General features: G+C 32.3%; 2 protein-coding genes across 7 annotated transcripts; one reads left to right on the top strand and one right to left on the bottom strand.

The window, feature by feature from the left end:
* Nucleotides 1–18,089: 18,089 nt before the first annotated feature.
* On the bottom strand, nt 18,090–48,494 carry LOC139499932 (coatomer subunit beta'-like). 5 transcript variants are annotated; one of them, XM_071288588.1, is made up of 22 exons: nt 48,368–48,494; nt 45,448–45,585; nt 38,090–38,176; nt 35,936–36,062; nt 35,152–35,300; nt 34,702–34,848; nt 33,212–33,311; nt 32,556–32,698; nt 31,416–31,615; nt 30,708–30,907; nt 30,253–30,359; nt 29,397–29,546; nt 28,790–28,920; nt 28,069–28,276; nt 27,761–27,871; nt 27,105–27,319; nt 26,571–26,663; nt 25,510–25,690; nt 24,274–24,429; nt 22,985–23,146; nt 22,657–22,686; nt 18,090–18,828 (listed from the first exon to the last, which is right to left on the bottom strand). In XM_071288588.1, the coding sequence occupies exons 1-22, from the start codon at nt 48,368–48,370 to the stop codon at nt 18,793–18,795; spliced, it is 2,874 nt and encodes a 957-aa protein (XP_071144689.1). In that variant the 5' UTR covers nt 48,371–48,494; the 3' UTR covers nt 18,090–18,792. The 5 variants fall into 5 exon arrangements, with proteins under 5 accessions (XP_071144689.1, XP_071144690.1, XP_071144691.1 ...); XM_071288589.1 differs by lacking the exon at nt 45,448–45,585 and adding an exon at nt 45,620–45,757 and having other exon boundaries at nt 48,368–48,472; XM_071288590.1 differs by lacking the exon at nt 22,657–22,686 and having other exon boundaries at nt 48,368–48,483.
* LOC139499933 (transmembrane protein 107-like) lies at nt 48,473–66,140 on the top strand. 2 transcript variants are annotated; one of them, XM_071288593.1, is made up of 4 exons: nt 48,473–48,832; nt 62,197–62,264; nt 63,211–63,311; nt 64,526–66,140. In XM_071288593.1, exons 1-4 carry the CDS (start codon nt 48,749–48,751, stop codon nt 64,687–64,689), a joined length of 417 nt encoding a protein of 138 aa, XP_071144694.1. In that variant the 5' UTR covers nt 48,473–48,748; the 3' UTR covers nt 64,690–66,140. The 2 variants fall into 2 exon arrangements, with proteins under 2 accessions (XP_071144694.1, XP_071144693.1); XM_071288592.1 differs by having other exon boundaries at nt 48,484–48,832; nt 63,963–66,140.
* Nucleotides 66,141–67,157: the final 1,017 nt, after the last annotated feature.

The raw sequence follows: 67,157 nt of genomic DNA, 5'->3' as shown, positions 1-67,157 counted from the left end.
GCTAAAAAATGTAATTATAAGTATTGAATGCTTCTTTTTGTAACTTCATAGGGTTGTAAAGGCGTTGAACGGGCGCATATTTTAAAAATGAAGCGTGTATGAAGCGCAGAAACAAAATGTACTTTGGTCAACACTTTTACACCCCAATGAAGTTACAAAAAGAAGCCTTCAATTCTTAAATATTGTAGCTTGTCAGTAATCTCCAAACTTTCTACAACAGCTTGAAACATCTCCAGCCAGTAGTATTTGGTATAAATATTCATTACTACAAAAGATTATAAACACAGCAAAAATTAGATGCATTTAACACTGTAAAATAGAAGTGTTTTGCTTGTATGTATATTACATTTAACTGTGTTTTAAACAGGTTTCTTTTGCATAGATTTAAGTTTGTTATGTATTGATTTAATATTTCTGTGAATTTGCCATTATTTTGTCTGATCATGTTCGACTTGTGGTCAGTGATTTTGCATATAATGAGGGTTTGGATGGGGTTAAATGATTAAAGAATAATGACCTTAAAAAATGAAGATTAGAGAAAAAAAGGGTTTAATTTTTTGAAGATTTATACAAAAAAGAGGTTATTTTTTTTAAAGATTAAAGAAAAAAGGGGTGAAAATTAAATGTTTACAGAATAACAGACCCCCCATCCAGACCCTCATATAATTTGTCAAGTCTCTCTTCGTCAGTGGTCAGTGACTTTGCATATAATTTGTCAAGTCTCTCTTCGGCTAGTGGTTGGTGATTTTGACATTATTTTGTCTGTCCCTCTTTGACTTCTTGTCCCTTTATCTTCAACCTTTTTTGTTTTACGATCATGAAAGTTATCTCATATATATCTCTCAACAATTTTATATATGTATATTTCATTTTTTTAAGGAATTCTGTGTACAAAATCTGAATATGCTCAATATTTGATCAGTCCTAAAGAAAAACTTGTCAAATAATATATTTTAATCATTGTTGAGGGTTGTGAAGCCAGAAATTATAGAAAAATATTTATCTCCAAATTGCATTTTTCCATCTTTAATTGCACAAAACAAATTAAAAGTAAACTAACTGTTCATTAAAATTTGAAAATTAATAAAAAAATTGCATACAAATAAGTTTCACAACTCTCAATGAAATTTTAAATACCACAGAGGAGGGAAACAAAAAGACAGGTCTTCAGCAACATAAATATGAAAACCAAGTGTTGCTCGAGATAAAAACTCAGCAAATTTGTGCCAAATTGTTACATGTATTAAGCATCAAAAATTTGCTTTTCCTATCCACCAAAGGCAATTAAGGCTACATAAAAAAAGAACATGTGGTATGATTGCCAATGAGAAAACTCCCAATATGAAACCAAATAACTTCAGTTTAATATTTTTGTGTTTTTCCATTAATGATTTTCACACACAAAAAAATCCTCTATGGTATTTAAAACAATATAGAGCTATACTCATGAAATGGATCAAGTAGTCAGCAGTCCAAAATCATGAAGATGTCCACATCTCTGTAGTTTCAATCTTTTAACAAAACAAATACACATCAACCATATTCTTGTTCATTTTTGCATCTACATCAGTTTACGAAATCGCGAACATAAAAATCAACAACAAAAAATAAACATGTTAACACTTCAATTACCTATTTTAATTTGCAAAGATTTCCGGCGCGAAATCTCTTTTATACCACGAGATCACATGACCATTTTTTTTTTAGTTTTGGACCGTAAAGTGTATACTTCACAATATATATAATATACACAATTAACAGAGTTCAAATTCGGAATTCCCTTAAAAAAAATGAAAAAACAATTATGATAAATAAAAATAATGATCAAACTGTTAATTTCAACCTGTTTGCGGATAAAAAGAAATGGGTTGCCTGAATCGCCGATGACCTTGAACTTTGTTTGATAACTCAGAAACTGTATATAATCCGATTTCTAGTTCCCTGCTTTAAAAGCATCGGAGTAGACATAAGAAATTGACTGACTCTTATTTCTTATTTCTTTTTTTAAATGCTTGAAAGATGCAAGAACGATAATCATAATCTAATCAGTATAGTAAAGAACAGAACATCAGGAATACCCCCCCCCCCCCCCCCCCCCACAAAAAAAACAAAAAAACACAACAAAAAACTTAGTTTTACAAGAATACGAGTAAGATCTTTCTAATAATTCATTTTTCAAGTTAGCGGTTTTATTTGTTATACGAAAAATATTGGACGATTTATGCTAAAACATCATATAATCGTAAATCATGAAATAACTTTTCGGTGAACAAAGAGGGTTTGTACGCACTTAACGTCCCTGGACTCGCCACTGATTGTTAGAGTCGAGCGCACCTGGCACGTGCTGATTTGCACAAGATTTCCAACGATTACGGATAACAGATCATTGAAAAGACAAAATATACCATAATCAACATGAATTCCTTCGCTAAAGACAGATTAAACTATAACAAACAACATTGATCCAGATGTGTATATACCGAGACAATTAGACCCACTTCAATCTGTTTGAATACACGTCTATAAAATTATTGGGAAATCCAGCGGTTTTAGCCAAGAATATAATTCTGATCTCCTCTTATATTTTTGTCCATCTGATGAGTTAAGCCTTTTTCAACTGATTTGTATGGTTCGTTCTTATCTGCTTATGTTGTACTGTTATACCACTGTCCCAGGTTTAGGGGGTTGGGATCCCGCTAACATGTTTAACCCCGCCACATTATGTATGAAGAAGATGAAGAAAAAGATGCTTTATTTCCATAAAATGGGCTCACAAGGAGCATAATATCATCATAATATTATTCTTTTACGATTTCTTTTACAAATACGTATGTATGAGCCTGTCCCAAGTCCAGAGCCTGTGATTTAGTGGTTGTTGTTTGTTTATGTGTTACATATTTGTTTTTCGATCATTTTTATAAGTTATATCCGATTCGTGTACACCATACGAATCGCCGTTTTTAGTCAGGGTGAACATGTTGATTGCAGAGTTTGTTGTTCGTGCTGTATGAATGCTGTAGAATTGTAATGTTTATATTATATCGTCTTATATTTTACACGTGAGTGTTATGCAGTATGTTTTTTTTCTCATTGTTGAAGGCTGTACGGTATGTATAATATATGTCTCTGCCTCTAATTACTTACACCCCCTTCATTTGAACTGCGAAGGATAGTTGTCTCATTGACAATCATCACATCTTCTTATTCCTAAGTTATACTAGAACACACCCGTGATATCGCGGGTCCGTGACTGAATTAAAGTATATAACTATGCGCAAGCCTTATTTTAGTATAAGTATTGTCATCTGATAAAGTCATGCCGATTATAAGATACACAGTTTTCTCTGCTTTCAAATCTTTCTGTTTGAACGCGTCGAACTGGAAGTTATCAATTATTGGTAATATAAATTATTTGGAAAACAAAAGGTCCTGGAATGGAGTATTTTTTAATCAACAGCATTGTCCTATATTAGTTATAAATAAAGTTGAATTCTTTCATTCGCTGTTTTACGTCATGCCCGCTAACAAATTGAAAACTGTACCTATACGCCTTATTTTTAGTCCAGATTTTTAGTATTCGTATTGTTATCTTTGAAAGTCTTGCTGATTAAAATACTACAATAGGTAACAATTTGACAATTTAGTAGTGTCAACCCTGAGATTATGACCCGTGTATATAGCATATTAATCCTGAATACACCGTTTGTTGGTGCGCCTGTCAGATGCGGAACGTACAAATAAGGTAATAGGTAACAGGTGAATATACTATTGGTATCGGTATCGGACTCGACCCGGAACTTCTTAATTATTGGCAATATTAATTACGTGGAAAACAAAAGGGCCTGGAGTGGTGTAATTTTTAATCTACACCTTTGTACTATATTAGTTATATATAAAGTTGAATTCTTTGATTCGTCGTTTTTACGTGATGACGACTGACAAATTGGACCTCGTAATTTTAATATTATAGATGTATGGTGTATCTATTACTAGTAGTTGAAATTTGGCTTTGAACTACTTCTTAGTAACCAAGTACCGTGACAGTAGGCCAAAGCTTTGAATCTTGTATTTTTGGGATCTGCTTGTTGGCTTAGTAAGTTAGAACAAATCTAATGAAAAGTAAGCTCTTTCAAACAGATATATACAGTTTGTACAATTTGTTTTGATACACCATAATCATTGCCCCAGTAGGCTACGGGAGGATTTAGTGCTCATCAACATGAACCCCGTAACATTCTATATTCTATACGTGCCTGTCCCAACTCAGTAACCTGCAATCCAGTGGTTATATTTCGTGGCTATCAGACGTATTTGTTTGGTGTACATTGTTGTAATACAATCAGGCAGGTGGTTTAGTTTTCCAAGGAACAGTTGATATTTTGCATACCTGAGCCTTTTATAACTCGCATACGGTGTGGTTTTGGTGGAGATGGTAAATTTACCTGTGTTTATTCACATATCTCTTCTTTGATCATTTTGGATAGTTGTCTCATTGGTATTCATCTCTCTTCTTTGATCATTTGGATAGTTGTCTCATTCAGGGGCGGATCCAGCCATTTAAAAAAGGGGGGTTCCCAACGCAGAGTAAAGGGGGGGTTCCAGCTATATGCTCCCATTCAAATGCATTGATCGGCCAAAAAAAGGGGGGGTTCCAAGCCCCGGAACCCCCCTTTGGATCCGCGCCTGTCATTGGTAATCATTTCTCTTCTTTGATCATTTTGGATAGTTGTCTCATTGGTAATCATCTCTCTTCTTTGACCTTTTCGGATAGTTGTCTCATTGGTAATCATCTCTCTTCTTTGACTATTTTGGATAGTTGTCTCATTGGTAATTATCTCTCTTCTTTGACCATTTTGGATAGTTGTCTCATTGGTTATCATCTCTCTTCTTTGACCTTTTTGGATAGTTGTCTCATTGGTAATCCTCTCTTCTTTGATCATTTTGGATAGTTGTCTCATTGGTAATCATCTCTCTTCTTTGACCATTTTGGATAGTTGTCTCATTGGTTATCATCTCTCTTCTTTGACTATTTTTGATAGCTGTCTCATTGGTTATCATCTCTCTTTGACCTTTTTGGATAGTTGTCTCATTGGTAATCATCTCTCTTCTTTGACCATTTTGGATAGTTGTCTCATTGGTTATCATTTCTCTTCTTTGACCTTTTTGGATAGTTGTCTCATTGGTAATCATCTCTCTTCTTTGACCATTTTGGATAGTTGTCTCATTGGTAATCATCTCTCTTCTTTGATCATTTTGGATAGTTGTCTCATTGGTAATCATCTCTCTTCTTTGACCATTTTGGATAGTTGTCTCATTGGTAATCATCTCTCTTCTTTGATCATTTTGGATAGTTGTCTCATTGGTTATCATCTCTCTTCTTTGACTATTTTTGATAGCTGTCTCATTGGTTATCATCTCTCTTTGACTTTTTTGGATAGTTGTCTCATTGGTAATCATCTCTCTTCTTTGACCATTTTGGATAGTTGTCTCATTGGTTATCATCTCTCTTCTTTGACCTTTTTGGATAGTTGTCTCATTGGTAATCATCTCTCTTCTTTGACCATTTTGGATAGTTGTCTCATTGGTAATCATCTCTCTTCTTTGATCTTTTTGGATAGTTGTCTCATTGGTAATCATCTCTCTTCTTTGACCTTTTCGGATAGTTGTCTCATTGGTTATCATCTCTCTTCTTTGACTATTTTGGATAGTTGTCTCATTGGTAATCATCTCTCTTCTTTGACTATTTTGGATAGTTGTCTCATTGGTAATCATCTCTCTTCTTTGACCATTTTGGATAGTTGTCTCATTGGTTATCATCTCTCTTCTTTGATCATTTTGGGTAGTTACCCCTTGGTAATCATCTCTCTTCTTTGACCATTTTGGATAGTTGTCTCATTGGTTATCATCTCTCTTCTTTGACCATTTTGGATAGTTGTCTCATTGGTAATCATCTCTCTTCTGTGATCATTTTGGATAGTTGTCTCATTGGTAATCATCTCTTTTCTTTGACTATTTTGGATAGTTGTCTCATTGGTAATCCTCTCTTCTTTGATCATTTTGGATTGTTGTCTCATTGGTAATCATCTCTCTTTTTTGACCATTTTGGATAGTTGTCTCATTGGTAATCCTCTCTTCTTTGACCTTTTTGGATAGCTGTCTCATTGGTTATCATCTCTCTTTGACCTTTTGGGATAGTTGTCTCATTGGTAATCATCTCTCTTCTTTGACCATTTTGGATAGTTGTCTCATTGGTTATCATCTCTCTTCTTTGACCATTTTGGATAGTTGTCTCATTGGTAATCATCTCTCTTCTTTGATCATTTTGGATAGTTGTCTCATTGGTAATCATCTCTCTTCTTTGACCTTTTCGGATAGTTGTCTCATTGGTAATCATCTCTCTTCTTTGACTATTTTGGATAGTTGTCTCATTGGTAATTATCTCTCTTCTTTGACCATTTTGGATAGTTGTCTCATTGGTTATCATCTCTCTTCTTTGAACTTTTTAGATAGTTGTCTCATTGGTAATCCTCTCTTCTTTGATCATTTTGGATAGTTGTCTCATTGGTTATCATCTCTCTTCTTTGACTATTTTTGATAGCTGTCTCATTGGTTATCATCTCTCTTTGACCTTTTTGGATAGTTGTCTCATTGGTAATCATCTCTCTTCTTTGACCATTTTGGATAGTTGTCTCATTGGTTATCATCTCTCTACTTTGACCTTTTTGGATAGTTGTCTCATTGGTAATCATCTCTCTTCTTTGACCATTTTGGATAGTTGTCTCATTGGTAATCATCTCTCTTCTTTGATCATTTTGGATAGTTGTCTCATTGGTAATCATCTCTCTTCTTTGACCATTTTGGATAGTTGTCTCATTGGTAATCATCTCTCTTCTTTGATCATTTTGGATAGTTGTCTCATTGGTTATCATCTCTCTTCTTTGACTATTTTTGATAGCTGTCTCATTGGTTATCATCTCTCTTTGACTTTTTTGGATAGTTGTCTCATTGGTAATCATCTCTCTTCTTTGACCATTTTGGATAGTTGTCTCATTGGTTATCATCTCTCTTCTTTGACCTTTTTGGATAGTTGTCTCATTGGTAATCATCTCTCTTCTTTGACCATTTTGGATAGTTGTCTCATTGGTAATCATCTCTCTTCTTTGATCATTTTGGATAGTTGTCTCATTGGTTATCATCTCTCTTCTTTGACCATTTGGATAGTTGTCTCATTGGTTATCATCTCTCTTCTTTGATCATTTTGGGTAGTTATCTCCTTGGTAATCATCTCTCTTCTTTGACCATTTTGGATAGTTGTCTCATTGGTTATCATCTCTCTTCTTTGACCATTTTGGATAGTTGTCTCATTGATAATCATCTCTCTTCTTTGATCATTTTGGATAGTTGTCTCATTGGTAATCATCTCTTTTCTTTGACTATTTTGGATAGTTGTCTCATTGGTAATCCTCTCTTCTTTGATCATTTTGGATAGTTGTCTCATTGGTAATCATCTCTCTTCTTTGACCATTTTGGATAGTTGTCTCATTGGTAATCCTCTCTTCTTTGATCTTTTTGGATAGCTGTCTCATTGGTTATCATCTCTTCTTTGACCTTTTTGGATAGTTGTCTCATTGGTAATCATCTCTCTTCTTTGACCATTTTGGATAGTTGTCTCATTGGTAATCATCTCTCTTCTTTGACTATTTTGGATAGTTGTCTGATTGGTAATCATCTCTCTTCTTTGATCATTTTGGATAGTTGTCTCATTGGTAATCATCTCTCTTCTTTGACCTTTTTGGATAGTTGTCTCATTGGTAATCGTCTCTCTTCTTTGACCTTTTTGGATAGTTATCTCATTGGTAATCATCTCTCTTCTTTGACCTTTTTGGATAGTTGTCTCATTGGTAATCATCTCTCTTCTTTGACCATTTTGGATAGTTGTCTCATTGGTAATCCTCTCTTCTTTGACTTTTTTGGATAGTTGTCTCATTGGTTATCATCTCTCTTCTTTGACCATTTTGGATAGTTGTCTCATTGGTAATCGTCTCTCTTCTTTGACCATTTTGAATAGTTGTCTCATTGGTAATCATCTCTCTTCTTTGACTATTTTGGATAGTTGTCTCATTGGTAATCATCTCTCTTCTTTGATCATTTTGGATAGTTGTCTCATTGGTAATCATCTCTCTTCTTTGACCTTTTTGGATAGTTGTCTCATTGGTAATCATCTCTCTTCTTTGATCATTTTGGATAGTTGTCTCATTGGTAATCATCTCTCTTCTTTGACTATTTTGGATAGTTGTCTCATTGGTAATCATCTCTCTTCTTTGATCATTTTGGATAGTTGTGGCATTGGTAATCATCTCTCTTCTTTGACTATTTTGGATAGTTGTCTCATTGGTAATCATCTCTCTTCTTTGATCATTTTGGATAGTTGTCTCATTGGTAATCATCTCTCTTCTTTGACTATTTTGGATAGTTGTCTGATTGGTAATCATCTCTCTTCTTTGACCTTTTTGGATAGTTGTCTCATTGGTAATCATCTCTCTTCTTTGACCTTTTTGGATAGTTATCTCATTGGTAATCATCTCTCTTCTTTGACCTTTTTGGATAGTTGTCTCATTGGTAATCATCTCTCTTCTTTGACCTTTTCGGATAGTTGTCTCATTGGTTATCATCTCTCTTCTTTGACCATTTTGGATAGTTGTCTCATTGGTAATCATCTCTCTTCTTTGACCTTTTTGGATAGTTGTCTCATTGGTAATCATCTCTCTTTTTTGACTATTTTGGATAGTTGTCTCATTGGTTATCATCTCTCTTCTTTGACTATTTTGGATAGTTGTCTCATTGGTAATCATCTCTCTTCTTTGACCTTTTTGGATAGTTGTCTCATTGGTAATCATCTCTCTTCTTTGACCATTTTGGATAGTTGTCTCATTGGTAATCCTCTCTTCTTTGACCTTTTTGGATAGTTGTCTCATTGGTTATCATCTCTCTTCTTTGACCATTTTGGATAGTTGTCTCATTGGTAATCGTCTCTCTTCTTTGACCATTTTGAATAGTTGTCTCATTGGTAATCATCTCTCTTCTTTGACTATTTTGTGATAGTTGTCTCATTGGTAATCATCTCTCTTCTTTGATCATTTTGGATAGTTGTCTCATTGGTAATCATCTCTCTTCTTTGACCTTTTTGGATAGTTGTCTCATTGGTAATCATCTCTCTTCTTTGACCTTTTTGGATAGTCATCTCATTGGTAATCATCTCTCTTCTTTGACCTTTTTGGATAGTTGTCTCATTGGTAATCATCTCTCTTCTTTGACCATTTTGGATAGTTGTCTCATTGGTAATCCTCTCTTCTTTGACCTTTTTGGATAGTTGTCTCATTGGTTATCATCTCTCTTCTTTGACCATTTTGGATAGTTGTCTCATTGGTAATCGTCTCTCTTCTTTGACCATTTTGAATAGTTGTCTCATTGGTAATCATCTCTCTTCTTTGACTATTTTGGATAGTTGTTTCATTGGTAATCATCTCTCTTCTTTGATCATTTTGGATAGTTGTCTCATTGGTAATCATCTCTCTTCTCTGACCTTTTTGGATAGTTGTCTCATTGGTAATCATCTCTCTTCTTTGATCATTTTGGATAGTTGTCTCATTGGTAATCATCTCTCTTCTTTGACTATTTTGGATAGTTGTCTCATTGGTAATCATCTCTCTTCTTTGATCATTTTGGATAGTTGTGGCATTGGTAATCATCTCTCTTCTTTGACTATTTTGGATAGTTGTCTCATTGGTAATCATCTCTCTTCTTTGATCATTTTGGATAGTTGTCTCATTGGTAATCATCTCTCTTCTTTGACCATTTTGGATAGTTGTCTCATTGGTAATCATCTCTCTTCTTTGACTATTTTGGATAGTTGTCTCATTGGTAATCATCTCTCTTCTTTGACAATTTTGGATAGTTGTCTTATTGGTAATCATCTCTCTTCCTCGGTCATTTTGGATAGTTGTCTCATTGGTAATCATCTCTCTTCTTTGACCTTTTTTGATAGTTGTCTCATTGGTAATCATCTCTCTTCTTTGACCTTTTTGGATAGTTATCTCATTGGTAATCATCTCTCTTCTTTGATCATTTTGGATAGTTGTCTCATTGGTAATCATCTCTCTTCTTTGACCTTTTCGGATAGTTGTCTCATTGGTTATCATCTCTCTTCTTTGACCATTTTGGATAGTTGTCTCATTGGTAATCATCTCTCTTCTTTGACTATTTTGGATAGTTGTCTCATTGGTTATCATCTCTCTTCTTTGACTATTTTGGATAGTTGTCTCATTGGTAATCATCTCTCTTCTTTGACCTTTTTGGATAGTTGTCTCATTGGTAATCATCTCTCTTCTTTGACCATTTTGGATAGTTATCTCTTTGGTTATCATCTCTCTTCTTTGACCATTTTGGATAGTTGTCTCATTGGTAATCGTCTCTCTTCTTTGACTATTTTGAATAGTTGTCTCATTGGTAATCATCTCTCTTCTTTGACTATTTTGGATAGTTGTCTCATTGGTAATCATCTCTCTTCTTTGATCATTTTGGATAGTTGTCTCATTGGTAATCATCTCTTTTCTTTGACTATTTTGGATAGTTATCTCATTGGTAATCATCTCTCTTCTTTGATCATTTTGGATAGTTGTATCATTGGTAATCATCTCTCTTCTTTGACCTTTTCGGATAGTTGTCTCATTGGTTATCATCTCTCTTCTTTGACCATTTTGGATAGTTGTCTCATTGGTAATCATCTCTCTTCTTTGATCTTTTTGGATAGTTGTCTCATTGGTAATCATCTCTCTTTTTTGACTATTTTGGATAGTTGTCTCATTGGTTATCATCTCTCTTCTTTGACTATTTTGGATAGTTGTCTCATTGGTAATCATCTCTCTTCTTTGACCATTTTGGATAGTTATCTCCTTGGTTATCATCTCTCTTCTTTGACCTTTTTGGATAGTTGTCTCATTGGTTATCATCTCTCTTCTTTGACCATTTTGGATAGTTGTCTCATTGATAATCATCTCTCTTCTTTGATCATTTTGGATAGTTGTCTCATTGGTAATCATCTCTTTTCTTTGACTATTTTGGATAGTTGTCTCATTGGTAATCATCTCTCTTCTTTGACTATTTTGGATAGTTGTCTGATTGGTAATCATCTCTCTTCTTTGATCATTTTGGATAGTTGTCTCATTGGTAATCATCTCTCTTCTTTGACCTTTTTGGATAGTTGTCTCATTGGTAATCGTCTCTCTTCTTTGACCTTTTTGGATAGTTATCTCATTGGTAATCATCTCTCTTCTTTGACCTTTTTGGATAGTTGTCTCATTGGTAATCATCTCTCTTCTTTGACCATTTTGGATAGTTGTCTCATTGGTAAGCCTCTCTTCTTTGACTTTTTTGGATAGTTGTCTCATTGGTTATCATCTCTCTTCTTTGACTATTTTGGATAGTTGTCTCATTGGTAATCATCTCTCTTCTTTGACCATTTTGGATAGTTATCTCCTTGGTTATCATCTCTCTTCTTTGACCTTTTTGGATAGTTGTCTCATTGGTAATCATCTCTCTTCTTTGACCATTTTGGATAGTTGTCTCATTGGTAATCCTCTCTTCTTTGACCTTTTTGGATAGTTGTCTCATTGGTTTTCATCTCTCTTCTTTGACCATTTTGGATAGTTGTCTCATTGGTAATCGTCTCTCTTCTTTGACCATTTTGGATAGTTGTCTCATTGGTAATCGTCTTTCTTCTTTGACCATTTTGAATAGTTGTCTCATTGGTAATCATCTCTCTTCTTTGACTATTTTGGATAGTTGTCTCATTGGTAATCATCTCTTCTTTGACCTTTTTGGATAGTTGTCTGATTGGTTATCATCTCTCTTCTTTGACTATTTTGGATAGTTGTCTCATTGGTAATAATCTCTCTTCTTTGATCTTTTTGGATAGTTGTCCCATTGGTAATCATCTCTCTTCTTTGACCTTTTTGGATAGTTATCTCATTGGTAATCATCTCTCTTCTTTGACCTTTTTGGATAGTTGTCTCATTGGTAATCATCTCTCTTCTTTGACCATTTTGGATAGTTGTCTCATTGGTAATCCTCTCTTCTTTGACCTTTTTGGATAGTTGTCTCATTGGTTATCATCTCTCTTCTTTGACCATTTTGGATAGTTGTCTCATTGGTAATCGTCTCTCTTCTTTGACCATTTTGGATAGTTGTCTCATTGGTAATCGTCTTTCTTCTTTGACCATTTTGAATAGTTGTCTCATTGGTAATCATCTCTCTTCTTTGACTATTTTGGATAGTTGTCTCATTGGTAATCATCTCTCTTCTTTGATCATTTTGGATAGTTGTCTCTCATTGGTAATCATCTCTCTTCTTTGACCTTTTTGGATAGTTGTCTCATTGGTAATCATCTCTCTTCTTTGATCATTTTTGATAGTTGTCTCATTGGTAATCATCTCTCTTCTTTGACTATTTTGGATAGTTGTCTCATTGGTAATCATCTCTCTTCTTTGACCTTTTTGGATAGTTATCTCATTGGTAATCATCTCTCTTCTTTGACTATTTTGGATAGTTATCTCATTGGTAATCATCTCTCTTCTTTGACTATTTTGAATAGTTATCTCATTGGTAATCCTCTCTTCTTTGACCATTTTGATTGATTGATTGTTGGTTGTTTAACTTCCAGTGGCAATTGTTTCATGCATGTTCAGGACGAGAACAAGTTAAGAATAAATAAAATAGGTATTGTCATAAAAGAGGCCATCTGGGATGATGGTCGGGGAAATTTTGACTACCACTGAAAAATGAGGGGATATTGGATAGGGACAGAAATTTTGCCTTGTAACAGACCACCTACGGGCCCAAAGTGTTGTTGCAAGGGTTCTTAACGTGTAAAGAGCGTGGCACTCTCTTAACACGCGGCATAGGATATAACGTCCCCATTCTGACCGGACGTGACTCTCTTCTTTGACCATTTTGGATAGTTGTCTCATTGGTAATCACGCCTCATCTCCTTATTTTCATACTTAATATTTACTAGTGGATCAAGGTCAGATGAACCCTATAAGACGGACTAGTATACCGTATAATAATTTTATAAACCAAATATAGATGATCAATTATCTACAGTTTTTGAAAAACTGGCCTCATAAAAAGATTAAGCCATGAAACTGAAGTCAGGGTAAGATCCTAGTTAAAAATGTACAGTGTACAAGGAAAAATGAATCCAGTATATAGTGAGCCCTGTTATCAGGCATCATTTTGCTAACAGAAAATAGTGCCGACTTAGACAAACCAGAAGTCAAATTACTAAAACAAAATACAGTATGAAATATTAATTAAGTCTAGATGTATTCATCGATCGCTATTGTTGAATAGTACAAACGAGATCATGCCTACCTGGAGAAAAATGGAAATAAAACCTCTAATTACTGTGTAACACATATTAAAATGTACTTATCTTTTGCTGTTCACACTCAACCTAATTTAAGTTTACGAGATAACCACAAAAAAAACTTAAAATTTACATTTCAGGGGCTGCAACTCCAAAACAGTTTGAAAAATTTATGCAATTTTTAAAGAAGTTAAATTCAGCTTTTTGCTCGTTTAAATGAGCCCTAATCCTTTCTAGAAAAAAGCACACAAAATTGGAATATTGGTATTTCAGGGATAATAATTTCAACAGGTTAACTGATTTTTTTCTGAAACTCTCAAACGAGATCCTTAAGTTTACGCAGTAACATATATATTAACTTAAATATACTGTTCCCAGCCTTATCTTTGGAAATAAATGGAGAATGTGTCCATGGGACACAGATAAAATTATTTTATGTGGTAACAATCATTGTATATAAGTTTCATAACATTTGTTTGAGGCAAACTTAACTTAGAGATTGGAAACCCAAACATTTAGCATTTTTTCCATTTGTAAAGGGGCATAACTCTAGAATGGTAAAAGTGACACTACCCAAATTCTGACTTGATTTATGTTTTGCGGTAATAATCATTGCATATAAGTTTCATAACATTTGTTTGAGGCAAACTTAACTTAGAGAACGGAAACGCAAATATTTAGCAATTTTCCATTTGTAAAGGGGCATAACTCTAGAATGGTAAAAGTGACACTACCCAAATTCTAACTTGATATATGTTTTGTGGTAATAAGCAGTGTGTATAAGTTTCATAACATTTGTTTTAGGCAAACTAAAATCAGAGAACAGAAACAAAATAATCAGCAATTTTTCAATATATAAAGGAGCATAACTCAAAAATGGTAGAACTAACACTACCAAAATTCAAACTTGATCTGTGTTTTGTGGTAATAATCATTGCATATAAGTAACCTGAAATTTTTTTGAAGCAAACTAAAATTAGAGAACGGAAACAAAAATTTCAGCAATTTTTCCAGTTGTAAAGGGGCATAACTCTAGAATGGTAAAAGTGACACTACCTATCTTTCCAAATTCTGACTTGATTTATGATTTACGGTAATAATCATTGCATATCAGTTTCATAACATTTGTTTGAGGCAAACTAAACTTAGAGAACGGAAACGCAAACATTTAGCAATTTTCCATTTGTAAAGGGGCATAACTCTAGAATGATAAAAGTGACACTACCCAAATTCCGACTTGATATATGTTTTGTGGTAATAAGCAGTGTGTATAAGTTTCATAACATTTGTTTAAGGCAAACTAAAGTCAGAGAACAACAAGAGGCTGTCACAACGACAGCAAACCGGATTTATTAATATTTATTTGTGTCCTGGCAATATCACAAGAACCATAACTGATGAATGGTGCAAGTGAAAATCGTCAATATCAAATTTGACCCCATGTTGTCATCAGTATGAACATCTTAAAATTTGAAAAGCTTAGATTGAATGGTTCATGAGTAAATGCAACAACGTGAATTGAAACGCCATTTCACAATCTTTCAAGAACCATAACTCCTGAATCGTAAAAGTCAAAATCGTCATTATTGAACTTGACCTCTAATTTGCCATCAGTAACAACATATAAAAATTTCAAAAGCTTTGGTTGAATGGTTCATGAGAAAATGCACGGACACGACTGGAAACACCATTTTTCAATCTTTCAAGAACCATAACTCCTGAACGGTAAACGTCAAAATCGTCATTATTGAACTTGACCTCTATTTTGTCATCAGTAACAACATATTAAAATTTGGGAAGCTTTGGTAAAACAGTTCATGCATAAATGCACGGACACGACTGGAAACACCATTTTTCAATCTTTCAAGAACCACAACTCCTGAACGGTAAAAGTCCAAATCGTCATTATTGAACTTGACCTCCATTTTGTCATCAGTAACAACATATTAAAATTTGGGAAGCTTAGGTAGAACAGTTCATGCGTAAATGCACGGACACAACTGGAAACTCCATTTTTCAATCTTTCAAGAACCATAACTCCTGAACGATAAAAGTCAAAATCGCCATTATTGAACTTGACCTCCATTTTGTCATCAGTAACAACATATTAAAATTTGGGAAGCTTAGGTAGAACAGTTCATGCGTAAATGCAGGGACACGACTGGAAACAACCTTTTTTCAATCTTTCAAGAACCATAACTCCTGAACGGTAAAAGTCAAAATCGCCATTATTGAACTTGACCTTCATTTAGTTGTCAGTAACAACATATTAAAATTTTAAAAGCTTTGGTTGAACGGTTCATGAGAAAATGCACGGACACGACTGGAAACACCATTTTTCAATCTTTCAAGAACCATAACTCCTGAATGGTAAACGTCAAAATCGTCATTATTGAACTTGACCTCTATTTTGTCATCAGTAACAACATATTAAAATTTGGGAAGCTTTGGTAAAACAGTTCATGCATAAATGCACGGACACGACTGGAAACACCATTTTTCAATCTTTCAAGAACCACAACTCCTGAACGGTAAAAGTCCAAATCGTCATTATTGAACTTGACCTCCATTTTGTCATCAGTAACAACATATTAAAATTTGGGAAGCTTAGGTAGAACAGTTCATGCGTAAATGCACGGACACAACTGGAAACTCCATTTTTCAATCTTTCAAGAACCATAACTCCTGAACGGTAAAAGTCAAAATCGCCATTATTGAACTTGACCTCCATTTTGTCATCAGTAACAACATATTAAAATTTGGGAAGCTTAGGTAGAACAGTTCATGCGTAAATGCAGGGACACGACTGGAAACAACCTTTTTTCAATCTTTCAAGAACCATAACTCCTGAACGGTAAAAGTCAAAATCGCCATTATTGAACTTGACCTTCATTTAGTTGTCAGTAACAACATATTAAAATTTTAAAAGCTTTGGTTGAACGGTTCATGAGTTATTGCACGGACAACATTTGATTGCCGCCCGCCCGCCCGACCAGCCGCCCGCCCGCCGTACATCCCCAAATCAATAACCGACATTTTTGTCACAAAAATCCGGTTAAAAACAAAATAATCAGCAATTGTTCCATATATAAAGGGGCATAATCGAAGAATGGTAGAAGTAACACTACCCAAATTCAAACTTGATCTGTGTTTTGTGGAAATAATCATTGAATATATAAAGTTACCTGACATTTTTCAGGCAATTTAAAGTAAAGAGAACAGAAACAAAAATTTCAGCAAATTTTCCATTTGTAAAGGGGCATAACTCTAGAATGGTAAAAGTGACACTACCCAAATTCTGACTTGATTTATGTTTTGTGGTAATGAGCATTTTGTATAAGTTTCGTAACATTTGTTTGAGGCAAACTAAAGTTAGAGAAAAGAAAACTATTTTGAGATGTACAGACGGACAGATATACAGACAGAGTGGAACCAAGTGCTCCGCAGGACTCAGCTTTATACGACCGCAGAGGTCTAACCCTGCACAGTTGGGGCAAGTATGGACTCAACATTTAAGCTCGATACAGATCTGAATTTAGATTGTGATCAAAATTTTAACATAATATTGGTTTCTGACACAAAACAAATGTCAAGCTCTTACAAATCTATTGCACAACTTTGTGCAATTAAAGATTTCTACTACAAACTTTTTAAAAATTGGGAATTTGAGAAATTTGGAGAAAAAAAATTGAAAACTACTACCACCCGCCTTTTTTTTAAAAATTAATCCAAAACCTGACATTTCTTTACACATAATTTACAAGAAGGGTGAGGGAGGTAAATCTGAACATGCCCAACATTGTGTTTATTGTTTTTGAATTACCTACCTTCACTGCTTTTAAGTTGTCTTAATTGTCCATTGACCAGAAAAAAAAGTTTTTACCCCTTTTTTGCCCCTAATTACAAAACACTTTGAGCCATAACCCTCCAAAGTCAATACTAACCATCCCTTCATGGTATGGAAAATTGTGGTCTAATTTCAGAGAGATTCATACACTTAAACACAAGTTATTGTTCTGGTATAAATTTATAAAGATCCGTAACTAAAACTTAAGTTATTCTGGAAACTAAATGCGTCCTCATACTACGACGCAGGTGACATGAAAGCATTATACAACGCAAATTTTGTTTGCAGTCGTATAAAAAGCCCATATGGGAAATAAATAGAGTGGAAATTGGCCCTTTTTTGCAGATCAAAATCCTAATAGTTTATAATATGGACTGACAGACAGATAATTTGGTAAAACACTATGCCTCATTCATTTCTTGGTGGGAGAACATTTCTGAAAAGTTCTCATCTTTGGCATCTTTTCCTGTATTCAGTAAAATTTTTTAGGTATGTTTACATTTTTGTCTTGCATATTTTAGGATTTGAACATTGCTCGTGAAAGAATATCCACACACTTGTATTCAGTAAGAATTTTATTCAACGTGGCAACCATACAGAATGGAATAGGTGTTGTATATAATATGCATTAAAATGGAAAAAATAAGGACAGGAAGAAAATTTGATAATGAAGAACTTCATTACTATATCTATGATTGAAGCCTTCACATATCAAAAATTCCAGAATTCAAAATGGTGACTTCTCTTTGTTAATCTAATGAATTTTCAGTTCAGATAGATGTTTTGTTTATGTAAGATAAATAATAAGACATAATATAAGTTTCATAGTTTATTTTACTCTTCCCCTTTTTCACATTACAGTATCATATACAATATCTCGTTTAGAAACAAACTAAGAAATAAATATCTATTTATAACATCTCAAATGTCAAATTCTTCATAATTTGAAGTATTTTCTAATTTTTATTTTAGTGTTAAAAACACTAATAATATTTTACTATACATAATTATTACACATCCAAAAACAACTGAGTTTTTTTCAAGAGCATCTAAGTAAGTGGGAATGACTTTTAATCATTAAACCTGGATTTTTTTAAATAATATTGCAGTAACATCTTCAACCAGAGGGGTTTAATGCAAAGAATTGCTGTCTTACAAAATAAAATGTAGGGTTCCATATAATTTCTCTTCGTTTGGGTAAATATGGTATTAAAACAGTTGAATTATTGGATTAGTTTTATTTTAGCCTTCAACATTCTTTTCTATTGCACTAAATGTAATAAGTATGGTTCAAATTCCAAGTTGTATTATTAACTTAATATAGCTTGTTCTGTCTTGTAACATAAAAACAAATATTTCACAATAGAAATTCATTATTCCATGACATTAAAATATGAAGACAATAACAGAGCACTTAATAATAAATATTCTTTCAACAAATGTCATACAATGTTAATGATTGGTGAAATGTAACAATGTCTATGATTGGTTCATTTCCTGATCACATGATTATAAGAGTTCAATCCTCCAGTAGGTCTTCATCTAAATTCACATCCTGAAAAGATATAAAAATTAACTTTTACAATAGATATAGTATGATATACCATCTTTCCAAATATGGAATACAAAAGTAGTCTGTAACTTTATAATGTTACAAGCTGGACATAAACATAAAAAGTATCTCAAATTAAGAATCTCAGCTGCGAAACTATGAAAGGTTTTCAATACACTTGACATCTAATCAAAAGTTATTGTTAAGAGAAATTCAATATAAAATCTCCAATCCAAGCTAGAGGAATCTTAAAAGAGATTGGTAAAGGGTTATTTAAAGGCAATGTTTTTGGCCTTTATATTTCATGTGTTTTCGTGTTTTTGTATTATTTCTTGTTTTCTCGTGTTTGGTTTGACGTGTCTGCTTTGAGTTTCACCTTACTTAGTTTCCAAATTTCATGTGTGTACTGTTAATTTCTCCTGATTGTCCCACATTGATTAAAAAGTAAGCCAGGACTAAATTCAAAGTCAGACCGAGATTGTTTTAAATTATGTGTTCCCAGGATATTAACTAATGAATAAACTTTTTCTTTCAAATCAGTTGCAACTAGAGGACACAGGGTCATCATGTCCATTAATAATGACTGCATGATCTCCGAAAAAGGCTGAGTTATAACTTCTATTACTTTTTACCTTGATATTTATGTTATTTGATGTTCAGAGCCCTCCTCCCCCCTCATAAACCACCCTCTTAAAATAGCCATGTACCAATTAAAATCTTAGTTTCTTCCCATAAATGAAAATTTAATTCATACTTTATGTTGTATATTGCAAAAAAAATCATAAAAGGAACAACATTGTAAAAATCCATTTACAGTTTTTGATTTGAAAAAGTATCATGGTGTATCATGAAAATTTCTTAGTGGTCAGCATATGTTTTTAAATGCAGTTTCATGTCTAAAAATTAAAGCACAAATTGATTAGGAATCCCTTGCAATGGAAGAAATCTTTGCAACAGTAAGATACAAATTTTTGCTACAGTGTAAATACTGATAAATGCTTTTGTGTATTTTTTATCATTATTTTGCAAGTTTCATGGGACTAAGATTTTGATGGTCTCCCCTTTTTAAAAGTTATTTTTTTACGACAGGAATGAGAATTGAATAAAAATCTTATGAAAAATGTATTTAATAATGTTGTACTGTATCTACTGTTCTTTTTCAATTAAACTTTTCATCGTATTTTAAATTGTGATGTCGACAGCCTGTCTGTGAACCCTGACTGACCCTTCTAATAAACTGTTACAAGTATTTCCATAGTAAATGAACTTAGTAACTGCTCTATGAACTATCCCTAACCCAAGCGGCTGAATTAATTTTACATAAAATCAGAGACGTGAGGCTTAAAGTTGTTGCAAAAAATACTTTTAAGTAAAAAAAAAAAGGGAACTGGATTTTATGCTGATTCAATCCACTTCATATTAGGTAATCTTAATAAGCAAGTCATTTAAATATTTAAGAACAGTAAACTGGGTTGCTAATTTATTCTCTTTTTAAGTTGTCAGTGAAAAAATATAATACAATATAATGCAATGCTATCCACCAGCTTCTACTCATGCTCATAAAAGGTTTAAAGGTCACTGGGGTTAAATATATACATATGTTAAATGATGATCAGCTGACACTGGATGTTTTAATACAAAAAAATCATGAATATTAATAAAGGTCCAGTTATACATTATTTGACAGTTGAGAGTACATTTTTAAATGACAAGTAAAGGCAAAACATACATAATTTTGCAGTACTTAAATTTGTATAAATTTGGAAATCATTACAGTTCTTCTATTAAAGGATGCAAAACAAACAATTGATTAACTTGCTTGCTATATTTGTAAACAACAGGTAGTTAGTCTATTACAGTCTGTTTACTATTTACTGGAATATGATTGGACAATAAACATTAAATTCATTTCATGTCAATTCTAATTGTCCAATCAAATCCCAGTATATATAAAAACAGACAGAAACTCCGCCTACCTATTGTTTGCAAACAACCAAGCAAACTTAGCCAGCAAGTTGATCAATGTTGTTTTGCATGCTTTAATAGAAGAACTGTAAACTGCATCTGAATATTGAAAATGAATGGAGAACTACACAGATGATGCCCAAGCTTGCATACAACATTATAAAGGGACGTTAAAAGAGAGGCTACCCAAATTTGATCTGAATTTTGTGGTAATAAGCATTGTGTATAAGTTTCATAACATTTGGTCAAGGCAGACTCAATTTAGAGAATGGAAAATAATTTTGGAACGTATGTACGTATACCGGTAGACTGACTTGGGTAAAACTTAATGTCCCCTCCGCTAGAGCGGGAGCATAAAAAATTTTGTATAGTTTGTATAGGGTATAAATATTAAACTAGCCGAGATTAAATCAGTTAAGTATGATATAGATCTATTAGTGGATAAGATCCACAAATATATGAATACATCATTTAGTTTGTTAGTAGAAATTTTCAGAACAATCCTTTCATATCATGCTCTCTGGTATTTAAGTGCAAAATGGTGGCTTCTCTTAGTTACAAAACTAAACACCCTTAAAGTTTATGATGTCATCCAATCAAAACTGTTGTTACAAATTAAATTGCATTAGAAGGAACACATGTTAGGTTAGATTTAACATACAGTGACAAGAAGAACATGACATAAGTTCCCATTAGAACTAATTTCCTAATGCATGTAGAGTAAGACTTTGGTTAGCTTGCTTGCTATGTTTGTATATTGCACAATTGTAACTGAGATAACATTCATTCAAATTTAGATATAATATATACATGTTAAACTCTGCTTATTGATATTGGTTGCAGATGTCAAAGCAAGCAAGCCAATAAAAGTCTTACTCTAAATTAGCTCTAAATTCCCTAACACACTAAGGTAATATATACCTCAGCCAACATTAATATTGACAGGCACCAGACGAGAATTAGTATTATGTATATGTTTGAATAATTAATAAATATCATATAAAGTATCAATCAATAATGATGGTAATACATATAAGGGATTTATTCATCCAGCACCCAAAATCTACAATTTTGAATTTCAAATATAAAATATGGGAAACTTTTTTGGCAACATTTAGGGATGTATTTTTCTCAGGCAAATCTCTAAATCTTCATCAAGGTTTGGCTGTGATTTTTGTTCTATTTTGTTATTTTTAGCATTTTTTATTAGGGATTAGATTCTGGATTCCCAAACATTTTGGCTTCGAAATTACTGAAGAAACATTAATTGTTGAAATGCAGTAAATTTTGATCTGTTTATGTTATACCTAATTGTGATTTTGAATTTGTCTAAAGCTTGAGTATAAACCAAATAAGTATTTTTACAAAAAGTTATTTTATAGTAAAACTGCGGTAGAATGGCAACTGTTTTTAAATGTACATGGTACATATAAATGTTCATTTCATTTCCTTGAATCTGAATAAAAACATGATCATGAGTAACAAGGGTTAAATTCATTTGGGTGATCCTCAACATAGAACTATTAATTGTGTAAAGGTTAATTAATTTCTCTGAACAAATGATAATGAATAATAACAATTGTTAATACATTGTTAAAAGAGATTTGTCTAACAACCACCAAAACCTGGGTCAAATAGTAAGTATATAATAATAAGGGATCTGTCCAACAACCAAGCAAGATGTTTGTTAATGAAAATATTCATTAATAGATCAATAAACTGTTTAAAATGCAGGTGCCTCAAAGACCAGCATTTTGATAATGAAGAACTCTTTACAAAGGGAAGTAATCCAATACTCCATTACAAGAACTAACTAAAACTACAGAAATATAAACTGCCATGCAGAAAACAGGTGCCCTATCTTACCTCTGATAAAATTTTTTGGTCATCAATTCCCTAAAATGTAACAACTAAATAAACATGTGGAACTTCAACAAATCTATATTTGGGTTAAATGAAATTCTAACTTATGAAAACATAACCATAAACTTTGATATGGAAGAAACTAGATACTGATAACGAAAAGGTAAAACATCAAATTTAATATCCGAATATGAATGTTTAAAGGTCACCCTAGACTCTGGGCAGCTACTCTTACTATAAAGCAAGCTCTAACTTTCTGAGACATCCTACACATACTACATGTACTATCATATGTTGCCAAACAGCTAAAAATAATCCTTTATTAACTTACAGATGTATCTATATCATCATCAAATTTCATATTTTCTAAATCCAGTTCTAATTCTTTCTCTATATCATCCATGCCTGCCTGTGATAGAGGTTTCCCTGAGGGTTCAGGTGGGGGCTCTGTAGTCTGTTTGGGTTCTGTAGCTTGTTTAGGTGTAGCAGGCTTCTGTAATTATACAACAAAACACTTGTAGAACAATTCCTAGACAGTATGTTTTATGTTGTGGTTCATAGGCAGTGGCGGATTTAGGGGGGGGCCCAGGGGGCCCGGGCCCCCCTTTTTGGGAATAAATTTGGTTGCTTATATAGGGAATCACTGAAGCGTGACTGGAGCGGGCCCCCTCTTAGGTCAGTCAGTAGGCCCCCACTTATGAAAATTTCTGGATCCGCCACTGATAGGTACACTATTTCAACAAAATTGCTTCAATTTTATAATGTTAACTAATTTATTATCTAAAATTACATTGCTATATTATATAAATCTGGTCATTAGTTTTCCCTCCTGAACATTGCACATTTTGTCATGTCAATGATGTCAGGGCCTTTTAAAGCTATTAATATAGGTTTTCTCATTGTTGAAGTGTATGGTGTCCACAGGGGCGGATCCAGCCATTTTAAAAAGGGGGGGTTCCTAACCCAGGACAAAGGGGGGGGGGGGGGTTCCAATTACACGTCCCCATTCAAATGCATTGATCGTCAAAAAAAAAGGGTGGTTCCACCCCCGGAACCCCCCTCTGGATCCGTGCCTGGACCATAACTGCTGACATCTATTTCATTTGAACTCAGGTTGATAGTTGTCTTATTGCAATTATATCATACTCCTCAAATAAGAATGTTGACATAGTGAATTGATTGTAGATTGCCCCTCCCCTTCCCCCAGTTTCACATATAGTGGATTCATTTAATTTTGTGGGCATCAATTTTCGTGGATTTAGGGAAACTTGTATTTTCTGGGATATTTGATATCATGGTTTTGCAACATATATGGCCTCTAGAAAATTTGTAACTCATTGGACATTTAAATTTGTCAATCACCTGAACCCATCAAACCAACAAAAATTGGTATCCAACAAAAAGAAAACAATCCACAGTATATGGTATATGAGTTTTCTCATTGTTGAAGATTGCATGGTGACCATAATTGCTAACATCCACTTTATTTAAACTCTGATGGAAAGTTGTCTCATTGGCAATAATATCATACTAATTAAAAAAAATGTCGACATGGAGATTGGATTAATGATTGCCTCTCCCCCTTTCTCCCAAGCTTCACATATGGTATTACATCCGTACCTGAGTAACTTGAGATACTGGAACGTCCTCTGCCTCTTTGAAATCCTCCTCCTCCTCCTCCTCTTCGTTTTCTTGTAACGTATCTGATACAAAAACAAATGAACCACTTTGTTCAGCAGCCTGCATCTCTTCTACTGGGTTACGTTCGTGATTAGACTGGAAAAAAATATAACAAGTGTAATAGTTGCCACTCTTTAACAAGGTTTAAGCCAGGATTAGATTTGTATAAAAGAGATCTATATTTGGTCCCTTGTGGATAATTATCTCATTGGCAATCATACTACATTTGCTTTTAATATATGGTGTACTAAACTATGATACAAAATACCTATTGGCACCTACCATAATGTACAACACTTAACAATGTATTAAGGTAAAACATGACTGGTTTCAATCTATAATTACACCTTATGTAGGAATCCTGGGTTTTGATTGGTTGATAGCCAGTGTATTTTTCACCAATTTACTGCTATCAAATGAATATCGTTCATTTTTAACGTTGCCGGGGTATATGCAAAAAGGATATGCCTTTTTTACCCTCTCTGCCGTGGTATTTGCCAAAAAATACTCTATCCGACTGGACGCTTGTAACGTCACGATCATCAATGCGTTTTAGACATACGGTGTAATTAAACAGATATAGCATGTTCTTGAGGGGTATTTGCGAAAAATACCAGTCTTGAGAATGAATTTCCCTCGCCTTACGGCTCGAGAAATTTAACATTCTCTCGACTGGTATTTTTCGCAAATACCCCTCCTTAACATGATATATCTGTTCAATATCTTTATTCTCATAACCATTGCAGATACTTAGGTACAGCAAGAGTGCAAAATATGTACATGAATATGTTCATCGTAATCATTGCAATTATCAAGTCAGGAATATGAAAGTTGTTATCCAATCATGAAATGAATGTGAGCTTTTGATTTGGCCATTTGATTAGGGACTTTCCATTTTGTATTTTACCTGGAGTTCAGTGGGTTTTTTTTATTTTACTTTATTCATATGATTAACCTGTATTTTGTTTGCAATATTATGAAGTCTCACTTTTCATAATTTTTCAAGACATTGAGACTCATAACAATTTATTGGAATAATAAAACATGAAAGACTAGTCCACAACTCATAGAACTAAAATCTTTTGTCCTAATTTGTAACAAGGGACTTAATGAAGCTGAAAGTAAACCAATGGATACAAACATCTTGCCTCCAATCAACAATAAATAAAAACTTACAGGAACTTGTGGGTATTTATTAGCTGGTATTAAACTTTTTCTTTGTGGTCGTAGAAACTGTTCTGTTTTTTGTGCCTCAACAAAGCCAGGGAACAAGTTCTCATATTCCTCTGGATCAGCCAATGAATTAGCTGCCTTGTTGTTTACACTGCCTAAATTCTCTCGCCATAATTGTACAACCCTGAAAAGGAAACAACATTTATTAATTAGTGTATAAGTTTAATATTTTTAATTTCATATCTGATCGTAACAAATTAAAAATATATTTATTCAGGTCTGTACAATTGTGGTAAACAGTTTTAAGATTCACATATTACTACTAGAAAATTATGTAAAAGAACCGAACTTTAACATGGAATATTTGTGAAGACTGTATTGTATGTTGACCCCTATATGTCTATTGATAATTAAAAACTTTGAATAGCTGTCTAACTGATGTTATCTCTTTTATACACAACTTTAAGAAGGTAGACCTAGGTTAAGGGAAATAACTCTGAAAATCATCAGTACGTTTGTGTCAGCCATTTTCATAAATATGTTCTAAGCTTCTTGGATACATAGATTATTTCCAATCTGTTTCAGGTAAATGCTTAAAATTCATTGACGAAACTTGACTTTTACAAACGCATAACTGATTTAAAGAGTTATCTCCCTGAACCAAGGTCTATCCCCTTAAATAACACTACAGTTTTCTTACCTTATTAATTACCTTGTTTATTCCAAAAAAATAAAACTATATTATGTTTGAAGTAAATTGTATCATGCACGACTATCTAATTTATATTTTCAATGAATCAAAAAATCTGCTTTTACCTAATTTGACATATATTTTAAAACGTTCACATACTTAATTCCAAGATGATGTGACCTCTTTATGGTTAACTACATTAAACCTTATCTTTATCCAGAAGCAGGACTAACAGGAAATAATAATGCACAACAAATGTAGATGGGACATAATAAAGCTAGTAATTTTTTTCGAACAGATTTTCTGTGTACATGAATGAAATCTGCATAGAATAAAATAAAATTTCCAGATTTGATTACGATAAGCTTGTTACCTGGAGACTTGACTAGGTAGGTATGTTCTGGAGAAGAACGCAGCTTCAGGTAATCTCCCTGTGTTTATCAAAACCTCTAAACACTCTTCCAATCTGAAATAAAATAGTGTAATGTTATAGTCACAAGTTTAAGTTGATACTCCTTACATATGCAAATTGAACAAATCTTCGTATCAATTAGATGAAAATGACAATCATATTTGGGGGAATCTTCCATTTTTTTTCATTTGAGAAATTTCAATTATTTCTTTGTATTTCAAATGAGTCCAACATATATTGACAGTTTTATTTGTTTTAGATATTGTAAAATATTAATGACATTATATGGAAATCCTCAATAGAATTATAATAAAACCTGACCAAAATATCTACATATAATTTCATGCTCCAACCCTATTAAAATGAGGAGATGTGGTATGATTGCCAATGAGACAACTATCCACCGGAGTTAAAAGTGGTAGTAAGCATGTATAGGCCACCATATGACTTCAATATCTAGTTCCTTTCACCCTCCTTAATTCTATCTTCACCTACCTTCCCAGTGAGAAGTACGATAAGAATGCCACATTATTTTGTCCAGATTTTTCAGCTGTCTGTGCAAGTTTGGCCACCATGCCAACATTTCCTGCCGAGGTGGCAAGAAGTAAGAGACCACCATAGTCGTTGGCATTGTGTAGACATTCCTGGGCCAGTCCAAACTCACATTTACTAATGGCTAACTCAGCCAACTGTTTCCATTTTTGTTCACTCTGGAAAAATATCAAGAATTAGAATAAATATTACCCAAGTCTAATGTGTATTTGACAACAAAATAGTTTCTTATTGAAATAAGCAAGAATACTTAAACCCAGTTGTAAAATTGAAAAACATTGTAAATTTAAGATATTGACAACATTTTATTTATTGGAGTTGTCAGCTTCAACCAAAGACCTAAATTTATCTTGAATGCCCCATCTGTAGATAATGGGAGCATTAAGTGTTACCCTTCCATCTTTCTCATTCTCATTGCAAAACTTTAATAAGTCATTCATATTATCAGACACATGTTTTGTAATTTAAGTTATTTTCTCAGAAATCAAAACACAAAAGTCTTGAGTAGAAAGTTTCAAGTTATTTGTATTCAGGATAGATTTCTTTATTTTCGTAACAAATTATGTCTTCCATAGATAAAAAAAGATGACATAATTTACCTCTGTTTCTTTGGCTATTTCATAAGCAGCTTTTAATTCTCCCAACTGTAACGCCAACTCAAACTTATGTTCAGGGTCATAGGTTACTGCCATAGCTTGTGATTTAAATCCCTGAAATTCAAAAAAATTAGCATGAAAGGAACTTTGAGAATCAGTTTTTATAAGTGTTATGAACAGATCTTACATATATGAGTTTGTTATTTGCAATCTTTATACATAGTATTATTGATACAAAAATAAAGAGTATAATTTATACAAAAAGTCTTCCAAAGTTGTTATCATATGAAAACATGGTTTATGATTGTTACCTGTTTTTCAAGAAAGTGAGCCACTCTTGTTCTGTGTTCTCTAGGAATTGTGGGTAAAACTTTATCAGCTGTTTCAAAATCCCTCCTCATAACAGCAGTCTGATATTCTAACACAGATAACAGTAGAGAGAAACTGACGATATTTAATTCTTTGTCACCTAAATACAATCTGTTGTCTTTTGGTATGTAACCAAGGAGATACATCACTCTGAAATAAGGAAAATAGTATTCATGTTATCACCTGTTTAAATAATTTCACTGAATTAAGAAACTCACAATTCTCATTTCAGCATGCACAACATTTAAAAAAAAAGTATCCTTTCTACCACAGGTTTGGACAGCTAAATGTACAAAAGTTTGTAAACATCAAAACAAGACTGGTTTTAAAAATTAATACAGGTAAAATGGTCTACAACCAATTTAGCATTTTTGAAAGGTGTGAACACTTCATCACAAAAATTGCTCAAGAAAAACTGTCACAATAAAGATCAGTGATGACAAATCTGTACTATTTAAATGCTGTTATTTTCTTATTGGAATTTCAAAGAGTTGTATTTACCCCATCCTTTATTAATGTCTAAATATGCTCAAGTTATAATTTCTCTGCAGCTAGGAAATATTAAATGACTGCTTTTATAGAGGTCAGTAGGCAGGTTGTGTCAAGGTCATATTTCTGCCTCTAATCTAGGTTCATGTATACATATTTTACAATAAAACTCACCTGTCTAAATGTGCCACTGTGACGATCTCTCCACCAACATAGTAATTCAGTCTATTTACACTGTTTGTATATATAAAACAATCTCCAACCCAGATTCCTGTTTTCACTGTTTCTTCTATTTCACCAATCACCTACAATATAATATTAATTTGAACTTGGATTATAACAGTTAAAATGGAGATGTTAAATCTGATACAATGTGTTAAAATAGTGGCCATTCTGTGTACATTGAAGAATCATCACTTAAAAGTCTGAAGGTGGTTTATATTTTAGCCCCTAATCAATATTCCTTTTACTCCATATTCTCTTACTTTCCATTCTGGTTAAGCTTAAAATAAATAAATTTATAGAACATGTGCATGTAACCAGAATATTTATAACAAGGTCATTTATTGCAGTTAAAAAATGTGTTAAGGGGAGATAACTTTCAAAATTTTGAAATTTTTCATTTGTTTAAGTGGGTGGACACTGTAAAACACAAATTTTAGGTTAACTGAGAAACTTTTACATTACTTCCCTTTAATAGTTAATTTTTTGATATCATATATTTTGAAAATTTGCAAACATGCAGGAAAAAACTTTAAGAATAAATCATTTATATCTGTACCTCAAAAGCATCTTCAATACCATCCTCTGTGATGTCCTCTTTACTTCCAGAAGATCTGGCATTGTCTACTGCTTCCTGGTTATATTTCAATATAAAGAAGGATTCCTCTGTGGTGATACAAACCAGTTCACCATTCTCACTCCAAAATATCTTTAAATCAAAAAGTTAAGATAAAGGATGTGTATAGTTACTGATCCTGTGCACACGACTCATATTTCTGGATGACTTTCAATAAAATAAAACTGTTCAAAAGTTTACCACAGGGATGATGGGAGGCACCAAAAATTAACCAAATTTGGTTGTTTTTTCTCACACTTTTGTAAGACTCTAAAATTAAAATGTTATTTAATTTATGGGTGGTCTGCATCTTTTAATACTGTGGATTCATTTATTTTCATGGGTACCAAATTTCGTGGATTAAGAAATACTTGCATGTTTGTGGATATTTAATTTCATGTTTTTGCTGAAATCTGCTTACAAGCCTATAGAAAATTTGCTATTAGTTGAACATTTAGTTTCGTGGTTTACCTGTTCCCACGAAATCCACGAAAATTAAATCCAACGAATAATAATGAATCCACAGTAGTATCTCTTATGTGTTTAATTCTTGAACAGCCATATAAAGCTGAATGCATGGAGTGCCAAATATATAAAATGTTTAAGACCATATAAAACAAAGGAGATAAACCATCACAACCTTTGTTTGAAAACAATAGCAAGGAATTTAAAGAGTGTAAATTCACAGACAAAAATGTATCTTTCAAATCATGTAAACTTTTAAAGCGCTGACTATTTACTAGGCTGATGGTACACATAGTGCTGGTCTACTTACACATCTTGCTTCAAAGTAACTTACATTTTTAGGTGTGATCTCAATCCTTCTGACTAATTCTGTTGTATCCCAGTCATAAAATGCCAGTCCACTCACAGATCTTACTCCTAACATATTTCCTCCATAAAGACCTAAAACATGAAATAGATTCATAGATATCTACATATTCAGATACTTACATCTTTCATATCATTTTCACTAAAAATTGAAAAATAAATTTTACTGTAGCAGGTCTTTAAAGTTCTTAATTAACAGTCACTTTGTGCACAACATACAGACAAATTGACTCCCTAATGACTTGATAACTTCCTTGAAGGACAATTATACTATAGCCAAAAATTCTTGATAAAAAAAATAACTAAAGCTACTTCAAAATTCACATTAAGATCTTTTTGACAGACAGTTTATAAAGCTGATCTTAAAAGTATTAAGCTTATATCTTATTATCTGAGAGAGAATATATATTATTAATAAATTACCTTCAGCTCCAAAGTCAGGCTTGAAAGCCTTTTGCTCTTTGAAATTTTTGTAAATTTTCAGCATGCTAGAACTTTCTCTAATGGCATACACTGATGAGTCATTACTCCAGATAAACTCCTGAGCTGAACCAAAACTTTTGTTTCTTAGAGCCATAGCTGTATATATTATATATTCTCCATCTCCACAAACAACCACAAATCTGAAAGAAAATCAAAATGATGAAAGTACTAATAGACGAGGTCAGAAATAGTTTTTTTTATACACAAACAAATAGACAATTTTCAGCAGTTGGTTGCTGTTTGTCATATCGGTTTTTTGTTTATTGTTTCATCATTTATCAGTGCATTGGTCTTCTCATTTCATCACAAGTGATTACTTGTCATTTGTGTTTTTGGATTGATCTATATTGAAGTTTACTCCATATTGAATTTTAATTATATCAATTGTGGATATATATGATTAACTGTTAGCAATTGTAAACTTTAGTGTAAATTCAGAAATCATAGAGTGCATTTATTTTTTGTGATTTCGTCATTTAGGACTTAAATGCAATTCTATGTTTAATTCAAAATGTGAGTTTAAATGATTGTGATTGTATATATATCTTTATTAAAACCGTCACATATTTTGCATTAATAAAAACATCGCAATAGTTTCTGAATTTACAGTAGTTTATATTATGAGCAATAGTTTGTTCATACAGTTACCTTCCATTGGGGTTGTGAGCAATGGTTTGTGGGTAGATTTCACAACTTCCCATATCTTTAACAGCCAGTGGTAGCCTTTCTCCGTCTTTGATTTCTTGGTCTGCTATAGCTTTGATGTTGGCCTGTTGTATCTCAGAATGTTTGGCCCAGATGATTTTACCACTACTGTCCATAGACATAGCAGGTTCTTCTCTTCCTAACTGTTAATAAAGAATATTTATTTTTTCATTAATGTTGTAAAAAAATATTAGGAATCTTTTTTTTTTGGATAAAAATTTATCAGTTTCGTAGAAAAGTCTTTAAATGAATCAAAAAAATTTAATTTACAAATGTTTGCATGAATTATTTTCATACTTCAATTTGAATGACCCTGCGGCCTATATATATTTTTTCGTAAGGGATATATAAAGCTTTACATGTATAGTAAATCAAGTGATAAAATCAATTAGAAATCTTTTGTTTTCGGTCCATTAATGTTAAAAGAGACTAAAACTTGTGTCCTGTCTGCTTGTAAAAGCTCATGCACAATAAGAGAAAAGAAAACCTTATTAAGAATGAATTAAATGCTGTCAGTATTGAAGCTAATTATTCGATCTTTTGAACTGATTGATCAGATTCAACCAGGTTAGACTTTTATAACTGATTGACAGGCGTCATTAACATATTTGTAACAAGTGTTGTTTTCATAACAATATCCGTTATGGCCGCTTGCTAGAGATGTCTTCAATGCTAATGAGATTAACTTGAGTTAGTCATGATTTCAAATATTGCTTTTCATTAAGAAATACAGTTACGATTCAAGGTTTCTATCTGTCGTATGAAAAATCCGTGTTATACAGTGGTCCTTTACATATATATCCTAATCATATACGTATGCAAGTATGGTAATCGTTTTATGAATAGAGTTTCCTTGAAATTCTCGCTGTTGTTTTATTTTTGCGTTTCAAGTCTTACCGCGAAAATTAAACTGCCGCGAAAATTTCCCTGTTTACAGTAATTGAAAAGATTTTCAAACTGATGAATTGAAATCAAATTTTATAGTGATTTCTTTTTTACACAGTAACAAATAAAATGTACAATCTTATAACAAGATGATCAGATAATATTATTCGAGAAATTAATTGTCAAATAGATTCTTACTTTAATCATGATACTGCCTTCATCATACCCTAACGCTACATTATTGGATCCCCTCTGACAGGCAATGGTCCACACTCTCTCTAATCCATAGTTTAATGTACTCTCCAGTCTGTATGTATTGGCATGCCATACCCTAACAGTGCCTGAAAACAGGTATATTACAAATCACTGAATTACTGTATCTTGATGTTGATTTTGTTTAGAATTTAATGTTAGGTTTCAATTGTTTACCTCACACCAGACTTTTTTTTATTTTTCAAAATGAAACAGTTAGAATCCTTGCATCATAATGTGGCATTCCTTCAAAATTACATGAATCGTTTAAAGGTTCAGACCTAAGTTCAGATGACCTTAATAATTGAATTAATTCAAGATCATCTAACCACAATTTTTGTCTCTTTTGCTATTAACGAATGAATGGTGTGTGAGGTCTGGAATGATTGTAACCCAAAATAATCTCTATAAAATATTCTAATTCTTTGAGTTGTCTCCCATTTCAGAATATTTTTTTTTAAAAATCAATCAATTCAACAGAACTCTAGTACAAAGAAACATAAAACCATAAAAATAAAAAATTCTTTCATGAATAATAAAATGCTACATATTTTTTAAAGTTTTGTTTTTATCACAGTTTTCTATAATATTATTTTACAAACCATCTTCACTGCCAGTGAGAATTATGGGTAATTCTGGATGGAATCTGACTGCTGAAATGTTCTGTGCATGTCCTTCTAAGGTCTGTACACAGGTTTTATTCTGTAAAAGATCACTTTACCCTTTAAATGTGTTTTAAAAATGCAATAAAATTATTAGGTTAACCCTTTCACCGATTGCTGCCCAGACAGAAGCAACTCTGAGACGATGGCTACTATTACTCAAGTGGGAGATCTTCATAATAAATGTCAATAAAAACTTGTTTGTAGATATTTGTGTATTTATTTCATTCACTAACACCATGTTCACAGTTTTTTTTATGGTTTGATAATTTTTTCTTCATAAAATATTCAAATTTTCGGCATTATCTAGGTGAAATTCTCAAAATCCTGCTCTTTGACCCCAAATCGTAATTTTTTAAACCCAAAACGACAAAATTAGGCTGTACAAATTCCTCACATTGAACAATGTCCATTCCAAGTGTTTGGTACATAAAACGACATTCTATGTCAAAAAAGTATACTAGTTTGGCTTCAATTCTTCCATATTCTTTCAAAAAACATGTTCCCTCATTTCAAAATCTCGTAAATTCCGTAAATTTACTCGGATTTTGACACGGTTTTCAACAAACGGAAGCGTCATGTTTACACTTTCATCAAGGTATTCATCAAAGAAAGATAACTCATGTTTGCACTGTTCTGAGCGGGAAATATAAAAGAGGTATTCCGATCCCGGTAAAACGGGACTCATCGTCAGCTGTCGGAAGCGTGAATCCCGGTAAACTGGAACTCATCTGCGAATGGGTTAAGGGAAAAACATTCTTTATCATGTTTATATTGGATATTGATATTGGATATCAGAAACAGGTATATTTTATTTTTTGCTTGTCTCTCCATGAATGTATTTTTAAACTCTACATGTTTATTTCGGTCTAATAATTTGATGTCGTTTTAAAATATCTGTTTGTTTCTGTTGAATTAATGTACACATTGAATAGACTTGTAAGAGTATAAATTTTGCAACCTCTAAATGTGTGTTGGTTTATAGTTTTAAAGAAGCTTTGCCATAATTTGGGATCATGAAATGACCTCTAGGTGAATTGCCTCATGGATATGGCATCATCCCTTTATTGGGACCACACAGTGACCTTGAAATATTTTATATTATGTATAGGGCACCTGCCCTCAACTATAATCACACAATAACTCAATGCATATTTTTGTAAATGTCAGGTATCTTAAATTGACTCTTCCAAACCTAAACTTTTATTCAAACAACTGGCCCGAGACAAGATGGATTCCCTGAAGGATGAGTAAAATTGTTTTTGTAACACATCATCCTGGTTTATTAATTTATTTATATTTCTATACCCTTCTGAATTTTTAAATTTCAAACATTAATTACAGTTAGCTAATCATAGGAAAAATTTGAAGACTTGTCCAATTCAAATATACTTTCATTTTGTTTTTCTCTTTATCATTTGTTAATTTACCTGATAATCCCATATTTTGATCAATCGGTCATCTGCTCCTGATATTAAGTAAGGTTTATCTCCCCCTGAATAATAATCAACACAGTTAACTCCCTTCTCATGACCTTCCAGGGTAAAGTTTGGTGTTGGAGATCCTAGTTGCCATACCTATAAAAGTTAATGTTATTGTAAGCATAAGTATTTCATTTATCATGTGTTTCCCAGAAAATAACAACTATTTGTAAACAATTTTGAAATGTTCACACTTATTTTATTTTTATAATATATTTATGTTAAAAAAAAAATCAACACAGAAATTATCAAATGAAAAAGTTCGCATGAGAACTGGAACTTCTCAAGTCCAGAAACACCTCATAATAATCAATTCAGATTATTTTTTAACACGATTATGTTATAATTGCTGCCTTTTGAATCACGAACACATGTTTTGTTGCCTGAAGGATGAATTACCTTGACTGTTCTGTCTAAAGAGGCACTGGCAAAAGTATTGTTGTCTTTAGGGTTCACTACAATCTGCATCACATAATGAGTATGTCCTTCAAACACTTGTGTGCATGTCCATTTCTTGTCCCAGTCCCACAACTTGATCAACATATCATCTGAAATAACAAATTAACCATATATACAATGAATGTCCCACAACTTAATCAACATATCATCTGAGATAAGAAAGTAACCATATATACAATGAGTGTAACCATTTAAAATAAGAAACCTGTGTCATTGTCCATATCCTCAATGTCATAACAGCTAAATATTAAATAGTTCAAAAATTGTAAACTTTAACATGCCTCAAATTGATACAGGTAGACCTTAAGCCACTGATCCTCTTTAGTCATACGTCCTTTTAAAAAACTTTAAGTTGTTGATCTAGACAATGGGTTCTGTAGGATGGACTGCTATCGAACTAACAAAACCAACTATATCACTCTCTATTGTCTACAGATTGTCTCTCTCTGGTCTCAGTGTCTTATCACGAAGTAACTACTGTTTGAATTGAAATCTAAAGGGTTATATAGGATGAAATGTTACTACTAGGCCTAATGTCATGAAATGAATAAGCTTCTAATAGATAGACTTTCTCTAGCATGTCTATTATATTAACCCTAGCAAGTTTCTGATGAAAACCTTATGAAAATCTGAATGGGCTTCAAAATGAAGAACTTTGATTAGCATATAAACATAACGATGGAACTAGTTTAGATTATAGTGATGGACCCTAAAATAAACTTACCACTGCTGGTTAAGATGAAAGGCTGAGTAGGATGAACTGTGATAGCTCTAATGTAGTCTGAATGGGCTTCAAACTGATGTACCCTCTCTAGTGTATTGTAGTTATAACATCTGACATGCATATCATCCTACAATGAGAGAAAATAAACAAATTCAATAATCAAGTTATTAATAGCATATTCTGTTTTCTTCTTCATGAAATTATCCATTAAGCAAACTGTGAACCTTTTAAAGGCTTTTTACATTTGAGTAGCAGTTTATAACCCCAATATTCTAATCTATCTGGTAGACTTGGGACTCAAAGGAGAGTATATTGATTACACATGGCAAATAAAATTGAGAATGGAAATGGGGAATGTGTCAAAGAGACAACAACCCGACCAAATAAAAAACAACAGCAGAGGGTCACCAACAGGTCTTCAATGTAGCGAGAAATTCCCGCACCCGGAGGCGTCCTTCAGCTGGCCCCTAAACAAATATATACTAGTCCAGTGATAATGAACGCTATACTAATTTCCAAATTGTACACAAGAAACTAAAATTGAAATAAGTTAATCTTAAAAGGAAAATATATATACATGTATTATAAAACATGTAAAAAGCTAAGTAACACATGTGTTACTTACCATTTTGTTTACATCAATCTCATTAAGTTTCAAATCATTCAACATTTTTTCAAAACTATAGAATTTGCATAATCTCCAAAAAAAGACTTTGCTGCAATGTTTTTCTTCCAGTCATTTTAGAAGAAAACAAGAATGTGTCCCCAGTACACAAATGCCCCACTCGCACTATCATTTTCTATGTTCAGTGGACCGTGAAATTGGCGTAAACCCTCTAATTTGGCATTAAAATTAAAAAGATCATATCATAGGGAACATGTATACTTAGTTTGAAGTCGATTGGACTTCAACTTCATCAAAAACTACCTTGACCAAAAACTTTAACCTGAAGCGGGACAGACGGACGAACGAACGAACAGACAGACGAACGGACGCACAGACCAGAAAACATAATGCCCCTCTACTATCGTAGGTGGGGCATAAAAAATTAAGAGGGCCTTCCAGGAGGGTGGTAAAGGGTTATTTTCGTGCAACGTGATTGCCGATTTTTATTTCACGTTCAACATGTTTTTACTTTTTTATTTGACGTTCAGTCGTTCAAGACGGGTGCCTCGTTCAACATGTTCTGCTTAGTTAATTTTACGTGCATCATGATGTTCAAAGTCTTATTTTGCGTGCTCGGTATTTTTCAAATAAAATTCAAACACTTGGCAGGGATCGTCAAGAAATACTTTTTTAAAAGCCGTAAATCAATTATATCATAAATGTGTATACTAAATCGGGAATATCAAGTAAAACAAAGAGTTAATATATATATATACAAGAAGACAGTGACTCAGTCACAAAAGGTTCAAATAAAAGTATTTAATTTTCGTGCAACGTTCATTACAGAAATTATTTCACGTTCAACGTGAAATTATGTCTTATTTTACGTTTTTTTCGTGCAAGCACCCCCCCCCCCCCCCCTTTACCACCCTCTTCCAGTCATCATTCATACTAAAATTGATTAAAATGGTCATGTAGATTCAGAAAAGAAGTAAGAAATGTGACTTTCCACATTATTTTAATGAAAACTAAGTACCATCGCTGAATGTTTATATGTTTGTATGCCATCTAATCAACTTACTATGGAACTTTCTGGTGAAATCAATCCAATCATCAATTCCCTATGGTCTTTCTAAACATTTTCTATGTTCCTTTTAAAATTAACTTTGACTATAGTAGACATTACCATTTCAGTTGATTTTTATATTAGTTTCTTATGTTGTGTTGTCGCAGGTAAGGAGTGTTAAACTCACACAAACATGTTAAACACCGCCACATTTTTTATGTGCTTGTCCCCAGTCAAGAGTCTGTAATTCAGTGGTTGTTGTTGGTTTCCATGTCATAATTATTTTTTGGTAAATGGTTTTCTTATTAACTACGCCTTGAAGGCTGTACCGGTGCCTATAATCACTTAGATCCATTTTATTTGAACTTTTGTGGATAGTTGTCTCATTGGCAATCATATCACATCTCTTTATTTTTTATATTGACCTTCAATTTCTCTGTACTGTGTCTATAGTGTCTTGACACAACAATAAATAACTTACAGATCCCGTGATTATCCAGTTCTTCCTAGGAACAAATGCAGCAGCTCTCACAGGCAGATCACATACTTCAAAGGACTTGATTAAAGTCTGAAAAGAGAGGGTATTTAATTCACACTGACAGGTATTCATGACTAACTCTAATGTGTGTGATTTTTTATTTAGTCTTGGAATGAACCATATTTGGATTGATCAGAATAATATTGATATATCGTTTGATGTTATAAAGACACGCATTAAAGACCAATATCTACAAAAATGGTCAGCAGATATATGTGACTGTGAGAAATTAAGTGTGTATAAAGTTCGACTTTTGTCTTGAAAATTATTTTAGCCACATTAATAATATTAACATTCTTACAAAACTACGAAGTGGTACATTGAAACTTAATGTTGAAGTTGGTCGCTTCTCTGATATACCAAGAGAAATGCGTCTTTGTGTATGTTGTGATATGCAATGTGTTGAGAATGAATTCCATTTTGTATTGGTATGTCCAGCATATAGGGCAATTAGAATATTGTTTTTGTCACGCTATTATTGTTCATGGCCTACTATTTTTAAACTATTTTGTTTGTTAAAAGCTCTGTAACTATTTGAAGAGTGCATGGAAAGCTAGATCTGATATTATTGGTTAGCTACAACATGTATGTTATTATTGTATTGTTCTCTGTTACCAGTATTTTGTCACATTATCTATATATTATGTATTGCCATAGCATGTTCTATATGCTTTTGCAAATAAAATATTCATTCTTTCAACTCAAAGGTGTCATCTATGCACTCAAATCTTGATTAAGACAATCACAAATTTTAAGTTACAAATTGTACATATGTATGTAATAAATGGTTTACATTTTTTTTATTAACAATTAAATCATGTAACATATACATATATTAATAAATTTTATTCTCATTTAAAACACTACAAATAGCTATTCTTTTTAAATGCAATTTTGCTGTAACTTATTAAATATATTAAGCTTTGGTTGTGCTTTTCTAGAAACTAAAATTCAGCAGATTACAAGATAAATACTCAATTTACAGTATATATTCATGTGAGATCTTGTCAGTATATTTTCACACTTTTTTATCATTGTTTTTGTCAGCTAAGTCCCTTGTATTTCAGGAATTTTGAGTTGTCAAACATTTGTATTTTCTCTTTGTGTTATGATGGTTATTGAATATTTTTATTTAAGTGGATATGGGTTACTTAGATTTATATCTAATAATGATATGGATATATATCTTCACTGCTTTTGTTATTAATTACCAAACGGAAAAATATCAGAATTTGCAGTAATTATAACATGATATTACCTCACAAACAAATCATACAAATGCATAACATGATGATTTGATTTAAAATCATTTAAATGAATAATTTCTTGTTGACTCATGATCTGATCATTGAATTCTGTTTGGTAGATTTTTTTATTGGAAATGCTTTAAAAAAATATTAAAGGGAAACTTCGCAAAAAAATCAAAAATTGATATTATGTCCATTCTGTATAAAAATGCTCAAATTTATAGATATTAAAGTTTTATTCCGCTAAATAAGAGATCACCATCGATTTTAAATTTTGAGTATCAGTTCTCTACTCTCCGCCATCTTGTCACCTTCTCCGATGAAAAATCACGATATGTCAATAAACCACAAAGGAACAAAACTACAGTAAACGATGTAGTCGTAATTGCGTGTCGATATCTTGTCAATCGTACGGTTGTTTTATCTGACTGACTAACTTGATACGGAAAATAGTCTTATATTTTTAAATAACCATATAGTCTGTTATTTTTAAACTGATAATATTGTAATTAGTTAAAAAGTCAAAGTTCAAATCATAAAATGATAAATAAGTGTTCCGTGGAAATTGTTTTCGAAAATCTAATTCGTTCATAATTCTTTCAAGTAATAAACTTTATTTAAATAAATTCGGATCTTCCCTCATCTGATCACCAGCATGGCTAAAGGTATTACTCCCAAAGGTATTGGAAGGGGTGTAAGGTGACACGTCCAGGTATTCAATCGATTTCCTGTCCGGCGGGCTTGCAAGTTCATGCATCGTTTCACTTCTGTAGGTATTGATCAGTGTACACGACCGTTACTTATAACTTTCCATTTTGAACTATCAGGTGCATGTATAATATACATTTTTGTCTTGCGTGTCCGAAAGTGATATAATATACTAGTCATTACTGAACTCATACGCTTGTTTATAAATAACATTACTGGTGTAAAGAATATTATTTATAAAAAAAATAATACAAAAAAAAATAATTGAAGAAATACAAATCTATTTACATATTTTTCCAAGGGTTAATTTGGGAAAATGTAATATATACTCGTTGTCAATAGTTTAGGACAGATTGGAACATACCAGAATTATTGATCTAAAAAAATGTGCGCACTTGTCGACGATTCGTGTATACATACGCCTGGTAGAAAGTTACGGAACTATAGTCAGTAGCGCTATTTAAAATATGTATACATGTATACATTGAACATAAGAAAGAAACATACATTTTGTGTAAATTGTGGTAAAAGTTTTGTAAATAGACTAGTCCACGTATGCCAACAGTATGTAATCAATGAATTCGATAGACTATTGTATACCAAAAGAAGAAGAAGAAAAAAAAGAAACAGTTTGATTTAAATACAGATCAATTTATAACTTGCTTTGGTTCATCGAAGTTAAGAACATAGTAAACTCACAGATTTATATATCAATTAAATTGTTCTCGAATAAAGGACGAAATTCGTCATCATCACAATTGTTCCAACATTCATGTAAAATATATGCAACTGGACGTACACTAATAATCCCCAAGGAATGTGAATATTTTCTAGGAAAACTATTGAGTATCAATTTCGGGATTTATTTTCTTTCTTGATATTCAATGACAGCAATTTAAAGAATAAACTGCTTGTCGGATATTTGTCCGCTTTAGGGGTATTCTTGCAAGTTGAACAGACTTATAATAACATTCAAAAATAGGGAAAGATAACATTAAATTCGTTGTCTTTTAATTTTAAACATCGTTGATCAAATAGTTATTTAAGTATATATATACGTTGGGAGACGACGATTATTATAGTTGTCTCAGATTTTAATAAGGACGTTCCCGATTATGAATAAATTTGGTTGACGTTTATCACACTTGAAAAGAATATCTATTCGTAATTTTTCGATTCCATTACAAAAATATTTTTTTCTTTATTCGTACATATTATATTCCGCTTCGGTAGAGTTATCTTCAGATAGTTTCATATATTAATTAATACATGGCTTTTAAAAGTCTAAATGTAAGTGTTCTCGTACATTTTTTCGCCTAATAAAGACAAATAAAAATGATTTAGTAAAGCTATTTCTAATTTCTAAGTCCCCCTTTTTTATGAGACATAAATCAAGGACAAGACTTGTATATCATTTCATTCTGACATATGAATTAAGTTTCCCGTCTTTAACCGAAAATTGTGGATTTCTTAGTAAATTAACTTATTTGAATTCAAATAAATAATAGCACCAAATATAATTAAATAATTCCACGGCGACCAATTTTTATTTGTCACCAACTTGAATATGTATTTTTAATGTGTGTATTAAATGCTACCACTGATCCGAATAGACAGTCACACCTGGCAAGGTGTGCCCTAGAGGCGTGGTTAAATACCGAAGTGCAAATAACAATTTACCTTTCAACAAGCCATCTACGAGTATTGCCACAGAACCGTGAATACACACATCGTATAAACCTAGCCATAGCAGAGATAGTAAAAGGTCAATAATAGTACACCAACATATTGTCTTTACAGATTATTGTACTTTAATTTGTTCACCTTATCAGTCCGAAAATGCATTTATTAAAAATAAATTTATAACTTTTTGTGTTGTCTACAAAAATAATTCGAATATATACGTTTAACATAGATAATTTATCTCACGAATGAGTACAATTGAACGTCTGTGCGTTTTATCTTCTTATTATCGGATGGTTATTAGATAAAGCATACGTCATCGGCGCGCTTACGATTACGTTAAAATATGATTAATCAAAGAGCTGATAGCTCTGAAGTGGAAGAAGGTGAATAAAAGGTAACTTGAATTACCATAAAAGCAGCCCCACTTACCCAGGCTGCTTTGTTCCATTATCGTTAAAATGTATTCTTTTTCTTCAAACAAGAAAAGGTCATAAGTACATGGATTTCCCATCCGTACAATCATTTTCTATGTTCAGTTGACTATGAATTAGGTAAAATCTTTAATTTGGCAGTAATTAAGAAGATCATATCAAGAGGAACACATGTGTACTAAGTTTCAAGTTGATTGGATTTCAACTTCAACAAAAACTACCTCGACCATAAACTTTATAACCAGAAGCAGGACGGACGGACAGACTAGAAAACATATTGCCCATAAATGGAGCATAAAAATAGTAAGACTTGTTACATACCTGCCAACTTTTGAAAGTTCCCATATGGGTTTTTACTGCACAACAATTTTAAAGGTTACAATTTTTAGCGACGTATTTTGCAAGATCTGGATTGTCTAGAAAAAGTGTCATATTTGTATGATGAACTTACATGCCTTTTCCTTAAGTCTGTTTGCATGATTCTAGTTATATATTAAATCGGTAGAAAAAATATACATGAAACTAGCAGACCAGGGTTTATTTTCCAGATTAAGAATATTAGATGCTTGTTGAAATTTCCAATTTTGAATTATGCACAAAGATGGACCTTTAACAGGTTGGGAACAACACTCCAAATGAGGGTAACCTAACTGGAAGATCATCACAACCCACTGTAAAAAATGAACACAAAATAGAATTTTTCAATAAAATGCTGAAAATAGGCTTTAAAGTATTAAAATGCATTGCAAAAAACAAATATTTCATTAAATAAATTTAAGTAGAATATTCCTATGATATTCCTTTTCATATTGGATACAAATTTTATTGAGTCTACTGCAGACACTTTGTAGTCAAAGTGTTTCAACTGAGGTACTACACAGGCGTCAAAAGGCGTCATTATGGAGTAAAGGGGGTGGCGTCAAAAAGCGTCATTATGGAGGAAAGGGTTAAGTACTGAATGGTCAAAACATCATGTTTTTTTATCAACATAAATTTTGTCATAAATGTAACCAAATGATGTAGAAATTGTGTTTTTTCTTCAAATTTCCATCAAATTGTAATGTTTATAGTTCCATTATTGCCTCTCTATTTGAATAAAATAAAATAATAAGAAGAATCTGTTTCTTGTTTTGTTTTGTTTTATTTTTGACAAATGATTGTTCACTGCTAGCAAATGAATCATTATATTTATATATCTTATCTGTATATATTTTTGTTCATGTCTTCATCTCCTTATCATTTGTAAATGTATAGACAAATAAGAAAGAAATAAGCTCCACATGTATATTTGCAACATCGTAAATTAATTAAAAAGTTCTGCTGTAAACAAAATTATGATATAAACTTCAATTTAATCCTTGAAAGGAGGTCTAGATTGCTAAAATAATTTATAAATTTTAATTTTTTTATTTGTCCAAAATCATTTAAATTCATTTAATCAACATCCTTTTATGATTATTTGATTAAAATATTAATCATTTATAGTCTTTTTACAATTTACATTTTTAAAAGCAAAATAACTGAAAACAGGATAAAACAAAGGGAAGTAACAAAAAAGTATTTCAATATTCCAAATACACATCGTTTTGATAACACAACGGCAGTTAGCCGGAGGTAAACATCGTTGATTACCAGTATGTTTGACACCCAAGCTGTCAAGTGAAGCCATATAATTATACATCTTCTTTGATGTTCAGGTAAAATTTAACACAGGTGTCAATTACACCCGTACAGTAGTAAGAAATGATCAAATATGGCGTCTGGAAAATTTCATACACGGGAGTTTTTTCTCCTAAACGGGAGGTTCACATGTATGTTACGAAGGGCATCTAATTCACATGACAAAGGAAAACCATGAATAAAGACAACACTTTATATATCCTTTTTATTTATATAAAAACAAAATCTTCTTGTCTGCAGGATTGCAAATTCGTAACTTCAAGGGCGAACTTGTAAACAGGGCTAGTTGTCCCGATACCAAATTCATGCATGCGTAATACAAATATCTACAGTTAAAACATCCTGTTACAAGTAAACAAATAACGTTCATGTGGATGAGATGAAATCTAATAATTTACATAAATAAAAGGGTCATATTTACGATAGTGATTGTTTTACAATCATAATTTACAAATTAAATGATTCAGATGCCTAATCATGTGTAAAAATCGGTGTCAGGAATCTAAGTTGTTTTGAAATTGTAATACACGAAATGAATGCAGCATACGGAGACTCAATGCCAATGGTCAGCCCCTTAAGTCTTCAGAAGACTTGACGTCTTCTTCCACTAAAAACCAAGACTTTTAATGATTGTATTTTAAATCCCGGCATGCAAAAATCAGGAGAAAACGTCACGACCTACAGGAAGTAGTTGATATTTTTTCATTAATTATTGAATTTCTCCTTTATTACTGCACATATAGCGATAAAACTTTGTGAATATATATATTATGTCATAATGAACATATTTAAACCATAAGTAAAAAATCGTGAATTTTCCCTTTAAAGAAGAATAATTGTAGATTTACTTTGTATTATAATTCAAGAGCAATTTTTATAAAAGAACCATTTAAATGCTAGAACTCAAAGGTATCATTTAAATTTTCAGAATTAATATATTATTAGCAAATGAGAATAAAATTTATTAATATATATCAAACTGATATTTTTTCTTTGAATTTCAAACAATACGTTCATTATAAGTTGTTTTTTTCTCCATTAAACATTATCAAATGGCACAATCAATGTATGCACAATCTAACAATACTCTTAGAGATAGAGTTGTTTATTTCTTTTGGACTGTTTTGTGAAAAAAAAGCTAAAAGGAAGAGGTTCTTCATACATATGTAGCACATAATTCCAAAGTTTTTTTTTATTCTGATCATTTTTTAGGTTTTAATGTAAAATTTGGATTATTCTAGATCTGATCCTAATAATTTCTGAAACACGAATTTGAAACTGTCTGAAATATCTGGAGAAAAAAGGATATATGCCGAAGCAAAGTAAAATAGAAAGTAAAAAATTAATACAAAAATATTTTTATGTCAAATAGCATTCATTAAAACATGTAAAGCAGGTACATTGGTTAAAACATATAGAGGTATCTGGACAAAGGTATGGACAAAACAATAGGAAAAACATGCAGCATATTATATCAGTGTTACTTGGAGCATATATAGTGGTACACTTGCTCACATGCTAGCTATAGCCTAGAGAAACTTTGAGATACCTGGGATTCAAAATTCCAAATGTGTACATTTCCATTGTATAAACTGGCTAACATCCATGGCTCTGTAGGGTGCAAGTCCACAGATTTGACACGATCAGACCTAGCTGACAGCTTCCGCTTTATATCCAAACGTAGCGGCTGAAAAGAATAATAAAAGTCAATAGTTATATACCTGAGATTCAAAATTCCAAATGACCACCTTGCCATCATACAAACTAGCCATCATCCATGGTTCAGTTGGGTGCAGACCCATGCTTTTAACACGATCTGATCGGGCTGTCAAAACCCGCTTTATATTCAAACGTAACGGCTGCAATACATAATTCATTAGATATTAGATGTTGATCATGTTTAAGTAAGTATATGTAAGAATGAACAGTGTAGAGCTGTAAATACTAGATTTCATATTATTTTAATACTATATATCCTTTCAACTGTTGTTTGGTAGTTCCTTTTAACCCATCACAGAAGTTCTCCAGATACAAGAGTACTTTTTCCATAACAAGAAGAAGAAGCATGCACAAACTTAATAACATGACATAAGAAAGATACATACATGTACATGTAGAAGACCATTGTTAATTAGAAATATATTATTAAAATTTCTGGTTTTTAATATTATCAACATAGGAAAAGTGGGTGACAGAGATTGGATTTTTATATCCCATATCCATGGTTTCGTACCTCATGGACAACTTATATGTACAATGTATACCATTTCTTATCTCATCATGTTAGGTTTGTATGTTTACCATTTTTCACCTCATGGAAGTTTTGTATGTTTTATTGTTTATCATTTTAGAAGGTTTGGATACTATAGGCCTCGACAATAACGCTTGTCCGATACCAGAGGGAAAAAAGGTCGGACAAGTAAAAGCTGTATCAAGCTTGTCCGTTGGAACAAGTACAATTATTCTGCAGAAAATAAATTTCATCCAACTTTGATGAACAAAGTATAATAATAAACAAAAAACAAAAATTAGTTTGACATGTTTCTGTATTCTGTTTATTGAAATGCAAAACCTTTTTTTTAGCATGTTTACTTGCAATCGATAATTTTTAACTTGTCCTTTGTCAGGTACCTTTTAACAGGTGAAAGGTACTCAGTGTTCTCCCCAGGGCCTTTTAGCATCATGGTAATGTGATGCTATAATCTTAAATGTGATGCTATTTGAATTGGTTTTCTTATAGATTATGTTATGGATGTGATGCTATAAATTTCAGAAACAAGATGGTATTTTAATTTCCCCTATTTACCAGGATGCTAAATGAAATATCTGGGGAGAACACTGGTACATTATACTATTCTCGGAAACCAGCCTTACTGATCCGAATAATCAATGCTGGGTTTTGTAGACTAGGTAACTTTACAGGACAGTTCTCACTTCGACAGGTTTAGCTCAAAGTTTAATAGACAGTTTGGCACCGTAGGAGACAAATTTAGTGGAAATGATTGATAGACACTTTGGCAAGGCAGGAGACATTTCGGGACCAAGACAAATCAGTTCCTCATTTTCTTTCCTTATTCTGTTCTTTATAATAAATACCATACAGGTAATTTTTTCACAAAAATATTTTTTTTTATTTTCCATAATTTTTTGTATTAACCATAATTTCATAAAATTCACAAAATCATATTTGATCATAGGTAAAAAAAAAACAATACTTGCAAAATGGTGACCTTTAGTTGTTAATTTCTGTGTCATTTTGGTCTCTTGAAGAGAGTTGTCTCATTGGCAATCAGACCTTATCTTCTTCTTTTTATTGATTGCATTTGAATAAACTTTTTTCAACTTAAAAAAAAAACCAGGATACAAATCCAATGAGTGTACAGGCCTATCAGATGGTGCCTCATGTTTAGAGTCTGATGAGACAGCTGGCATTGATGAAAACTAGAACCTAAGTCCTGTGACATGACTAGATTCAGTTGTACTTGACTCATATTTTTGAAAAGTATTTCAAAAGAAATACATCAAATTCTGTTCTATTGTTTAAATTCGTTTTGTTCCTTTAATCAACTTAAAATGTAAAAAGGTTATTTTTTATTAAAAAAATTTGGACAAGTAACAATTTCATTGGGACAAGTAAGTTTTGGTATGTACTTGTCCTACTGGCATGACTGGACAAGTTGAAAAAAAAGTTATTGTAGAGGCCTGTACTATTTCATTGATGTATGTACTCCACATGCACTTATTGTACAATTACTCAATCATGATTAAATTAATAACATTCAAGCGTTTTTGAGTTATTGTCCAACAAATTGACGACGGAAGGACAGACAACAGTATACCATAATACGTCCAGTAAACGGGTGTATAAAAACAAACAGATTTGATATTTATTAAATATTACTATCATTTACCAAGACTGTTGGTAAATGATACAAAATAGTTAACATGTATTTAGTTCATGAGGGACAAATTGATAGATGCTTTGGCCCATAGGCATAGGGTACGAAATACACCTTATCGCTATTTGTCTGCCATTACTGGATATCACACAGGTTCCCGTAAAATTTTGATGTCATAAAACAATATATCTGACGCCACAATGGAAAAGTGATTGTTCTATGCGTCAAAAGTTCAAGCGGCCGGGTCAGCCAGGATTAGCGATAAGGTGTATGGCAGTGCCCCAGTGGTACAAAAATGATTAGCTTACAACCAATAATGCATTATGATTATGACCACATTTCATAAATGACTATCAAATTAGTGTCGTTCTGCTTTACACTTAATGTCTAATTGCAATAATTTTCGGTAACCTACAAAATATGTAATGTTAAAAAATGTGTCAACAATGGTCCATATCCCCCCTTTTCACATTAAACGTTGATCTTTACTATATTTCGCCCCTAAACCTGACAGCTACTACATATCGAGAAGCTCATGCGTTATAAAATTCTAAAATAGTTATTCGTTACCATTCTCTTGGGTTATAAGTTTGTAAACAAATAAGTTTCGCCGGTTCAGTTTCAACCTGGATGAAGAGACGTGTCCACAGTGAATGCGCAAGCGTGACCGGACTCGGAAGTTAAACATGATTTGTTTGAAAATGGCCGCCAAACAAGCTTAGACATACCAATATTTTTATACTTATGCATTGTGTACATCGTGAATAGCAAGTTGTCATCAAAGACATAACCATTTTATTGTAAAAGCAAAACTGAATGGTTACGCATATTTAAGGAGTTAAAACAACACTTGGCAAGAATTCGAAGTATACTGTCGTAATTTGTAAATTCTTGGTTCCAACTTAATACAAATTACAAGGAAATTATACATATACTTCAGATATAGTCAAAATGAGAATAAGTGGTCTTGTTCCAGCAAGATTTCTCACAATTGTCGCCCATCTTGTGATAGTCATAGTTTTATTTTGGTCAAAAGTAAGTAAACTTTACACAATAATACTGTTTACAATACACCTTATCGCTATTTGTCCGCCATTGCTGGAAATCACACAGGTTCCCGTAAAATTTTGACGTCATAAAACAAAATGTCTGACGCCACAATGGAAAAGTGATTGTTGTTGACGTCAAAAGTTCAAGCGGACGGGTCAGCCGGGAATAGCGATAAGGTGTATACACCTTGTCTCTATTTTGTAATTCACCTTATCGCTATTTGCCCGCCATTACAATTTACTGGACATCATACAGGTTCACGTAAAATTTTGATGTCATAATACAAAATATCTGACGCCACAATGGAAAAGCGATTGTTGTATGACGTCAATAGTTCAAGTGGGACAGATTCTGGGGTCAGACGGGATTAGCAATAAGGTGTATCAGGTCCGTTCGCGCCCAATACACTTTCGCACCCTACACGTCTGCTCCTCGCACGTTCGCACCCAAGGTCTGTTCGCACTCTACATGTTCACGCCCAATTTTAGATCAAATTCCAGTTGAATAATTAGAAAATCATGATTGTTGTTTTAAACTGCATAGGTATTTAGCTTAGTAAAATGTATGAGTAAAACATTGAAGATTTTAAATGAAAAACACAAAAGATAATTGTTTTTAACAGCTTGGTCCCTTTGATCTGAAACAATGAAACAATAAAATATAGCAATACACTATTATCATGATTAGTGTATCGCTGTAACTTTGTTTCAATCATTGACTTAGGCCATAATAAATAAAAGGTTTGTTTGCCCAAACACTACCTACCAAGAAAAAAAGCTGCCTACTCAAATTCTTTTATTGTCCTGATTTAAATGATAAAATTTATTCAACACACAAAAAGAAAACGTAGTTAGAATTTCACTTTATTTTGAAACAAGGCCAGACTTAAAAATATTTTGGTTTGCCCAAACCCTACCCAAAGGTTGAGACAGTGGGTAGGTAGGTAGGCATTTTTTTTTCTTTCAAAAAAAGAAATTGAAGTATCAGATGTTAATTAGTCTTCATGCCTATTTGATAAAAAAAAAAAACTTCTTCAAATCAGGACAATAAAAGAATTTGAGTAGGCAGCTTTTTTTCTTGGTAGGAAGTGTTTGGGCAAACAAACCTTTTATTTATTATGGCCTAAGTCAATGATTGAAACAAAGTTACAGCGATACACTAACCAAAACATGATTAAGAGTTATTCAGCACAAAATAAAACGTTGACAGATTCCAACATTATTTAGAAAGGATTGTTATTTTTTTTAACAATACACTATCCAAATGAGATTTATTCAACACAAAAAATAATGCTGTCTCACTTTATAATGAGACAATGACAACAAATATTCTGATAGGAATACACTTTCCAAAACTTGATTACAAAGTTGTTAAACACAAAACCAATAAAAATTGGGCGCGAACATGTAATGTGCGAACGGACTTTCAGTGCGAACATATAGTGTGCGAAAGTGAAAGGGGGCGATCATGAGTGGGTGCAAACGTGAATGGGCGCGAATGGACCCGGATTCGTATCTGTCCAACCTGCAGTGATTTTGCTAGTGTTCCATCATTTCGTCATTCACAAAATGGTTTTCAAAATGTTGAAAGGATTTCAAATCAATTTCGTCTCTTAAATCATGACATGTTTGAAGGTCTAATAATATTTTTGTATAAAAAATATAATTGTGTTCAAGTTTCTGGCCCTGAGCCGGTAATTAACATTTACATTTGTACAACAGGTGTTACAAGTTGTGATTTGTAACAGCTTATCCGCTTATCACCATCCGATTGGTCACTAATGGATCATATTTAACCACAAATATAATTATGATAATTAACCTTCTTATAATAATTGTTTTCCCCAGAAAAATCAGTCAGTCAGCATTTGAACAACCACAATGTAGTACGTTTAGTCATTTCATGAAAATTGTTTTCTTCCAGACAGTTCAAATTTGAATTTCAATATTCCTCAAACAGTAACAAACTTTTTGAAGTTTCTATGTCATTGTATGTCATGTATGTACAATGTAGTTTCTTTATTTGAACGTATTTTCGACAAAATAAATTTAATATTGAAAGTCAATGTCATCTATTCTTCATTTTTTTTTACAACCTCCTTACAGTCATTTTAATCACTCTAATGAGTATTTGTACAAATCCTTAGTTCCAATTTACATGATTTATAAGAATTGTTTTCATGCCCCACCTACGATAATAGAGGGGCATAAGCCGCATTATGTTTTCTGGTCTCTGCGTCCTTCCGTCCGTCCGTCTGTCCGTTTGTCTGTTCGTCCGTCCGTCCCATTTCAGGTTAAAGTTTTTGGTCAAGGTAGTTTTTGAAGAAGCTAAAGTCCAATCAACTTGAAACTTAGTACACATGTTCCTTATTATATGATCTTTCTTATTTTAAAACAAAATTAATCTTTTGACCCCATTTTCATGGTCCACTGATCATGAACATAGAAATTAAAAGTGTGAGTTTCAGGTTAAAGTTTTTGGTGAAGGTAGTTTTCAATGAAGTTAAAGTCCAATCAACTTGAAACTTAGTACACATGTTCCCTTTTGGTTGATCTTTTTACTTTTAAGGCCAAATTTGATTTTTTACCCAATTTCACGGTCCATTGAACATGGAAAATGATAATGCGAGTGGGGCATCCGTGTACTTGGGACACATTCTTGTTTTTCAAATTTCGATTTTATTGTTTTATAAGGATAGTGAGACATTCATTTCTGCTGTGATTCCTGGTGTAAAAAAATGAAATCAAACTTTTAATGGAAAAAAAAGAAGTTAAATTGTGACTTAGATTTCCGGATCCCATATCAGTTTATCTTTATGTAGGCCAAACCAGTCAAATCATGCAATAACTGCAAAGCATGTCCAAGTCCTTCAAAGTCTGACAAGGATGTATACATGTAGCTGGTAATATTGATACTGTTACACAAAATAAGGTTACATTAATTTTCATATCATGACCGGAGAATCTGTCTCGCTTGAACTTTTGATGTCATACCACAATCACTTTTCCATTGTGGCTTCAGATATTTTCTATTATGACGTCAAAATTTTATAGGAACTTTTGTGATGTCCAGTTAAGGCTGATAAATAGTTATGAGGTGTATAATGTCAATCAGTCAGGACTAACTTAAATGAGTGATTTTCTAAATCACTGAATCAATTAACATTATGTCCAATCTACAAATGTTGGAAGTAAGAGTTTTCTTTCTTTTAGTCACCCTTAAGATAGTAGTACAAATTATCACTAGACTAAGTGATTTAATTTTATTGTAGCTTTAAATATACAATACTAATGATCAAGGGACTAAATACATATGTATGTTGCTAAAATTATCAGAAACAACATCTGTATTGATAGGATGGCTGGTCGGGCGCAGGACATTTGAGGGAAAAAATTAAAACTACTAGGGGACATTCGAGCGGCTACATTAGAGCCCATTTAAGCACTGGATAAATCCGGTCACCTGTATTTTCGATAGCCCATTTTAGCGAAAAATTTACCTGTTTTAAGCTCACCTGGCCGAAAGGCCAAGTGAGCTTTTCTCATCACTTGGCGTCCGGTGTCCGTCGTTGTCGTCCGTGGTCCTTCGTCGTCCTGCATTAACTTTTACAAAAATCTTCTCCTCTGAAACTACTGAGCTAAATTTAACCAAACTTGGCCACAATCATCATTGGGGTATCTAGTTTAAAAATTGTGTCCGGTGACCCAGCCAACCAACCAAAATGGCCCCCATGGCTAAAAATAGAACATAGGGGTAAAATGCAGTTTTTGGCTTATAACTCAAAAACCAAAGCATTTAGAGCAAATCTGACATGGGGGTATTATTGTTCATCAGGTCAAGATCTATCTGCCCTGAAATTTTCGGATGAATCGGACATTTCGTTGTTGGGTTGCTGCCCCTGAAATGGTAATTTTAAGGAAATTTTGCTGTTTTTGGTTATTAGCTTGAATATTATTATAGATAGAGATAAACTGTAAACAGCAATAATGTTCAGCAAAGTGAGATCTACAAATAAGTCAACATGACCAAAATGGTCAGTTGACCACTTTAGGAGTTATTGCCCTTTATAGTCAATTTTTAACCATTTTTCGTAAATCTTAGTAATCTTTTAGAAAAATCTTCTCCTCTGAAACTACTGGGCTAAATTTAACCAAACTTGGCCATAATCATCATTGGGGTATCTTATTTAAAAAAATGTGTCCGGTGACCCGCCCAACCAACCAAGATGGCCGACATAGCTAAAAATAGAACATAGGGGTAAAATGCAGTTTTTGGCTTATAACTCAAAAACCAAAGCATTTAGAGCAAATCTGACATGGGGTATTATTGTTCATCAGGTCAAGATCTATCTGCCCTGAAATTTTCGGATGAATCGGACATTTCGTTGTTGGGTTGCTGCCCCTGAAATGGTAATTTTAAGGAAATTTTGCTGTTTTTGGTTATTAGCTTGAATATTATTATAGATAGAGATAAACTGTAAACAGCAATAATGTTCAGCAAAGTAAGATCTACAAATAAGTCAACTTGACCAAAATGGTCATTTGACCACTTTAGGAGTTATTGCCCTTTATAGTCAATTTTTAACCATTTTTCGTAAATCTTAGTAATCTTTTAGAAAAATCTTCTCCTCTGAAACTACTTGGCCAAATTTAACCAAACTTAGCCATAATCATCATTGGGGTATCTAGTTAAAAAAATGTGTCCGGTAACTTGGCCAACAAACAAAGATGGCCGCCATGGCTAAAAATAGAACATGGGGGTAAAATGCAGTTTTTGGCTTATAACTCAAAAACCAAAGCATTAAAGGGAAACTTCGCAAAAAAATCAAAAATTGATATTATGTTCATTCTGTATAAAAATGTTCAAATTCATAGATATTAAAGTTTTATTCCGCTAGATAAGCGATCACCATCGATTTTAAATTTAGAGTATCAATTCTCCAGAATCCGCCATCTTGTCTTCTTTCCCGATGAATAAAAACGATATGTCTATAAACCACAAAGAAACAAAACTACAGTAACCGATGTAGTCGTAATTGCGTGTCGATATCTTGTCAATCGTACGGTTGTTTAATACGACTAACTAACTTGATACGGAAAATATTCTTACTTTTTTTAAATTACCATGGTCTGTTGTTTTTAAACTGTTGATATTGGAATTAGGTGAAAAGTCAAAGTTGAAATCATAAATAAGTGTTCCGTGAAAATTGTTTTCGAAAATCTAATTTGTTCATAATTCTTTAAAGTAATAAACTTTTTTCAAATATATTTTGATCTTCCCTTATCTGATCACCAGCATGGCTAAAGGTATTACTTCCAAAGGTATTGTGAGGGGTGTGAGGTGACACGTCCAGGTATTCACTTCTGCAGGTATTGATCAGTGTACACGGCTGATAACTTATAACTTATAACTTTCCATTTTGAACTATCAGATGTATAATATACAACTCTGTCTTACTTGTCATTACTAAACTCATACGCTTGTTTATAAATAACATTTCTGGTGTAAAGAATATAATTCATAATATATAAATAATACCCAAAAAATAAGATTTGATGAAATTAAAATCTATTTAAATATTTTTTCCAAGGGTGAATTTGGGAAAATGTAATATATAGTCATTGTCAATAGTGAAGGACAGATTGGAACAGACCAGAAATATTGATTTAAAAAAATGTACGCACTTGCCGACGATTCGTTTATACGACTGGATATAAAGTTACGGAACTATAGCGCAATTTAAAATATATACGTGTATACATTGAACATAAGAAAAAAACATATATTTTGAATAAATAGGGGTAAAAGTGTTGTAAATAGACTAGCCAACGTATGCCAACAGTATGTAATCATCGAATGTCGATAGACTACAGTTGTATACCAAAAGAAGAAGAGAACCAATTTGATTTAAATACAGGTCGATGTATAACTTTTGCTTTGGTTCATTGAAGCTGTGGACCTAGGAAAATCACAGATTTATATTTCAATAAGATTGTTCTCAAACAAAGGAAGGAATTCGTCATCACAATTGTTATATATGCCACTGGACGAACACTAATTATCCCCAGGGGATGTAAATATTTTGCTGGGAAACTTCTGTGTATCAAAGTTTCAAATTAATTTCGGGATTGATTTTCTTTCTCGGTATTCAATAACCGAAAAAAGAATAAATTACTTGTTCGCTAAATAGGGATATTCTTGTCAGATAAAAGAATTTTAGTTATATTTAAAAAATAGGGAAATATGACATTAAATTGGTTCTGTCTTTTTTTAAACATCGTTAAAACGATGTGTGTCTAAGGTGAACGCCACAAGAACCCTGTAATACTAGTACGAGAGTATAGCATGTAAACATTCCTTCTCAATAATATGGTTGTATTGGAAAACTTTTCATACAGATTGACAACTCATTGTCCGATATGCATGTAATATTTGCCACATGACGCCCATAGTTCTTTCTACCATCATCACCTTATTCCTTGATATTGCTGTAAACATCGATGGTTCACACCCAAACAAAATGGGAGTAATGAACCTTCAGAGCTTCTCCGTGTTATACACTTGTGAAATATATAGACGAAATTTCTGTATTGAAATGAATCTACATCTCACAAACAGGATTTTCAAATAACGATTTTGAGTAATCACCTTACAAACCAATATAAACGTATGGCAAGATATAACCATGAAGGAATTTAGTTTCTGTCAGAACTCATCACTATATCATAAACGTATACGTATATATATGCATACAGTTTCAAATATCAAGAACAAGCGTTCGATGTCGATAGTCTGTTCTCTAACTGTTCAGAGTTAGACATGTCACTTGTTCATTCTTGGAAGCCTTCATATTCCCCGTCTAACGATGGGAACTCTTTCTGATTGTGTTGACTATAAATGCTTGTATGGTAATTCTGTCGTTTATCTGTACAAGCGGTTGCATTTCCTCTCCTTTCCCAACAAACAAACGAACGAAACGCAACTAGTCTGATTTCTCTGGAGCTCATCCTCAATGGCTCTTATACGTCAGGAAACTTACATGTATACTAATAATGATTGTTTCATGAACAACGATGTATGAACGAACTATTATAAATTCGTCAATATCTGTAATGCATGACTAAAGTATAACTTTTATTACAACTACTGTATTACTTATTTGGATTAATGACGGCTATCATGTTCAACATTGCACAACTATTATCATAGAATTTTTAAAAAAATCCTCAAAAATCCTCAAAAGATATAATGCCTTAGCTTAGATAATAAGAATTCTTTTCACAAAAAGTTCGTGTAAATGATTGTCAAATGAATTTAATTATGTAAGAATAAAATGTTAAAAAGAAACTAAAAAAAAATTATGCATGTTGTATGTTGTATTTTTTTGTCAATTAAAAACTTTAAAATTGCAATAGTTTTATTAGCATTTAAACACAGCCAGATTTGAATACAAGTTAAGAAATTCCGGTAAAGTCAATGATATCAAACAGATGTACAATGGTATATCAAATTGGGTAATATTGCATTTAGTTTTTATTAAAGATTAAAACTACTATTTTTTGCTTCATATTTGAATCTTTACGCCAATTGCCGCTAAGAAAGTAATCAAAAATTGTTTCCTTTTATTTTTATACACTTTCGGAATTACGAATCTGAATTTTATTTTCAATTAATTTACACAATTTAATTATTGTATCTTTATTCTCATCGTGTATTTAATCTTAGTGTATTAACATCATGACAGCATATACTCTAATCCTTTCTATTTATCCTTTCCAAATAACAACATTTATACCTGTGTACGCTTGAACTCACACCTGCGGCTAAATAGCTACAAGGTAAACGAATTGACCTCAAGCCGAGAAATATACAGTGACCTTTACAAAATAATATACACACTCTGCTCACACATTAGTTGCATTGAAATGATTATCAAAACAATAACGGTAAATAGAACTGAAATATTTTCAGTTCAATATCAGTAAAAATGTTCAATAAATATTTTATGAAAAAAATCTCAACAATAATTAATTAAATTTATTCAAAAACATTTACTAGAGATAATTTTATAGGAGTTTAATTCAATCAATACAAAACGGTATATATATGCATATTCACTTTCGTTCATTCTTATATTGTGGTTTATAACTTCGACCATTCGTCAGCTGTGCGCTTTTAATTACGTATATTGTCGATAAGCTATAAGAGTTAAACAGATTTTATTTTTTCCCAGAATTCAATAAATCGGGCTAATACGTCACGACCCACTCGAGAATTCAACCAAAAAAGTTACAAATACTTGATTTTCTCCGTTATTAGAAGGAATATAAATTTAAAACTTTGCAAATGTGTTTTTTATGTTAAGATGAACATAATTAGATGATAAGTAAAAAATCGCGGAATTTCCCTTTAAGACAGGAAGTAAAATTGTTGATCAGGTCACGATCTATCTGCCCTGGAATTTTCAGATGAATCGGATAATCGGTTGTTAGGTTGCTGCCCCTGAATTGGTAATTTTGAGGAAATTTTGCTGTTTTTTTGTTATTATCTTGAATATTATTATAGATGGAGATAAACTGTAAACAGCAATTATGTACAGCAAAGTAAGAACTAAAAATAAGTCAGTATGACCAAAATAGTCAATTGACCCCCTAAGGAGTTATTGCCCTTCATAGTCAATTTTTAACAATTTTCTTAAAATTTGAAGATTTTCAATAATATTTTCCACAGAAAGTACTGTTATAGATAGAGATAATTGTAAGCAGCAAGAATTTTTAGTAAAGTAAGATCTACAAACACATCACCATCACCAAAACACAATTATGTCATGAATCCATCTGTGTCCATTGTTTAATATTCACATAGACCAAAGTGAGCGACACAGGCTCTTTAGAGCCTCTAGTTTTACAGTTGTCACCCAGCAATTTATGTTTTCCTCGATACTAATTATAAAATTACAAACAACAACATATATAAAGATACGACGTATAGAGGAATGTGCACCACAATCGAGAAAAGAGAAAGAGCCTCTTAATGCAAATCTATGAACAGTATTGTACAGGGGGTATGTCTAGAGCCCATTACATACGTTCTCTAGGTTATAAATTCCAGGCTTGAACAGACTTATGAAATCATAATCTTTCAGTCAGTTTAATTGAAGTCTGGAGCTGGCATGTCAGTTAACTGATAGTAGACTGTTGTTATTTATGTATTATTGTCATTTTGTTTATTTTCTTTGGTTACATCTTCTGACATCAGACTCGGACTTCTCTTGAACTGAATTTTAATGTGTGTATTGTTATGCGTTTACTTTTCTACATTGGCTAGAGGTTTAGGGGGAGGGTTGAGATCTCACAAACATGTTTAACCCTGCCACAGTTTTGCGCCTGTCCCAAGTCAGGAGCCTCTGGCCTTTGTTAGTCTTGTATTATTTTAATTTTAGTTTCTTGTGTACAATTTGGAAATTAGTATGGCGTTCATTATCACTGAACTAGTATATATTATTAGTTTAGGGGCCAGTTGAAGGACGCCTCAGGGTGCGGGAATTTCTCGCTACATTGAAGACCTGTTGGTGACCTTCTGCTGCAGGGATGATTCCAGGTGTTTTCAAATGGGTCCCTTGAACATCAAATTGGGAATTTTTATTCTAATTGGGAATTTTTTAAGCATAAAATCTAAGACGAAATAACATTATTTTCCTGTAAAAATGGAAAATGTATATTATTAAGTTTAACCTGTACACTAATTATGTTCATGTAAGTTGTAACATTTTGAATAACTCTGGATGGGCTACTGTTATTACATGAATATCATTGAACATGATGTACTAGTCTATCAACTTAGCTATAGTTACCTAAGCCTATTACAAAAACATATATTTCAGCTAACATTAACCACTGAAAAAAATCATTCATCAGGTATTTTTCAACAGGAGGTCATCTCTATAAATTTACCTTGATTCAAATGGATTTCAAATTGAACTGGTCAATTGTCGAATTCAGAAAAGCAATTACAAAAGTTCATATACTTATTGCGAACCCTATCATAGTTTTCCATAGATTCACCTGCAAGTTACCTGTCCATTTAAACTTTTGTAAGTTCTATTGTCCCATTGAACAAATACAACAGGTACAAAAATGTATTGTCCTCTGTATAGTTTATTTGATGGGACCTTTAAATTTCTTCCAAGAGAAATCTATCACTCATTGATTAATTTACCTGAGTAAAAAAAAAATCTTCCAAATCAATGAAAATACACTTGTAATTGTTCAATATACCCTGGTTGTTGTTTTTTATTCTTCATTCAAAACTGAGGTTTTGCTATGTTTTCATGAAAGGATGTCAATAGTGTATTTTTTAGGACAGAAATCAATATAATAGATGCCCAAGGTGTATGAATGTGTGTTTTTTGTTTATTTTTCAAATTCTGTAAACCAATTTATTTTCACAAATAGTTATTCATCTCAACTTATTCCTTTTATGTTGATTTCTCAGCTATGTATCTGAATAGATTAATAATTTTCTTGCTATTTTTATGTTATAAAGGGAAGACCAAAAAGTAACATTTGTACAATGATTTATTTGTACTCTTATTTTATAAAATCACTGTTATTTTACTTTTGACCATACTAGAGCTGCAATATGTGATGCAGTTATAGATGGAATAACGCTTGAAAAATCTAAGAACATTTTTAAACACTGTGGATATATTCATTAAAATTATCTCCCCTGGTTATTGTTGAGTCTGACTGTTCATGTATTATGTAGTTCTTTTGATTCATACAAAGTGCAAATTTTGCATTGGATACATTATTTACACGTACATTACATCAATTTAGATAAAAAAATATTTTAAGAATTACATGATTAATTTGATTAAAAAAACGCTTTAATTTTGCATCTTGAATAATTTTGAAATCTTGAAAATGACTTTGAAATTTATTTTGAAAACTAACTTAACTAAATAATAGCAATGCACACTTGGCGGAGATTCATTTTACTATCATAAATACTGAAGTATGAACAAACTAATCCCCCCTTAGACAAGCTTACCCTCCTATAGGTTATAAGGTTAATTATACAAAAGTTTGATCAGAAATCAACTTTTAATTTTTGAATCAGTGTTTATATTGAAACTATTAAAAATGTATTATTGATATTGAATAAATACAATGCCACATATGCAGTTTTGCAGGAGTTTGTATTTATTATTTGTACATATATATTTATCATTGACAGTTCAATTTTTTGTTAAGGTAAATTAATCAATGAGTGATAGATTTCTCTTGGAAGAAATTTAAAGGTCCAATCAAATAAACTATACAGAGAACAATACCTGTTGTATTTGTTCAATGGGACAATAGAACTCACAAAAGTTTAAATGAACAGGTAACTTGCAGGTGAATCTATGGAAAACTATGATAGGGTTCGCAATAATTGATAAGATATTTAAAGCATTGAACCAGTGATCTTTAGAATTATTTGGATCATCTTCAAATCTTTTGAAATAGTTCCATTATGATGACATCGTATTTCATGAATGGTCTATCATCAACATTATTTTTAAAAAATGCTCAAACTTTTGTCTTTTGAGGAAATAATTTCTTTTACAAAACAAGTTTTCATCATATTATATAACCGGCTCTGCTGGGCGATCTGCTTTTACGAGATCAGCGCCCATTAAACTTTATCCATCAATGTTATATCAAAATTTGAATTTGCTCTCTGCCGAGGTCTGCTTTCACACCCATTTTTATCAACCTGCTGGGCGATCTGCTTTTACAAGATTGAATACTCCCATAACATATTAATCAATTGAATTCGGCTGCTAAAATTGTTTGCCACATGTTGACATAATTAAATCGTTGTTAATAAAATGCGATCGTATACAGCATTCTTATCTAGATTTTAAAACATTTTGACAACAAACTATGAAAAATTATAGTTGCCTTAATCGGTGACAGAAACTTTTCCGGAAATATCGATTTTTATTTTATTTTCCTGAATTGGGAATTAATTTTCATGTACAATTTTTTGGGGCCGCTGGCCTGGTTTAGGGCCGCTAAGCTATAGTTGAATCATCCCTGTGCTGTTGTTTTTTTCTATGGTCGGGTTGTTGTCTCTTTGGCACATTCCCCATTTCCATTCTCAATTTTATTTTAACATTTGATTTAACCTTTTAGACTTTTAGTGCTGTACTTTAATTGAAAAGTTTTATACTGTTTTATGTTGTGCTGTCTTGAGTCTATTAAACATTTTTTAATTTTTTATATATATATATATATTATTTAATTACTAAAAAGGGTTAAAACATTTTGCTAAAATGGGCTTTGACAATTTTAATTTTCACTAAAATGGGTTCTACTTTGGCGCTCAAACGTCCTATTGTTTTTTGCTCAAATGTCTTATCAGTGCGCTAAAATGTCCTCCGCCGGACTGTCAGGTGATAACCTTATACTTAGTCTAGCAAAATGACTAGTGAGATAATGACATGAAAATCACTTTTGTATCATACCTAAATTTTCTTCCAAAAAATCACTTCTTTCATCATTATTTTAATAACCCCCACTAATTTCAACACCCCTGAACAGTGGAATTTTGATCACGAACAGTAGAATTTTATTACATAATCTGTAAGATAAAACCTTGAATTTTACAGAAAATATATAAATCTGGGAAGAAAGTATCAGTCATATCATTTCATTATGTAAAGACTTTAATTTATTATAGCATTTTTCAACTAAAATATAATTTACAACTAAATGATTGCATCAAAGGCAATAAACCTTGCTACTTAAAAGAAGAAAAAGGTTCATTTTTTTCAATTTTACTAATGAAAAAATATTATCTCAACCTATGTGTTTAAAATTTTGCTTAGTTTTCATGTATTAGTTTTTGTTAAGGTCAATGGTATTTGGTATGCAGTTGTATTAGCATTGGCACATCTCATTTCCATGGAAATTTATTAAGTTAGCCATGTACCATCAGTTATGGTTCATTGACTTTGAATATTTGCAAAACTTACATGTTAAAGTGTTGCTATTTTAATTTCAACATTTTCATCATTGAAATTACAAAAAGTGAGAAAAATCTTTGTGATAACAGTTTATTTTTTCTCAACTCAATAACATTAAACTTAAAAACAACAATTTCTGTTTTGTGTATGCAAGTTCCTTACGTAACAAATTTGATGGCTGTAATTATGTGAAAACATAACTAGCCTTCAGCATTGAATTATCAATACAAACCATTAAACATATACATCATCTACACGTACCAGCAGTTTTATAAAACAGCAATGTAGAAAAATAAAACATGAATAAATTAACTATTGTTGTTTTCTTTTTCAGGAGGAGAATATAAAACAATGTTTGCCCAGTAGCTATACTCAGTCAGAATATGATGATAAAGATATGCAGTAAGTACACTATAATCTTAATAATGACAAACTTATCGTATATATACATGATCAAGAGAAGAATTCTGGCTATTATTCTGATACAGATTTTTTTTATTTTGTGTTTCATGTACCTGTAAACATTGCAACAATTTACAGTATTATTCATGCCACTAAGATAATTAAAATCTTAAAAAAGATGATAATATGACAAGTGTTTTACTGGTATTGACCTCCAGGGCAATGTCCTTCAAGAACTCTGCAAAGAGCAATATAATACCAGGGAACAAAGATAAACCATCAAGACAATAAAATAGTATCAAGTGCAGAGATTTTTTTGGCTTTTGTTTTGTAATGTTTTTGTTTCAATGAGTTGAACTTTTTTTTACTGATCAGATTTAGGAATGATTTATTGAACTGATGATCATATCAGAATGATAATTGGTTTGTCTGTAGCTCTAGGATTGTTTGGTATATAGCTGATATGATTCATCAGTGGCATCTTTGTGTTTTTAATATAATTTTTATCTATTTCAGAATTTCAGAATGATAATTGGTTTGTCTAACTCTTTTGCTCTAGGATAATTTGGTATAGAGCTGATAGAATTTATCGGTGGCATCTCCATGTTTATTATATAACTTTTATCTATTTCAGAATGAAAATTGGATTGTCTGTAGCTCTAGGATTGTTTGGTATAGAGCTGATAAGATTCATCGGTGGCATCTCCATGTTTTTAATATGATTTTTATCTATTTCAGAATGAAAATTGGATTGTCTGTAGCTCTAGGATTGTTTGGTATAGAGCTGATAAGATTCATCGGTGGCATCTCCATGTTTTTAATATGATTTTTATCTATTTCAGAATGATAATTGGTTTGTCTGTAGCTGTAGGATTATTTGGTATAGAGCTGATAGTATTCATCAGTGGCATCTCTATCTTTTTAATATAATTTTTATCTATTTCAGGATGATAATTGGTCTGTCTGTTGCTCTAGGATTGTTTGGTATAGAGCTGATAGGATTTATCGGTGGCATCTCCATGTTTTTACCTATGCAAAGCATGTTATGTATCCTTTTCATCATAAAGTAAAGTAAATGATGGGTTAAAAAATAATAACATTAATGTGGTCATTAGGGTGTAGTTGACTTATCATATTCTATGTGAGTTTGTCAGTATTTTGGCCAGTACTTGGACAAATGCCTTAAGCTTGCTTTCTTCATTTATAGAAGCATATGTAAATGTGGCATTAAAAATGCTTTTTTTTCTAAAGAAAAGTCAAAAATGTTTTGAATTATTTGACAATAATTTTAATTAGGTTCAATCTTTCTTACAAAGCTGACTCTTCAAAAGTACATAATACAAAAGTACAAAGATAACCATGAGGTGAATATATATACCGGTACATCTTTCCTGAGTTAGACAACCCACGTGATATAAGATTAATAACCTACTAAAACATACAAAGTACCAGCTTCAAATATGACAAAACAAACAGAAGCCTATTTTAACTCTTTATACGTTTGATGAAAAATTCAAAAATGACTTTGATGTTGAATATAAATAAAATTGAGAATGGAAGTGGGGAATGTGCCAAAGAGACAACAACCCGACCATAGAAAAAAACAACAGCAGAAGGTCACCAACAGGTCTTCAATGTAGATATTTTACTCATATTTTCTTTTATTAAACTTGATTGAATTCCTTGACTTTTGATTAGCAATAGCAGCACACTCAGGGGCAGCTGTAGCATTGTCATATTTTATATTCCGATCCTGGCCTTGTTATCGGTACTGGTATATCTTCAGCTTCTCAAGTGCTCTGCCAGCATTTACAGAAATCTGTGTTATGATTTTGATTGGATGTTGTAGACGAGGACTTTTATAGCCCTTATCATTAGCATGTTTAGTACAAGTGTTTGTTATATTTATACTGTATAAAAAATCTCAAAACATGGTGCAAAATAGTTTGCTAAAAAGAAATGAGTACATAGAACTTTTGAAAAGTGATCTGAATCTAATAACTGAGTAATGGTATATATTTATTATATTTTAAAACAAAAAGTTACAAAGTATTTTTGCTTCAATACAGTTTTATAGATCTATGTATGTGTAAAAATGAAATTATTTAATGTCAACTATGTTAAAAGCTCCAGTACAATTGTGAGAAATAATGATCATGTTATGATCAAACAACTTGCTAATACAATTACTTCCCTTGGCTAGTCTGCTAAAGGGAGGTAAGCATACTTACTACATAATGTTATCCTTGACAATTGAACAGCTTGTGCAGCACATGCGTCTGGTACAGTGGCATTAGTTTACTTCCTGTTTCAGTTTTGGCCATGTGACTATTACTGGTACATCTTTGGATTTTGTAGCGCCTTCCCAGCATTTATGGAATTATTATCAATGTTGGGTGTGGCTTGTTTCCATGTGGAATTGTGATCTTATACAGAATTATTGATTTTAGGTGTATTGTTAAATTATTGCAGTAAACATGGTAAATGGAAGCCGAAGAGAACTTTTTACAATTAGAAACTATACGTTTGTTGGCCTAATTGGCCCATTCAATCCACCGAACATGAAATCTTATGAAGTTATGGGATACAATTAATCATCTTAATTTTGAAACTTTAAATCATGGATTTATGTTGAAATTTCACTGGAACTTTATCATGGAAATATACCTAATTTGAGTAAAAAGTTACATTATACCTATGATTATTTTATGCCTCGAGTCTAGAATCACATATCATACAAAGATTGTGCTATAAATATATTATGTCAAATGGTCAATATATTGTGTTAAGTAACTTATATTACTGTTTTTAATGTGTAAATGAAGTACATTGCCAGATTGAAGGGCATTTAAAAGATATTTGAATCGTGTTTGAATTTTGGAGTAATAACGTTGTTATGTCCCACCTATGATAGTGGAGGGGCATTATGTTTTCTGGTCTGTGGGTCCATCCGTCCGTCCGTTTGTCCCGCTTCAGGTTAAAGTTTTTGGTCAAAGTAGTTTTTGATGAAGTTGAAGTCCAATCAACTTGAAACTTAGTACACATGTTCCCTATGATATGATCTTTCTAATTTAATGCCAAATTAGAGTTTTTACCCCAATTTCATGATCCACTGAACATTGAAAATGATAGTGCCAGTGGGGCATCTGTGTACTTGGGACACATTCTTGTTTATACTTCCTTCAGTTAAATATCAGTTGCAGTTTTTAGATCTATGCAAAACTTGAAAGAACTCAGATTAAAAGACTACACAGATTTCAAATTTAGGATTTAGTACAAAAAAATTATTATAGAACTTTTAACAAAGACAATATTCCATGATTTTTTTTACCACAGTTACATATACATGGCATGCTTAGAGATTACTAACTCTTACTTAATTCTATAGAGCCATAATCCCCAAAGATCATGAATATAATTCCTCAGTTGAAAAACATTTGCCTTGTGATTGTGTATCCTAAATAAGATTTTTATACCATGCTGCCAAATGTAATATTTATAATGTATATCTTTTGTAGCTACAGATCTGTGTTTTGATATTTTGTTAAGATGAGAATTTGTATGGTTAATTGGCTAGACTTTACTTTTATGTAAAAATGAACTTTGCTAGCTCATAAAATCATTTAATGAAAAGACAATATAACTGAATGTCTTAATTCACATCAAACATTTCATGCAGACATTAACTATGTAGTATAATATTTATTCACAGTGATTTTGTACAAGACATTTAAATAAGATATACATGTCTATAGTGTTGTAGTCCATGTTCACCTGTAGATACTGATTAAGATGAGAATCCAAGAAATTTTTATATCTAGCCTAAAATTAATATGCATGGTCAACAAATTTTACGTAATAAATATATTTATTATATGTGAATTTTGTTATGTATTTAGGAGGATGTTATTCTATATAGTTTAGTGTTTTGTCCCGCCTTCAACCATGGTAATCTACGAGTTGTCAACAGATGCATACACTTTTTGAGAGGATCACTTCGGTATTTTCCAATTGTTCTTGACAATATTTTCATGGTTCAGTGACTGCATAGAATAACTTATGTTGTAGAATTAAGTGATAGGTATATTTAGTGTATAAAATGATTATAAGGTGTACTTGTCTGTCTTGCAGACTGCATCTCTTATTGAACTTTTTGAGTTAATTATTCAGCTTAAATTTTTGTGAGCAATGGGTCAACTTTTTTTAGTTTATAGATTGATTGTAAGTCATATCTGGCTGGTTTTTGTCGAGCCTGCAACTTTTGTTGCAGAAAGCTCGACATAGGGATAGTGATCCGGCGGCGGCGGCGGCGGCGGCGGTGTTAGCTCACTTCTTAAAAGCTATATATTTAAGAATGTGGAAGACCTGGATGCTTCATATTTTGTATATGGATGCCTCATGTTACGAAGTTTCCGTCAGTCACATGTCCATTGTCCTTGACCTCATTTTCATGGTTCAGTGACCACTTGAAAAAAAAGTTCAGATTTTTTGTAATGTTAAATTCTCTCTTACTGTAAGTAATAGGATAACTATATTTCGTATGTGCGTACTTTGCAAGGTCCTCATGCCCGTCAGACAGTTTTCACTTGACCTCGACCTCATTTCATGGATCAGTGAACAAGGTTAAGTTTTGGTGGTCAAGTCCATATCTCAGATACTATAAGCAATATGTCTAGCATATTCGGTGTATGGAAGGACTGTAAGGTGTACATGTCCAACTGGCAGGTGTCATCTGACCTTGACCTCATTTTCATGGTTCAGTGGTTATTGTTAAGTTTTTGTGTTTTGGTCTGTTTTTCTCATACTTTATGCAATAGGTTTACTATATTTGTTGCATGGAATGATTGTAAGGTGTACATGTCTAGCGGGCAGATGTCATCTGACCTTGACCTC

This window comes from Mytilus edulis, chromosome 13 (genome assembly GCF_963676685.1).
Source record: "Mytilus edulis chromosome 13, xbMytEdul2.2, whole genome shotgun sequence".
Classification (NCBI taxonomy): Eukaryota; Metazoa; Mollusca; class Bivalvia; order Mytilida; family Mytilidae; genus Mytilus; species Mytilus edulis.
Note: the sequence above shows the minus strand (reverse complement) of the source record. Positions and strands in the feature narration are given on the sequence as shown.

Excerpts from the sequence above, each read along its gene's own strand:
- LOC139499933 (XM_071288592.1), top strand. The coding sequence starts at position 48,749 with ATGAGAATAAGTGGTCTTGTTCCAGCAAGATTTCTCACAATTGTCGCC. Across the intron at positions 48,833-62,196 it reads TAGTTTTATTTTGGTCAAAA|GAGGAGAATATAAAACAATG; the intron begins GTAAGTAAACTT and ends TTTCTTTTTCAG. Across the intron at positions 62,265-63,210 it reads TATGATGATAAAGATATGCA|GATGATAATTGGTCTGTCTG; the intron begins GTAAGTACACTA and ends TATCTATTTCAG.
- LOC139499932 (XM_071288587.1), bottom strand. The coding sequence starts at position 45,657 with ATGATGGCAAGGTGGTCATTTGGAATTTTGAATCTCAGGTATATAACT. Across the intron at positions 36,063-38,089 it reads ACTGGATAATCACGGGATCT|GATGATATGCATGTCAGATG; the intron begins GTAAGTTATTTA and ends CTCTCATTGTAG. Across the intron at positions 30,360-30,707 it reads GCCTGACTTTGGAGCTGAAG|GTCTTTATGGAGGAAATATG; the intron begins GTAATTTATTAA and ends TTCATGTTTTAG.